The sequence below is a fragment of the Delphinus delphis genome, chromosome 8 (assembly GCF_949987515.2).
Source record: "Delphinus delphis chromosome 8, mDelDel1.2, whole genome shotgun sequence".
NCBI classification, from domain to species: domain Eukaryota; kingdom Metazoa; phylum Chordata; class Mammalia; order Artiodactyla; family Delphinidae; genus Delphinus; species Delphinus delphis.
Genome location: NC_082690.1, coordinates 61522160 through 61594248, shown reverse-complemented (window position 1 = coordinate 61594248; position 72089 = coordinate 61522160). Strand labels below are relative to the sequence as shown.

The 72089-nt window shown below is 43.3% G+C and overlaps 3 protein-coding genes and 1 pseudogene across 3 annotated transcripts; 1 reads left to right on the top strand and 3 right to left on the bottom strand.

Moving 5' to 3' along the window:
- Positions 1–4079: 4079 nt before the first annotated feature.
- On the bottom strand, positions 4080–9343 carry LOC132430256 (olfactory receptor 52B4-like). Its single transcript, XM_060019667.2, is given in 4 exon segments — positions 4080–4605; positions 4607–4667; positions 4670–5050; positions 9217–9343. Coding segments are annotated over 4 exon segments (1095 nt in total).
- Positions 9344–12509: 3166 nt separating this feature from the next.
- Positions 12510–13097, bottom strand: LOC132430255 (RNA polymerase II subunit A C-terminal domain phosphatase SSU72 like protein 3-like). Its single transcript, XM_060019666.1, has one exon. It carries the CDS (start codon positions 13092–13094, stop codon positions 12510–12512), a length of 585 nt encoding a protein of 194 aa, XP_059875649.1. The 5' UTR covers positions 13095–13097.
- A 1370-nt stretch (positions 13098–14467) lies between these two features.
- LOC132429077 (RNA polymerase II subunit A C-terminal domain phosphatase SSU72 like protein 3-like) lies at positions 14468–15599 on the bottom strand. The gene is made up of 2 exons (XM_060017282.1): positions 14979–15599; positions 14468–14874 (listed from the first exon to the last, which is right to left on the bottom strand). The coding sequence occupies exon 1, from the start codon at positions 15591–15593 to the stop codon at positions 15009–15011; it is 585 nt and encodes a 194-aa protein (XP_059873265.1). The 5' UTR covers positions 15594–15599; the 3' UTR covers positions 14468–14874; positions 14979–15008.
- A 30549-nt stretch (positions 15600–46148) lies between these two features.
- LOC132430254 (olfactory receptor 52E8-like) lies at positions 46149–67953 on the top strand (annotated as a pseudogene).
- Positions 67954–72089: the final 4136 nt, after the last annotated feature.

Sequence of the window (72089 nt, the reverse complement as noted above, 5' to 3'; positions counted from 1 at the left end):
ACAAAACAGACTCACAGATTTAGAGAACAAACATGGTTACTGGGGGGAAGGGTGGGGGAAGGGATAGTTAGGGAGTTTGTGATTGACATGTACACATTGCTATATTTAAAATGGATAACCAACAAGGACCTACTGTATAGCACATGGAACTCTGCTCAATGTTATGTGGCAGTCTGGATGGGAGGGGAGTTTCTGGGAGAATGGATACATGTATATGTATGACTGAGTCGCTTTGCTGTGCACCTGAAATTATCAGAACTTTGTTAATCAGCTAGACTCCAATATAAAATAAAAAGTTTTTAAAAATACTGCACAAATAGTTAAACTAAATATAATAGAGAAAATATAATTATTGGTTTTTTTAAAGAAAATGAAAATAGAAAAGAAAAACATAGAGCTTTCAAGAGTTAAATGAGCAAAGACAGGAAGAGCCAGATCATTTACAAGTTAAAGGACCCAAGAGAACAGACTTTAAAAATAAAACAGAAATTGGTTTGTCCCTACCTCTTCCATTGATCTTGGCAGAGTTTCAGTTTCCTCGGTATCATGCTTATTGCATGGAGCTGCAATTTGCTAATCACTTAACAAATGATAGCTATCTTTAACTCACAAGAAGAAATAAAACTATCCAACAAATATTCAAACTCAGTAGTAATCAAAAAACTGTTAGCAAAAAACCCAAATTCAGCTAACTTGCAGGATACAAATCAATACACAAAAATCAGTTCTGTATCTATACACTAATAACAAACAATCCAAAAGAGAAATTAACACACAATTCCATTTACAATTACATAAAATGAATAAACTACCTAGGAATAAATTTAACCAAAGAGATGAAAGACCTGTACCCTAAAAACTATAAGACATTGGTGGAAGAAATTGAAGAAGACACAAACAAATGGAAAATTATTTTGTGGTCATGGATTGGAAGAACTCATGTTGTTGAAAGAACCATACTACCCAAAGCAATCTACAAATACAATGCAACCCCTATAAAAATTCCAATGGCATTTTTCAGAGATATAGAAAAACAATACTAAAATTTGTATGGAGCTACAAAACCCCCAAATAACCAAACCAATCTTGAGAAAGAGCAAGCTAGAGGCATCATGCTTCCTGAGTTCACACTAATTCACAAAGCCATGGTAATCAAACATGGTATTGGCATAAACACAGACACATAGATCAATGGAACAGAAAAGAGAGCCAAGTAATCAACCTATCCATATAAAGTTAATTGACTTACAACAAAGAAGACAAGCATATACAATAGGGAAAGGACAGTCTCTTCAACAAATGGTCTTGGAAAAACTCAACAGCCACGTGCAAAAGAGTGAAACTGGACCCCTCTCTTATACCATTCATAAAAATCAATTCAAAATGGATTAAAGACTTGAACAGAAGACCTGAAACTGTAAAACACCTAGAAGGAAACATAGGCAATAAGCCATGTGACATTGGTCTTGGTGATAATTTCTTGAAACTGACACCAAAGGCAAAAGTAAAATAAACAAGTGAGATTACATCAAACTAAAAAGCCTCTGAACAGCAAACGAAACCATCAACAAAATGGAAAGACAACCTACCAACTGGGAAAAAAATATTTGCAAATCGTATATCTGGTAATGAAATAAAATGTATATTTTAAGGCAGGACAAGAACATTTAAACATAAGATTCTTTGCTCTGTCTGTCTGGGCTTCCTCCTTCCCTCCCTAATGTGCAATGTGCATCTGCCTTACACATTAAACAGATCTCCTCAAAGGGAGAAATATTTCTCAATCACAAAGAGCAATGTGTTTCTTCCTTTCTTCTGAAGCTAACACTGTAACTTCTTAAAATATCAGCTTTCTTTCCAACTCTGTAGGGGGTCATGGTGACTTGCTGTTCACTTTGTACCTGCTTATCTGGACTATGTATCTTTGGTGAACTTTATGTAAAATGTCAGTATGTCATTTGATATATGATCCTTTGTCTCAAAAATGTACTCTGCCTTCTACTTCTAAGAGACAGAACAGTTCTCAGAGATTCCGAGGGTCTGTCTCCCGGGTTATAATCCTCAATTTGGCTCGAAAAAAATTCTCTTTTTCTTCTCAATTTGATTGTTAATTGAATTTTTCAACAATGGTAAGGGCTTAATATCCAAAATATATGAAGAACTCATACAGCTCAATAGGAAAAACTGAAACAATCTGATTTTAAAATGAGCAGAGGATCTGAATAAACATTTTTCCAAAGAAGACATACAGATGGCCAACAGGTACATGAAAAGGAGGTCAGCATCATTAATCATCAGAGAAATACAAATCAAAACCACAAGGAGATGTCATCTCACACCTTTGCAGTGGATATTATCAAAAAGACAAGAAATAACAAGTGCCAGTGAGGATGTGAAGAAAAGGGAACCACCGTGCACTGTTGTGGGAATGTAAATTGTTGCAACCACTACAGAAAAGAGTATGGAGGTTCCTCAAAAAATTAAAAATATAGCTACCATGTGATCCTCAAATTGCACTTCTGGGTATTTATCTGAAGGAAATGAAAATACTGACTCAAAAACCATCTGCACCCCCAGGTTTATTATTGCAGCATTATTTACCATAGCTAAGGCATGGCAACAACCTAAGTGTACATGGATGCATGGATAGATAAAGAAAATACAGCATATGTATCATGAAATATTATTCCAGATTAAAAAATAAATAAATCCTGCCATTTGTGATAACATAGATGGAACTTGATGGCATTATGTCAAGTGAAATAGGTTAGACAGAGAAAAAATAAATACTGTGTGATATCACTTGTATGTGAAATCTAAAGAAGTTGAGCTCAGAGAGATTGGTAATAGAAAGGTGGTTGCCAGAGTCTGGGGGTGGGGGAAAGGAGGAGATGTTGGTCAAAGGGTACAAACTACCAGTCAGAAGAGGACTAAGTTCTCAGGATAATAACAGCATGGTGATTAGAGTGAACAACACTGTGTCATATACTTGAAAGTCGATAACACTGTACATCTTAGATGTTCTCACCACAAAAAAAGGAAATGATAGTTTTGTTCGATGATGGAGGTGTTAACTAATGCTACTGTGGCAATCATGCTGTAAAAAACTAAGTGTGTAGGAACAACAAGATATACACCTTAAATTACACAATGTTGTATGGCAACTATATCTCAATAAACCTGGGAGAAAATATTTTCTACAAGTCAAGAGATGTTATCCCAAGACAAAGCATGGATATATTTGGAGTATGGCATGAATTAGGAAAGGTAAAGAGTTAGTGAGCTGGCGGGTCAGTGGAAGAGCGGATTCCTTGGAAATTGATCTAGGAAGTACTGCATTAAAGGAGGCCAAAAAACAGTCCTTGAGTGCCCAGCTGATGAGATCACTGAAGATCATGGTCTGATGTGAAAATTGAGGGACTTCCCATTCTTCAACATTCTCCTGGTACATAGCACCCATCAAATACCACGTTAGCATTTTCCCGTTACACAAGGGGTCAGCCTCAGTCTCCCAAAGGGTTTTGAAAATGTGATTCAAGCAATTCATTTACATTCCTGTGCTCTGACATATATGTGATAGGATATAAATTATAGTATAATAAAAATACCTGAAACCCTAAGAATCACTGATTCTAAGAAAGTCGCTTAGCTATATAGAAAGACATAAAGGAATGCAGGTTTATATGTGATAGTTCAGGGATGTCACAAGATGTCTCAAAGGATGAGAAACTCAGTGACGAATAATTGAAAAAAATGTGAAACCAGAGCATTGTTCTCATTTCTTCTATTACCAAAGATCAGGTTAGTGATATGTAAGATGTAAGACTTTGGGAAGTCCTACTTCTAGCCACATACTCTGTGCAGGATGGAGCTTACTCAGTCAAACACGACATTGTTCACTGTACTGCTTTGATAGTAGAAACTGGAAGTTCAGTACCTACCTGGTGAACATTCTACAGAAACAATTCACTAAACTATTACGTAGTGTGTTAGTTTACCACTAGCATTTATATCCACCAGTTCCATAGTTCACATCATGGATAGCTAGAGATGTTGAAAACGCTGTTCCTCCTCCAAAGTTATTTCTGCATTGGAAAAAATATGTGAGCTACCTGCTCTCGAATTTGCTCGATCTTGATCCCATAAGTGATGGGATTCAGCATAGGTGGAGCCAGAATGCACACATTATCCAACAAGATGTGGATATGAGGTGGAACCTGGCTTCCAAACTGCTGAGTAAGCGTTGTGATGATCGCAGGCCCATAAAAGAGGATGATGATGCAGACATGAGAGCCACACGTGTTGAGAACCTTGTGACAAGCATCTTGGGAAGGCACGTGGAAGACAGCATGGAGAATAAGCGTGTAGGAAACGAAAATTAATAGGACATTTAAGACCACTGTTGACATTATAACAGAGAGTCCATACCAGATGTTTACCCGTATGTCATTACAAGCATATTTGGCCAAGCCGATGTGTTCACAACAGGTGTCTGGAATTATATTACTTTGGCAGAAAGTCAGTCTTTTCAGAAGAAATATCATGGGGAAAATCATGCAATAACTTCTCAGAAAGATGGTAACACCAATTTGCCCGATCAGTGTGTGTGAGAATAGTGGTGTATCTCAGTGGGTAGAAGCATATGGCAATGTAGCAGTCAAATACCACACCACCAAGGTCCCTGACTCAGACATGAAAGTGCTGTGTGTAATGAAGAACTGTGTGATGCAGCGATTCAAGGAGATGTCCCCAGCACAGAACCAGAAGATGGCCAAGGCCTGAGGTACTACGCATGTGGAGAGGACAAAGTCTGCCCCAGCCAGCATGCAGAGGAAGAGGTACATGGGTTCATGGAGGCTGTGTTTTGTCACAATAATGAATATGAGAAGGCTGTTCCCAGATAGGGCAATGACGTACGAAAAGAAGAAAGGGATGGAAATCCACATGTGCTGGTCCTCTAGGCCAGGGATGCCCAGCAAGTGGAAGACTGTGTGACTGACACCAGTGTGGTTTAAGGAAACATACCCATGGAGACCACCAGGGACATCACCTCATACTCACAGAGATGAAAAATCCAGATTTTCCTGGAATATCCTTTTGGCATATCTCACACTCTCCATCTTCTTTGAACATGCAAATAATAAGAAACATAAAAGGTCAATAGGGTATGTTCTCTGCTTCAATGAGTGACAGTCTAATTAAAAGATATGCATATCTCCAGATAATCAAACAAAACATATCATTGTATATATTTCTCCTACCAACAGAGGCTTATTAATATTCAAAGGAAGTCATTATATGTACCTGTGAAGGCTGTAACAAGAGGTTTCTTGAATATAAACTTGAACTTCACCTTGTGGTGGATGGTTTATCATAAAGAGAATGAAAAGAGAACAAAGTAATATGGAAAACATAGGTATTCAAATTGAAGTATACCATTTATGAACAGTGTTCATTCAGATCCAGGTGGCTATGCACAGGGAATACTGAAGAAAGCAGCATGTGGGGTCATACAGGCAGATTTAGCCTAACTAATGGAAATGAGATTTAAAATCTCTCTGAATTCACCACATACAATTTGCACACTTGTGAAGGGATTCAGTAGACAAAGGTTAAGGAGTAACACTGACAGGGCCTGAGTGCCTGAGGTGACACACTGCTCATGCTCACATCTTAGGAACTACGTTTAGAAATGACTGAAATTGGAAAATAAGGCATTAGTGCTGGAAGGGGATGGGGATGACATTGGAAGATTTTTCTGCAGGCAGAAATATTGTCATTTGGTTCTTAGTGTACATTCATTCATTCATTAATCCAGATGCAGAAAAAAATGGGAAACTTCCAGGATCCTAGGGGCTTAAGTTTGAGAGTGAAGCAAACTTTAAGCAGGTGGTTTTAGAATATTGGAGATAAATGTTGATTCTTTCTGTTGATGGGTATCTCAGAATATCTATCTCAGTATAAGTTATGTCTTAGGCTCATTAATAGTTTATCTTCCATCCCAGGTTACCTCTCTTTGTGCCTCTGTTTTTTCTTTGAGCGGAAGAAAATCAGCTCCTATAACCATCCTCCCAGTGATGGAAGAAACTGTTCTACAATTACAGTTACTGGTCAAGAGAGCCTAGTCACTGGCCTTGATACAGTGAACTGTCTCTGGAGAGTATAGGGCTACTCTGTGAGAAGGAAAAAGCCAGAAAGACACAATTCAACACAGAGAGGGGCTTGAGAAGGGAGGAGATGACAGAAGCTGAGGATGGGTGTGTGTTTGGAGAAAAAGAGTAAAAGGGAAGTGCTGTTTGTTTTTTGGGGGTTTTTTCACTGAAAAATGGAAGCCAGGGAACTCAGGGGTATTTGCCTGTTTGGTCTCCTGATAGAGCGACTTTGGTGTAATACATGTTCATCCTAGAAATCCCCTTTCAAATGTCTCCTGTCTCATGTTTTCTTCTCACATCTGCCTAAGAGGGCCTGGAGGTCTCCTCTTTCCACACCCTGCTTTAGGAACCCCAGCACAGATCCCAGACATTCTCAGGGCTCCTCTAATATTTGCCAAGACATATCTGCAGTCTAAGTCAGTATCTCCATCTTTTAATGCCCGGTCCACTTATTGGGCACCAGTTATTTTTTTGGATGATGACTCCTTATTACTAACTTTCAGGAACATCAGATAGACCATGTATTCTCACCTCCCTCCCCAGACCTCACCCTCCACTTCTGCTAGAACCAACCGGATTTGTGTCTCTGGTCACTATCATTCCACACATATTAACAGCCTCCAAGCGTCCTGTACCCTCTGGCGTGTCTGGGACATAACACCTTCCCAGCACTTACCTTCGTCCTTGAACCAACTCCATCTGCAGGTGTATAATTCATTTATCAGCCTTAGACTGAGTCTTCAGGAACAGCCGTTCAATTGGAGAGGAAATTTACCTTGTTGCAGGATTTGGGCTGTTTATCCTCTGTCACGAGAGCCCTTGAGGGAAAGCACTTACACCAGGGCTCCAGGGACAGAACTGTCTCCAAGAGCCTCACCTTCTTCCTAAATGGGCTGGGTCTCTAAGACCACTTCACATCTTCCTCACTTCCACTCCTTTTCTCTCTTTTTCATCTCCAGATAATCTGACACATAAATCATCTACCATGTAAACCAGCCTTGCTTCAGGCCTATTGTAATACAACAGGAATATAAATACCTACAATTAATATGGACTCATGGTTTTTAAAGTTTTATTCTTCATGAAAACAATTAATGAAACTCACATGAGTTTCAAATTCCAGAGTCATGAATACTGATGTTTACCTCTGTTGTCTAAGGGTATAGAATTGTACAAGCTTAGCAGTTAGTAGGAGACGTGTGGGTCTCGATGCCTTAGACATGTCTCTATTTCATTTGCCTAACTAACTCCTTTAACTGCATTCAAGATTGTTCACTTTATCTTAATTTTCAGTTTGATCTGCAGAGGCCTACACATAGCTTTCTTTGTTTTTAAAGTCCTTGAAGTTCTCAGAGATTTTCGACTCTGTAAATTTATTGTTTTTACCACATTTGGATATACTCAGCAATTATTTCTACAAAACATTTTTCTGTCCCCTTCTCTCATTTCATTTCGACATCCCAACAACAACACATATGTTAGACCTTTTGACATTGTTGCATCAGTACTTGAAAGTCTCTTGATTTTTCTGTATTTTCTGTCTCTTCTCCAGTTGGATAATTCTATTGAAAGATCTGATTGTCTATTTCCACAAGTAGGGTTACCTTGGTCAAGAGGTAAATGCATTTGTAGTTTTGTCCTATGTGGATAGATTCCCTTTGAGAGGCTACACTATCTTTCATTACTAACAGCAATGTATGAAAGTAACTTTTTCCTCACAGACTTGCCTGTAGACTATATTGTCAAGTCATTGAACATTTGTCAATCTGACAGTTTGTCGAGTGGAACTATCTGAACAAATGGATGGCAATAATTCTTCCCTCTGCTGTCCACACAAGACAACTCCTCCATCATGAGCTACAGTCTATTCTCCACTCTCTTGCATCTGTGATGGCCTCATGACATGCTTTGGCCAATGGAGTGAGATGGAAGTATTATATCCTCTGCCCAGTGGATCTACAGTGAAGTGAATGTAGGAACAACAGTCAGAAGGTGAATATATAATCAAGAAGCAACACCAGGGTAGATTGGACTTGGGAAGTGAGGGAACTGAAATAAAATAATTACAAATGAAGCTACTGACACACTTATATTGTGAGGTTATTGCTTCTTGGATTATAAAGTATTTCTGTCATTTTTGGACTTTTTAAAATTGTTATTGTAAACACACAAATACAGAAAACAAAACAAAACAAATGAATGGCTTAACAAATTCTTATAAGGCAAACATCACCCAGGTTAAGTAATAAAACTTGATCAGACACACCTGCAGCTGTGTCCATGTGCCCAGTCACAGTCACAAAGCCATCCTTGGCATACCTAACCTTTCTAGTTATACGTATATTCATATCTTACAGCAATTTGCATCTAAATGCTGCCATTTCATCTTCAACAACCTTCTAAATATTCCATTTGCCTCTGTGTCTTAACTGGAACCATGTCTGTCTACTCAAGAAACTGCTGTATTTCCAGCAGCACATCTGAATCTTTATTTCTCATTCCTCATGGTTAGACAGAACGATATTACTGTTAGCTACAATTACAATTTACAAGCATAACTTCCCCTCCATTTAGCAAAACTACCAACATCAGTGGTGTTCAGACCACACGGCAACTGTTCTCCCACCATATTTAACTAACACCTGATCTAGCCCCATCCTCCCCACCCAATGATTTTTTTTAATGTAGCACCCAGAGGACCACAGAGAATTTAGCAGCTTTCTGGTCCAAATTCTGACTCAATTTTGGTGGATCTGAAGCTGGAAAGAACTTGCCACAATGAAGAGCATCCTAAGATACTGGTAAAAGGACTGTCCAATGATGAAGATCAGGATTCGGCATCCTGGGACTGCACTCACCATGAGTAAGACCCGAAGACAGCCAGTAGTTCGCAATCCTGGCTAAACACTGTGGGTAACATCTACAGCTCCACGTAAATGATCTCTGGGTTCCAATCACCCCTTCTAATCTGTCTCCGACTCTCCGCACAAGGAAGCCCCCGGTGCTGCACGGGTTCGGGAGGAAACATGGGCCCAGGCAGCCTCCCAGGTGACCTTTAACTCACCTTCTGCTCTCATTCTTAGCAACTCCAGCAACCAAAAGTTTACCCACTCAATGCCCACAATGTTCAGGGTTTTGACGTCTTCCTCAACTGCATCTTTTTTTTTAAAGATTTTTGTGATGTGGACCATTTTTTAAAAAGTCTTTACTGAATTGGTTACAATCTTGCTTCTGTTTTATTTTTTGGCTTTTTTCCTGCAAGGCATGTGGGATCTTAGCTCCCTGACCAGGGATCGAACCCCCACCCCCTACCTTGGAAGGTGAAGTCCCAACCACTGGGCTACCTGGGAAGTCCCTCAACTGCATTTTTCTAACTCTACAAGAGACACCAACTTCTACAGTTCCATCAAGAACTCTACCACTAGATCAAAACTGAAACAGTAAATTCACCAACATTAAAGTTCTAACTTTCCAATCTCTTTTATATGTTTATGGCCTATAAGGGCTCTTAGACAAACAATGTTCCACCATCTATTTAATCCAGTCCCATTCCTTTTCACTTATTCACATACACTTTATATTTTGTTTTTTTAAGTAAATGTATTATATTATTTTTAATTTTTATTGGACTATATAGTTGATTTACAATGTTGTATTAGTTTCTACTGTACAGCAAAGTTTATCAGTTATACATATATATATCCACTCTTTTTCAGATTCTTTTCCCATATAGCTCATTACAGAGTTGAAAAGAGTTCCTTGTGCTATACAGTAGGTCCTTATTAGTTATCTATTTTATATACACTTTATGTTTTGTAATTCATCACTGTAATCACTACATTTTAGCACCTGCAACATTTTACAGATCTGTCATATTTTCATTGACTTGCCCAAACAGATAGGAACTCAATTAGCAACATATTAAATTTTCCTCAAAATGGATTTTCCAGCAAAAATAATATCAACTGGACAAAACATTTCTATCTTCAGAACACCCAAAACTACCTAAAAATCTACTTCAATTTGGTGTTCCCATCACATGGAATGATAGCCTCAATGGATTATCCCCTACTGGCACCTATCCTGACCCTCTACCAACCATCAGAGGAGAGACTGATCATAAAGGGTACTGAATCTACCAGGAAAGAAACCCTCACCGCCCTACCACCAGCACTGCCACATGAATGTACGTGCACCTGGTCACCTATGGTGAAAACCAGAAAATTGAGAGTGCTTCTAAATTCCTCCCTCTCTCTGCTCTTCAGCAAGTCCTGTAATTTCAACTCCAATATCTTTCTGGTCCCATATCTACTCCACCTCTCCAGAGCCACCACCCTAAAACTGGGTCCACACTTATCCTCAGGAATTACTGTACAAACTAGTCCCAACAGGTCCAACCTTGCTCCAATGTGCCTACAATCTGTAAAGAAAGTCGACATCTACTTTGTGACATAGCAAGTAACCTAATTCAACCAAACCAACTACCTCTCCTTTATTTTCTCCTGCATGTCACACAGGACTTGGTGCCACTGCTGATTAGAACCAAGAGTGTTTTACTTCCCAATAGTAAGGATCCACTTTCAGAGGAGCACAAAACTCAAAACGATGAATGTTTTAAACATAAAGAAAATTCTCCTTAGGAAAGAATGCTTTTCTCCATGGAATTCAAATGGCTTGAACAATAAGAAGCTAAGGGGATCCGTTTGTAATATGCATCCCCTACCACAAATGAAAAGACACCTTATCTTTAAATTAGAGGTTTTATTTCATTTAATGAGCTATTTAATTAAACAGATCATACCAGGATTTTAGTAATAAATGCCACCCATTATCTACCCTGAGTTTCTAATACAGTTGGCATTAGCTATCTACCTTACGCTTGGTCATGTATATATGTCCATGCCTCTCATTAGAGAAATGCAAATCAAAACTACAATGAGACATCATCTCACACCAGTCAGAATGGCCATCATCAAAAAATCTAGAAACAATAAATGCTGGAGAGGGTGTGGAGAAAAGGGAACACTCTTGCACTGCTGGTGGGAATGTGAATTGGTACAGCCACTATGGAGAACAGTATGGAGGTTCCTTAAAAAACTACAAATAGAACTACCATATGACCCAGCATATACCCTGGGCATATACCCTGAGAAAACCATAATTCAAAAAGAGTCATGTACCAAAATGTTCATTGCAGCTCTATTTACAATAGCCCGGAGATGGAAACAACCTAAGCGTCCATCATCGGATGAATGGATAAAGAAGATGTGGCACATATATACAATGGAATATTACTCAGCCATAAAAAGAAACGAAATTGAGCTATTTGTAATGAGGTCGATAGACCTAGAGTCTGTCATACAGAGTGAGGTAAGTCAGAAAGAGAAAGACAAATACCGTATGCTAACACATATATATGGAATTTAAGGAAAAAAATGTCATGAAGGACCTAGGGGTAAGACAGGAATAAAGACACAGACCTACTGGAGAACAGACTTGAGGATATGGGGAGGGGGAAGTGTAAACTGTGACAAAGCGAGAGAGAGGCATGGACATATATACACTACCAAACGTAAGGTAGATAGCTAGTGGGAAGCAGCCGCATAGCACAGGGATATCAGCTTGGTGCTTTGTGACCACCTGGAGGGGTGGGATGGGGAGGGTGGGATGGAGAGAGATGCAAGAGGGAAGAGATATGGGAACATATGTATATGTATAACTGATTCACTTTGTTATAAAGCAGAAATTAACACACCATTGTAAAGCAATTATACCCCAATAAAGATGTTTAAAAAAAAAAAAGATGTGGCACATATATACAATGGAATATTACTCCGCCATAAAAAGAAACGAAATTGAGCTATTCGTAATGAGGTGGATAGACCTAGAGTCTGTCATACAGAGTGAAGTAAGTCAGAAAGAGAAAGACGAATACCGTATCCTAACACATATATATGGAATTTAAGAAAAAAAAATGTCATGAAGAACCTAGGGGTAAGACACGAATAAAGACACAGACCTACTAGAGAACGGACTTGAGGATATGGGGAGGGGGAAGGGTGGGCTGTGACAAAGCGAGAGAGAGGCATGAATTCTTTCTTCTGAGTCAAGTACCCACACCATTGTCCCTCAAATTGGAAGGCTTTGGATGCCGACTAGCGGTCCATGTTCCATTTCCCATGAAATATATTCTCCTCCACTTCCTTCCCTGGGTTGAAAAAAAGGGTACTTGAAAAAAATTATAGAGACAGCCTTAGTGGACAGGGCTTTGAGGACACTTCTCACAGAAGATACCACTAGCCCAAAAGTCCAGGCACAAGTTCTTATCTGCAAAGGAGCTGAAATCAGCCAAGATCTTCAGCAGAAGCAGACTGTGTGAAGAAAGTTCCCTCCTGTTTTCTCCTTCTCTGCCTGGAGCAACTCAGCCAGACTGCCTTCCATGTCTTCCACCTGCTGGAGACCTTGGCAGAGCTCACAGATGATCAGAGATCCAAGGGTGGCTAATTCCAGGGTGTCCTCTATGTCCACATTGATCACGTGCACAGGCTGCCAGGTCTCCTGATCTCTGGCACACATAGCTGCCACAACCCTGTTATAGACTCTCTCCGCACAGGTGAAGATGACATCAAAGGGATCTCTGCACTCTTGAAATCTTTCTGGGTGAGGCTTGATTCTGTCACTTCTTTTCAAGATGTGTAAGACTCCATTCCCTTTGTAGTATTTTTGGTCTTTACAGGAAAGGTCTTTCTGCATCATATTACATGAAGTTGAAAAGTCATAAGCCACTGGTTCCTTGGGCGCCAGTCTTGGGAACCTCATGAGGGATCCCATTCCAAAAAACCTGACACTGAAACTTTTCTTCCTGAGGATGCTGTGGGCTTCCATGCTCCTGTTTATGTTACGCATACAGACCACAGCCACTCTGAGTGGAGAGGAGGGCATTATGGAGGCTCCTTGGGACTCCCAGCCAGACGAGTGGACTTCAGGGGTCAAGGGAACTCTGAAGCCAGGAGGTTGACCAGCTGGGTCCAGCTCTCCCAACCTGTGTTAGTGTCAAACAACGGAAACCGGGTTTACATGGAGTCACCTCCCCACAGTGGGAGGAGAATTCTTGATTGATGATTGGCTTAGCTCTTGAGTGATTGGGTTTGGATAGTGGGCTCTGACCAGAGAACCCAATCCAGTCATCAGAACCATCCGGTCGTTAAATCACCTGAATGTCTAAATCTCCACAAGGGTATGCTTACCCCATGGGTGTGTCTTGAAATCTCCACTTAGCCCTGTTGGTGCACCTGTGGATGGGCCTACGATTGATATTAGGCAAATTACCTAGACTCCTCCAAAACTTGTCACCAGCCCCTCCAGTGACTTGAGAACATGCCTGTGAAAAACGTGTTTGAAACTTCCAAGCTCACACTTAAGTCAATTTTACATAAAATTACAAGAGTTGTTTCATATTCCTTTCATCAGCTGATACTCTAGAAGTGTAATTGTGTCAAATCTCAGGAGGATTCCTATAGTTTTGCCTATAAAGTAATAAAATGATTCACCAGTGTAAAAAGCGACTCCTGGAAAACATCCCTGCTGACAGTGTTTCAGGAGTTACAAGAACACTACACATCCTCCTATTGATTTTCTTGAATTCATGATGATTCTCCAGGGACTGGAGCGGCCTCCACCGGCTCTCCCATGTCTTCAAGTATGGCTCTGTCAGACCATTCTATACTGAAATAGTCATTTATAGTTCCACTCCTTTTGTTAGTTTGCACAGTTGACTGAGCAAAGGTCATAGAGGTAAAACTCATGAACGGGACACCAAACAGGAAGGAGAGACAGTCCTGTCACTTCAAAATGGTACAGAATGAACATCCATTTAGAAAGCCACAGATTTTATGTCCCTGTGCCTCTGTCAATTATAGTGATTGTCACATTGAAAAGAGTCCTACCTCGGTAAACGCACTCGGTCTTCTCAAAGCGTGAATCCAAGACCCAGGGCCTTAACATCAACCTGGAATATGAGACAAAGGCAAATTTGGACCCCAGACCACCAAATCAGAAACTCTGGGAGTCGAGCCTGGAGATCTGGGATGTACGAAGCCCTTCAGGTGATTGTGATGTGCACCAAAGCATGAGAGCAGCTGTCTCAAAGCAGAGGGTCCTGAGCCTTGGCTGGACCTTAGAAGTCCCTGGGAATTCGTTCCAAGCAGGGCTTCAAGAGCACAAGGGAAGCAGGATGTTTGTAAGAGAAAAGTCATGGTAGGAAAAACCAGGCATAAATGAAAATGTACTCAGAACTTACATATAGCATGAAATTTTTTTATTAGCGTCAGTGACCCAGACCTGAAACATTCTAACACACAGCGAAGAGCAAGATCTTGGGCTCAAACTATAATCAAGACCAGAGGGGAGGACCATGTTTCAGAAGAATTGAGAAATACTTCTTTAAGCCAACCCTTGAAGACTAGTACACTAACTGGTGCCACATAATGTGAAGAAGGTGAAGGGGGGAGACTCGGGGGATCGGCCATGGTTTGCTCATCTGGAAGTGGAGTTCCTGGATGTTCACTTCCTCACGGAACTATGTGAGCACTGAATTGTCTCTTCCAAGGAAAGTACCTCGAATGCTGTCCCCAGTGTTGGAAGGGTTTTATGCCTAGTGGTAGTCCGTGTTCCATTTCCCATAAAATGCTTTTCCCCACTTCCTTCCCTGGCTGGGGTGTCTCTGAAAAAAAAAAATCATACACATGTCCTTTAGCAAAAAGAGTTTTGAATACACTTCTCACAGAAAATACCAACTAGCCCAAAAGTCCAGGCACAAGTTCTTACCGAGGAAGGAGTTCAAACCAGCCAAGATCTTCAGTAGAAGCAGACCGTGTGCAGAAAGCTCCTTCCTGTTTTCCCCTCTGCTGCCAGGAGAAGCTCAGCCAGACTGCTTTCCATGTCATCTGCCTGCTGGAGACCTTGGCAGAGCTCACAGATGATCAGAGATCCAAGAGTGGCGTCCTCCAGGGTGTCGTCTATGTCCACGTTGATCACGTGAACAGGTTGACAGGTCTCCTGCTCTCGGGTGCACAGATCTGCCACCACCCTGTCATAGACGCTCTCCTGACATGTGAAGATGACATCAAAGGGATCCCTGCACTCTTGAAATCTTTCCGGGTGAGGCTTGATTCTCTCATTTCTTCCCAAGACGTGTAAGACACCATTGCTTCTATAGCGTTCTCCATCTTTGCGGAGACGGTCCTTGCTCATTTGCTCATACGTGGTGGAAAAATCATAAACCACGGGGAGGTTACCTGCACGTCCTGGGAGCCTCACACAGGATCCGACTCCAAAAGACTTGACATTGAACCCTTTCTTCATGAGGACGCTGTGGGCTTCCATGCTCCTGTTCATGTTACTCATACAGACCACAGCCACCCTGAGTGGAGAGGAGGGCATGATGGAAGCTCCTTGGGACTCCCAGCCAGATGAGTGGACTTCAGGGGCCGAGGGAACTCTGAAGCCAGAAGGATGACCGGCTGGGTCCAGCTCTCCCAACCTGTGTTAGTGTCAAACAACGGAAACCGGGTTTATATGGAGTCACCTCCCCACAGTGGGAGGAGAATTCTTGATTGATGATTGGCTTAGCTCTTGAGTGATTGGGTTTGGATAGTGGGCTCTGACCAGAGAACCCAATCCAGTCATCAGAACCATCCGGTCGTTAAATCACCTGAATGTCTAAATCTCCACAAGGGTATGCTTACCCCGTGGGTGTGTCTTGAAATCTCCACTTAGCCCTGTTGGTGCACCTGTGGATGGGCCTACGATTGATATTAGGCAAATTACCTAGAGTCCTCCAAAACTTGTCACCAGCCCCTCCAGTGACTTGAGAACATGCCTGTGAAAAACGTGTTTGAAACTTCCAAGCTCACACTTAAGTCAATTTTACATAAAATTACAAGGGTTGTTTCATATTCCTTTCATCAGCTGATATTCTAGAAGTGTAATTGTGTCAAATCTCAGGAGGATTCCTATAGTTTTGCCTATAAAGTAATAAAATGATTCACCAGTGTAAAAAGCGACTCCTTGAAAACATCCCTGCTGACAGTGTTTCAGGAGTTACAAGAACACTACACATCCTCCTATTGATTTTCTTGAATTCATGATGATTCTCCAGGGACTGAAGTGGCCTCCACCAGCTCTCCCATGTCTTCAAGTATGGCTCTGTCGGACCATTCTATACTGAAATAGTCATTTATAGTTCCATTCCTTTTGTTAGTTTGCACAGTTGACTGAGCAAAGGACATAGAGGTTGCCTGTGGGTCCTGGGAGCCTCACACGGGATCCAGCTCCAAAAGATTTGACACTGAACCCTTTCTTCATGAGGATGCTGTGGGCTTCCACGCTCCTGTTCATGTTACTCATACAGACCACAGCCACCCAGAGCGAGAAGGAGGGCATGGTGGTCGCCACTCGGGACTCCAGCCAGACGGCTGGAGATTGAGGGGACTCTGAAGCCAGGGAGAAGACTGCCTCCATCCAGCTCTTCCAACTAGTGTACTGTCAAAGAACAGAGACCAGGCTTATATGAAGTCACCACCCACCCTTGGTGCCTGGAGAACTCTTGATTGATTGATTGATTGATTGGGTTAACTCTTGATTGGCTGGGTTTGGATAGTGGGCTCTGACCAGAGAACTCAATCCAGTCATCAGAACAATCGGGTGATTAAATGAACTGAAAATCTAATTCTTTGCAAGGGTATGGTTACCCACTGGGAGCGTTTTGAAATCTCTAGTTAGCCCTGTTTGTTCACCTGTGTATGGGACTACTATTGATATTAGACAAAATACCTAGACTATTCCCAAGCTTGTCACCGACCACTCCAGTGACCTGTGAACATACATGTGGAAAATGTGTTTGAAATTTCCATGCTTACACTTAATTCAGTTATATGTAAAATTAAAAGTGTTTTGTGTATTTCTTTCATACAATTGATACTCTACAAATGTAACTGTGTTAAATCAGAGGAAGGCACATACAGTTTTGTCCATAAAATCATAAAATGATTCACCAGTGTAAAAAGTGACTTCTGGAAAACATACCTGCTGATAGTGTTTCAGGAGTTACAAGAACACCACACATCCTCCTTTTGATTTTCTTAAATTCATGATAATTCTCGAAAGACTCCAGTGGCCTCCACCAGGTTTCTGATGTCTTTTACACTCAGTCTCATAGTGGAATCCCCAAACCAGAAGCATCAACATCAATTGGGAATGTGTTAATGCAAATTTTGACCCCAGATCACCCAATCAGTATCTCTGGGAGTGGAGCCCATAGATCTGTCTTTTTTAGAAACACTCATATGATTGTGTATTACACCAAGGCTTAAGAGCACCTGCCTCGAGGCAGAGGTTTCTGCAACTTGACTGGACCTTGGAAGTCCCTGGGAAGTTGTAAAAAGCACTGTTTCAAGAATAGAAGAGAGGGCTTCCCTGGTGGTGCAGTGGTTGAGAGTCCGCCTGCCGATGCAGGGGACATGGGTTCGTGCCCCAGTCTGGGAGGATCCCACATGCCGCGGAGCGGCTGGGCCCGTGAGCCATGGCCGCTGAGCCTGCGCATCCGGAGCCTGTGCTCTGCAACGGGAGAGACCACAGCAGTGAGAGGCCCGCTTACCGCAAAAAAAAAAGAAAAAAAAAGAGACCTACTGTATAGCACAGGGAACTATTCTCATAATTTTGTAATAACCTATAAGGGAAAAGAATGTGAGGAAGAATATATATATGTATATATATGTGTGTATATATATGTATGTGTACATATATATACACATATATACACCTGAATCACTGTGCTCTACAACTGAAACTAACATAACATTGTAAATCAACTATACTTCAATTAAATATATATATATTAATATAAATATATATATATATAAAAAGGCACAAACTACTAGGTATAAAATAGATAAGCAACAAGGATATATTGTACAGCACAGGGAAATACAGACATTATCTTGTAATAACTTTAAATGGAGTAAAATCTATAAAATTTTGAATTACCTTGCTGTACCCATTTTGTATATTGATATACAATATTACTAATGTAATATTGTATATCAACTATACTTCAATTAAACAGTAAAGAATAGTGTAAAAAGATAAAATAAAATAAAATTTTTAAAGGAGAGAATTAAGGTCTCAGAGCCCAAATTATAATCATGACCTAAGGGGAGGATCACGTTTCAAAGGCATTGAGAAGCACTAAGCTAAGCCAATCCTTGAAGGCCAGTTCACAAAATAGTGCTGTATAATTTGGACAGAGGTGAAGGGAGGAGACTGGGAGGATCAGCCATAATTTGCTCATCTAGAAAATGGAGTTCCTGGATGGTAACATCATTGCAGAGTGATGTGATCCCTGAATTGTCTCTTCCAAGGTAAGTACCTTGAGCATCGTCTCCCACATAGGAAGGGATTTTATGACTACTGGTAGTCCATGTTCCAATTTCCATAAAACGCTTTTCCCATCCATTTTCTTCCCTGGGCAGGTGTACCTGAAAAAAATCGTACAAAGATATTTTAATGGAAAGAGCATTAAAGACACCTCTCACAGAAAATACAGACTAGCTCAAAGTTCCAGGCACAAGTTCTGATGGCTGAAGAAGCCCAAGATCTTCAGTAGAAGCAGACCATGTGAAGAAAGCTCCTTCCAGTTTTCCCCTCCACTGCCAGGAGCAGCTGGGCCAGATGGTCTTCTAGGTCATCAGCATGCTGGAGGCGTTGGCAGAGCTCACAGATGATCAAAGCTCCAAGGGTGGTGTCCTCCAGGGTGTCATCCGTGTCCACATTGATCAAGTGCACAGTCTGACAGGTCTCCTGCTCTCTGGCACACAGATCTTCCACAATTCTGTTGAAGATGCTCTCCTCACAGTTGGAATTGACATCAAAGGGATACTTGCAGTCTTGAATCTTCTGAGTGGGGTTTGATTCTCTCATTTCTTCCCAAGGTGTGTAAGGTTCCATTCCTGCTCTAGCATTCTTTACCTTTCCTGTTAAGGTTGTGTACATCTGCTTATATATCTTTGAGAAATGGTAAATCACTGCAAGATCTGCATTTTTGGAGAAAGAACAGTAGCTATAACCTCTGCAGTTTTTCACATACAATGTCTATTATGCAATCACACCCAATCAAATATTACCAAGCATTTCAAGAAATATCATCAATAACAAAATCATTGAGGAAAATGTAACAGGCACAGAACTACAAATGAATTAAATATTGGAATTATCAGACAGATATTTTTTAATAAAATGTTTATCTGGATCATTTTAGAAAATATCTATTGTGTCTTCAAAGTTAAATCATCACCAAAAGAGAAGTCCCCATCCAGGATCTCCAGGACCATAAGTAGTTGCCTATTGCCATCACGGGCTCAGCAAGAAGATGCATGGAAAATTTCTACTGAGTGTTGGTCCAACCTTAATTAATGTTATGAACTGAACTATAAATGTGAGCTATGAGGACTCATCTGTATCTCAGATGTGATGCCTGTATTAAACAGACTTCTGTGACCCTATTCAGAGATCCTGGCCCAGTCTGAGAGACTCCTGTTCTTCCTGGATTAGTTCAAGGAACAGAGATAACCCTGTGAGGAGCACACATATGATCCATTAAGACTGAGTGGAGCAGCGAATAATACCTCACCTGCTGAGCAGTTTACTGCAGAGCATTCTACTTCCCAAAACCTCCCATCACATCACCATTTGACTCAATGACCTGACAAAGCTTTGGCCTTTGGAAGAATTCCCACTGTCTAGAAATCTTGGGCTTCTCTAAGGAGGGCAGGGAGAACTACTTCTATAAATATTTCAAAGACAAGGACTAAGGCCTGAGAGCTTTGCAATTGACAAAAGACAACAAGATGTGCCTCAAACAGCAGATGAAGGAGAGGGTAGTCTTACTGAACCAAACTTTGGTCCGCTTGCCCAAACTCAGTAAAGCCAATCTACTGACACCAGGTTTGGGGAAAGGAAAGTGCAGTGTTTATTGCAGGTGCCAAACAAGGAGTCCAGGTGGCAAATGCTCAAAAGACCCAAACTCCCCAATGGCTTCTAGTGAAAGGTTTTTAAAGACAGTGTGCAGTAGAGGGTTGCATGGTGAGTGATCACCTCATAGACTTTCTTCTGATTGGTTGGTGGTGAGGTAATGGGGAGTCAGCATCATCAACCTTCTAGTTCCAACTGGTCTGGGGTCTACATGCTTGTGATTAGCATGCAGTTAACTTCTTCCACCTGGTGGGGGTTGTAGCATCTGCAAAATCACTCAAAGGATATGGCTCAGCATATCATCTTACAGCCCTTGAGAAGGAACTTAAGGTCCTTGACTTTGTTTAATGACAAAACTATTATTTTATCTTATTAACTGTTTGCTTTTGTTTCTGAATTTTCTCACTTCTCTGATTAAATTTATTCTTTGGAACTCAGAGAAGGCCTAGGAGGATAAAGTTTTTCTACAAACAAGAGATAGGCAAAGGACAAGTGGGGGGAGGGTGGGTCAGTCCCCAGAAGGCCCATAGTGTCCTGCTTGTTTACAGCAGGAACACACAGCCACTGCTCAGATCACAATCACCTCCTTTGTGCATTCTCTCTCCAATTTACTCAGCTTAGGTGACCAGAGACCTAATATTTGTGTACCTGTGTTATCCGGCTACTAAGGGAATCTAAGTACAGAAAATCCTATTTGATAAAGTTGACTTTCAGATGTATGGACTAGATGTATCTGTTTTCTCTCATTTCTTGGATATAAATACAAATGTGTTTCAGAAAGATGGTGACTATGAAAATTGCTGTAGTTTCATCCACTTCAATGTCAGGTTGTTTTGCAGCCAATTTTTACTCCTTGAGAGAATATACAGGAATAGATAATATATCTCTTCCTTTGGAGGTCTGAAAAATCTGCTTGAAAGCTTTGAAAGGCACCATCCAAGTTTTCAAGCTCAACAATAATTTCTTGTTCAACCGCCTAAGTTGAAGGACAGCCAGAGAGTTGAAGGAGAAGCTCTCGTGTTAAGATGTCACCCAGTATATAGTTGGAATACTGCAGTGAGTATAAGTACAAGACAATCAATGCTTTTATGCAATAAAAATATTTCCCTACTTGTTTGAGGCCCAAAATGAAAAATTTGTGAAACAAGCTATGGATGTACCAATGGATGCACCAGCATACCTATATATTAATTTTTTTCTAAATTAAATTTACAGTTTTGTCTTCTATATTAAGTACTGTCATTTTGTACAAAGAATAAATCTAAATTTACAGTGACTATTCAGAATTATTTTTTTCTCTCTGCTTCCTCCCCAGCTTCCTGAGCTCCAGCTGCTCTTATCCCTGGGAAAGTCCATGAGACGCTCAAGTGGGTTCTAGTCCATGGTTCATATTTCAACCTCAGAAATAAGTCCAGACCTGGCTGGAAGACAGTATTGGAGTAGAAGAATGAGGAACAGTAGCCACTGTATGTTACCGTTCATGGTCCCTCAGACCTGAATGATAAGTGACCATCTAACTGAGAAAATAACATCCTTGGGCATGAGGAGGCTTGGGTTTCCCCTGCCTGAAGCTACACTCCCCAAAGGAGAAAGGGAGGGGGGATAAATTAGGAGTATGAGATTAACAGATACAACTACTGTACATAAAATAGATAAGCAACAAGGATTTATGGTATAGCACAGGGAACTATATTCAATGTCTTATAATAACCCATAATGGAAAATAATCTGGAAATATATATAATATATATATATACATATAGATATATATATAATTGCATCACTTTGCTGTACACCTAAAAACTAACACAATATTGTAAATCAACCATACTTCAATTTTTTAAAAGATGGTTTTTCCTATAGTCAGTATTTTTTGAATGTTTTAAATATCTTTTTTATTATTACTACTTTATTTCCAATTTTTTGAAGTCTATTCTGGAAAAAAATACCTTGCCCTCAAAGTTCTTATGTCTTCTTGTAATTACCTCTACAAGAAAGTCCATATTCTCCAGACACATTTTTATGTGAAATCAGTGGACACTCAGTTGTATTTCTGTGGCTGAACACAGTTTGTTTATTTCCAAATTACTTCAAGAACCCAGGCAACAATTTATGTTTCATGTACTTTAGGACATCAGTGAACTGAAACTTTTTAAAGCTACATTTGTTCATGTGAATTCTTTGAGTTTCTTACAGAAAGCTTTGCAGTGCAATTGTCTGACTTTTTAAAATCAATAGTCAACTCAAGATAAGGGTCCAATTTTATTTTTTTGGATGTTGATATCCAGTTTTTCCAAAACTATTTATTGAAGAGAGACTATCCTTTCCCCATTGTGTGTTCTTGGCACACTTGTTAAAGATGAGTTGACAGTACCTGCCAGTTCCATACTGTAGCTTTGTAATATATTTTGAAATCAGGAAGTGCTATGTCTCCAACTGTGTTCTTTTCATTCAAAATTGCTTTGGCTATTCAGGGTCTTTTCAGGTTTCATATGAACTTCAGGATTATTTTTTTCTATTTCTATTAAAAATGGCTTTGGAAAGAACTCAAACAAACAACCTAACAATGCACCTAAAGCAACTAGAGAAAGAAGAACAAACAAAACCCAAAGTTATTAGAAGGAAAGAAATCATAAAGTTCAGGAGAAGAAATAAATGAAAGAGATTAAAAGTAAACAATAGAAAAGATCGATGAAACTAAAAGCTGGTTCTTTGAGAAGATAAACAAAACTGAGAAGCCTTTAGCCACACCCATCAAGAGAAAAAGGGAGAGGGCCCAAATCAATAAAATTAGAAACGAAAAAGGAGAAGTTACAACCGACACCACAGAAATACAAAGAAGCCTAAGAGACTACTATAAGCAACTATACGCCAACAAAATGGACAACCTAGAAGAAATGGACAAATTCTTAGAAAGGTACAATCTCCCAAGACTGAACCAGGAAGAAACAGAAAATATGAACAGACCAATTACAAGTACTGAATTTGAGTCTGCAGTTTAAAAACTCCCAACAAACAAAAGTCAAGGACCAGATGGCGTCACAGGCAAATTCTATCAAACACTTAAAGAAGAGTTAACACCTGTCCTTCTGAAACTATTCCAAAAAATTTCAGAGGAAGGAACACTTCCAAACTCATTCTATGAGTCCACCATCACCCTGATACCAAAACCAGACAAAGATACCACAAAAAAAAAAAAAGAAAATTACAGGCCAATATCACTGATGAACATAGATGCAAAAATCCTCAACAAAATACTAGTAAATCAAATCCAACAAAATATTAAAATGATTATATACCATGATCAAGTGGGATTTATCCCAGGGAAAAACATAAGCAGAACACTCTTTGACATGAATTGCAGCAATATGTTTTTGGATCCACCTCCTAGAATAATGAAAATGAAAACAAAAATAAACAATTGGGACCTAATTAAGCTTAAAAGCTTCTGCACATCAAAGGAAACCATAAACAAAACGAAAAGACAACCCACAGAATGGGAGAATATATTTGCAAACGATGCGCCCCACAAGGGATTAATCTCCAAAATATACAAACAGCTCATGCAGCTCAATATCAAGAAAAGAAAACAACCCAATCAGACAGTGGGCAGAGGGCCTTCCCTGGTGGTGCAGTGGTTGAGAGTCTGCCTATGATGCAGGGGACGCGGGTTTGTGCCCCAGTCCAGGAGGATCCCACGTGCCGTGGAGCGGCTGGGCCCGTGAGCCATGGTCGCTGAGCCTGCGCGTCTGGAGCCTGTGCTCCGCAACGGGAGAGGCCACAACAGTGAGAGGCCTACGTACCGCAAAAAAAAAAAAAAAGTGGGCAGAAGATCTAAATAGACATTTCTCCAAAGAAGACATACAGATGGCCAAAAGCACATGAAAAGATGCTCAACATCGCTAATTATTAGAGAAATGCAAATCAAAACTACAGTGAGGTATCACCTTACATTGGTCAGAATGGCCGTCATCAAAAAGTTTACAAACAATAAATGCTGGAGAGGGTGTGGAGAAAAGGGAACCCTCCTACACTGTTGTGTGGTTATGTAAATTGGTACAGCCATTATGGAGAACAGTATAGAGGTTCCTTAAGAAACCAACCAAAAATAGAGCTACCTGGGCACATATCTGGAGAAAACTATAATTCAAAAAGATACATGCACCCCAATGTTCATAGCAGTACTACTTACAATAGCCAAGACATGGAAGCAACCTAAGTGTCCATTGACAGAGGGATAGATAAAGAAGATGTGGTACATATATACAATGGAATATTACCCAGCCATAAAAAAGAACAAAATAATGTCACTTGCAGCAATTGGATGGACCTAGAGATTATCATACTAAGTGAAGTAAGTCAGACAAAGACAAATATCGTATGATATTGCTTATATGTGGAATCTAAAAAAGGGAGGCAAATGAACTTATTTACAAAACAGAAATAGACTCACAGACATAGAAAACAAACTTATGATTACCAAAGGGGAGAGAGGGATAAATTAGGAGTTTGGGATTAAAACATACACACTACTATATATAAAATAGATAAACAACAAGGACTTATGGTATAGCACAGGGAATTATACTCAATATCTTGTAATAACCTATAATGGAAGAGAATGTAAAAAAAGGATATATATTTATATGTATATATATATATATATATATATATATGTATAACTGAATCACTTTACTGTATACCTGAAACTAACACAACATTGTAAATCAATTATATTTCAATTTAAAAAAATTTAACAGCTTTGGGATTTTAATAGGGGTTGCATTGAATCTGTAGGTTTCTTTGAGTAGTATGGACATTTTAACAATATTAGTTCTTCCAGTCCATGAACACAAGGTGTCTTTCCACTTATGTGTGTTACTTAACCCTTTCTTTCATTTTTTTGGTAAGTTTTCAGTGTGTAATTCTTTACATACTAAGAAACCTCATTATTTCTGATATTTTTAAGTTCAATTTACAAAATTTTTCCTTCTATTTACATTCTAGATAATGTTAGTAATCATTTTTAAGGGACCAATACTACTTATTTAATTAACTTTCTCTAAAAATTTTAAACTATGTTTATAAACTTCCAAGTTTTGATTTCCCCTTTTAAGTATATAAATTGCTTTTCAATCTGAGTGTCTTACCGAGTTCCTAATAAACAATTACAATCTAATAAAATAAATTTAGAACTACGGTAGATGTGAGGTTCTCTTAAAAATAAGTTTACTGGACTTCCCTGGTGGCACAGTGGTTAAGAATCTGCCTGCCAGTGCAGGGGACACGGGTTCAAGCCCTGGTCCAGGAAGATCCCACATGCCGCAGAGCAACTAAGCCAGTGAGCCACAACTACCAAGCCTGCGCTCTAGAGCCCGAGAGCCACAACTACTGAAGCCCGTGCACATACAGCCCGTGTTCCGCAACGAGAGAAACCACCGCATTGAGAAGCCTGTGCACCGCAACGAAGGGTAGCCCCCTCTAGCCGCAACTAGAGAAAAGCCTACACGCAGCAACGAAGACCCAACACAGCCATAAATAAATAAATTTATTTTTTTAAAGTAAGTTTACTGGAATTTTATTATACATTTAAATTTAAAATTATGCTATAGCAGTTATTCATATAGACACTTAAAAGTTGGAATCTATTAAGTACTATGTCTTTCAGTACTCTAGTATGCCAAATTCTCTTACATATTATAAGACATTAAGTAACAAACATACAGGATATTCCCATGCTAACCCAAAAATATAAATACAGTGAGTTTGATTTACTTAATTATCTCTCCACTGAGCTTTAAATCTTCCCAGGGATATTTTTAAGTGGAGAAGATGAAACACCCACAAAGGAAACGGTTTTATTATTCCAGGAAGCTGAGGTTCCTGGGCTGATGCACCAATAATCCCCATCCACCAGAGAGAGTCCTGGCTGGGATGCAGGATTAGATTCTTCTCTATGATCAAGTTGATGTTTTATTTGCAAAACACTTGCAAGGAAAAAAATCTAAATTTAAAAAAGAAAAATTGTTTCACAAAAAATACAACATGCACGACTTATAGCTAGCCAGATTGATTTTAACAAGTTTAAAGTCATCATAATCAGTGCAAAAAATGTATAACTGAACAAGTTCCTTTCTCTAGTTTATTTTCTCTAACATGTATTTTTAATAAATGTAGTTTCCTACTACAAATATCCATATGAGCTTTGAATCCTGATATGAAGTGTTACATTTCACAACAGATGAGTTTTTTTAATTTAATAAAAATATTATAGGAAAACTTCTTACAAAAGAATTAATCTGGGAGTCAATTTTATGATAACAAAATAGAGAATATGCATGTATCTAATATAAATAGGACCTTTGTCCCACCTCAATAATGTTGTAGTTGTTCTTATGACTTTTTAAATAATCTGTAACTCTCTAATTGTCACATCAAAGGATAATCTTTGCCCAGAGGATTACATTTCAAAACTGCTATGTCTACTACCTCTCCTTTTTAGGCTTCTCATGAAATGTTATTTTATTTTGTATTCTCCATCTTCAATTGAATTTTTGACCAAGGATGTATTAAAGTGCTTAGGGCTTATAAGTTTTCCAGCATCCAGTTGGTGCCTTGAAAGGGAGAAGCTTAAAAGGAATGAAAATGGGAACTGGTGTGTGTTGATCTCCCTCTGCAGCCCCCGAAGTGAATGTGAGCCTTCCAGACAATGGGAAAGGCTCTACATGTGGCAGGGCCTATGCTTTGGTGAGGCCTTGACTATCACAGCCACGGCACTGGGATCCAGTGCCCAGCAATGGGGTTCTCCATGGACGGCCTATTCTTTCCAATTCTTCCCCCGCTTCAGGGTGTTCTCATAAACGTTCCTTTGAAGATCACACCTCACAACCACCTCCCTTCTGGGGCTAGAGGACTTCTTGGAGCTAGGTCTTTCCATGGGGGGCATCACAGGGGCTACAGAAGTTATCAAAGAGAGGGCACTAAGGGAAAGATGAAAAGAGCCCTTAGCTGGCGATGGACTGCATCAGTCTCTTGCTGTACATGCTCTCTTCACAGCCCAAAGTCCATTCATCTCTAAACCTGAACTGATCTTCGCAGTCAGTTCAGATGAAACATTGCAATGTAGAAAGAGCCCTGAACTGAAATTTGTGCCACGTAGATGATCTTTCAAAGAATTAGAGGTCCTTTCACCACATAAGATGGATACAGTTTCTAAGTGATATTTATTGGGCCTTTAAAACAGTGGCTTACAGGGACTTCCCTGGTGGTCCAGTGGTTAAGACTTTGCCTTCCAATGCAGGGGGTGTGAGTTTGATCCCTGGTCAGGGAGCTAAAATCCCACATGCCTCACAGCCAAAAAACCAAAGCATAAAACAGAAGCAATATTGTAACATTCACATCAAAAAAATCTTAATAAAAGTAAAACAGTGGCTTACATTGTTCTCATTTAATTTTCTCAACATTGCAATGGTGTATTAGTTCTATTATCCCCATTTTACAGAACAGGAGACTGAGGCTTAAAATGGTGAGCTAAATTGCCTAAACTGGCCCACATGGGACCCAGCCAGGTTTCCATACTTAAAATGACTGTGCTGAAAGCTGATCTCTGGGTCATATTGCCACCTCTTGAGTACTTCATCTCCTCCAGCAGGAAAAGGTTCAGTGTGCCCAGGGGTAGGTCACCTCTTGGGTGAGAAGTGTAAATTTTTTGTTATAATTCATACTTCTCCTACTTCTGAAAGGTATTTGTGGGGACAGCCCCCAAAAGGAAGGTATAGAACAAAAAAGTAACATATAGGTCTGACACCACATACAGGAAGGCAGGAATAGAGGAGATGATTGTTCCTTAACTTAGAAAAGTTGTCTGCCCTGACTTGCACAACATGGAACTCTGAGCTACCATGACAACGGTAGGAATATAAAATGAATCTAGTAGTTTTGTTCCTCGGGAGAAAGAACTTTACCATATAATTCATTCTAAGAGAGATTCGCCATGTGGGTCTATAAGTAAAGTTACAGGGAGAAAAAATGTACACTGTTACTCTCCTAGTGTATCTGATCTTGAGGAGCTAGGCACACCTGCAGAGGGCTCAAGAGCCTGAGCTTAGAGGCCAAAAGGACAGTTTTCTTAAATTATACATTGTATTTGTTTAAGAAACAATTTTATTTCTACCAGCAACTGTTCTAATCACTTTATAAAGGTAATTCATTCAACAATTAATTCAGCTCATAGTATGATCCAAACACTGCTCTAGGCATTTGGGAGGCATCGGTGAAAATGGGACATTTTGAACAAAGATTCTGCCTTTGTGATGCTTACAGTGTGGAGAGGGGAGAGGGACAATAAACCACATATGCAATAAATAATCAAATTGTGCCATGTGCTAGAAGACGATCAGCGTTATGGAAACAGGAAAATGTAGAGGGTAAGAGGATTGGGGGTGACAGGCCATGACATTAACTAAGGGTCAGGATCAGTATCCTGAGAATATAAGATGTAAGATAAGACTACAGGGAAAGGAGGGAGCCAGCCAAGCTTGTCCTGGGGAATAGAGCTTCAGGAAGAAAGGCCAGTTATAGCAACTGTCTTGGGGAGGGATCACCCCTGTATCGTTCAAAAACCAGCAGGGAGGTAGGTATAGCTGTGAGAGTAAGCAAGGGTGAGTGTTACATAATCCTTCTAAATTGCATCTCCAGACCGTCCATGGGTGACACAGTGAAGAGTGCACCCACCGGCTCCATCCCCCATTGGTCAGAGGTTTACTCCATGGGGCATGAATCCCTTGCACCACAGGTTGCTTATGTACAAACACCAAGGGCAGTCCAGCAACAGCCTCGGTGGGGAGGCCCCAAGGTGGGAGCCCAGAGGCTCACAGCACAGGCTGGAGGAGAGGTGCTGTCAGGCTGCACGAAGCTGGACAGAGGTGCTGGCCACAGCAGCAACAGGAAAAAAGAGATGGATGAGGCCAAGAGGATCTGAAGTGGCGCATAAAAGATTTCTGGTTCGGGGAAATTCCCTGGTGGCGCAGCGGTTAGGAATCCACCCGCCAATGCAGGGGACATGGATTCGAGCCCTGGTCTGGGAAGATCCCACATGCCTCAGAGCAACTAAGCCCGTACGCCACAACTACTGAGCCTGCGCTCTAGAGGGAGCCCACAAGCCATAACTACTGAAGCCCGTGTGCCACAACTACTGAAGCCCACGTGCCTAGAGCCCATGCTCTGCAGCAAGAGAACCCACTGCAATGAGAAGCCCGTGCACCACAACAAAGAGTTGCTCCCGCTTGCTGCAACTAGAAAAAGCCTGCGCACGGCAACAAAGACCAAATGCAGCTAAAAATAAAATAAATAAATTTATATTAAAAATAAAAAGATTTCTGGTTCAGTACTCATGGGCATTGATTTACCCATTCGTAAAATTAAATTTCTCGAATAACTACTAGGTAGCAGGCTTCCTAGTTCTTTTATATTTCATGTTGTATACTGACTGATCACTATAAAAGTAATATGTGAAAGTATGCTATTTTTGAAAAATCAGATCATACAGAAGTAGAAAAATATATTGAAGTCCAAAATATATTGTTAAATTAAAAAAGCAAAGTGTGAAGGAAGTCCTAAAGGGATAGGGATATTTGTATATGTATGGCTGATTCATTTTGCTGTACAGTAGAAACTAACACAACATTGTAAAGCAACTATACTCCAATAAAAATTAATTTTTAAAAAAGCAAAATGTGAGAAAGAATATTTACAGTATGCCACCTTTTATGAAAGGAAGGTAACCCAGAAACTAATGAGACTGATTACATGCAGGGAGTGGGTGGAAATGGGGTGAAAAGAATAAGATGGTGGCAACGGAGTAGGAAAGATGGGGGAGAGACACTTAGTAGACTTTATGGTTTTATGTTTTTAGGGTTTGTGCTAATGTTTCACATACTCAATTTTTTAATGAATAAAAATCAAGGATAAAAGAGAGAAACCCTAACATAGAATACAAATGAAAGCAAGTGAATCAAACTATATTTCCAGTGAATGACGTAACACACTGAAGGGATGAAAAAGTAAGCTTTGAACCAGTATTTAGGCTCTAAACCTTCAGGTTCTAACAAATACTGGATTCCATGTACTAGATTTGATTGGTTTCCACCACAGAATGAGGTAGCAATTCTGAAACTACAGTCTATGTATTCTAGGCTTAAGCAAACATGTAAATATATTGTAGATAATGGAAGCCTGGTACTTCACCATTAGAGGACTGACATATATGGAAAGAGAGGAAGTTCAAATGAATCTTAGCTGTTTGATTGGACCTGGAGGTATTGGGTGGGCCAAAAAGTGTACTTCGGTTTGTAAGTACAAATAAAAGACACATTTTTCATTTTCACCAAGAACTTTATTGAGCAACGTATTCACTGTTTTGTTCCACTACCTTCTTCCATTTTTCAGGCAACTTCATTATGCCATCTTCCCAAAACTTTTTATCTTTTTGAACAAAGCACTGTTCCAGGTGTCTTTTATAGTCTTCCAGGAAATTGAAATTTTTTCCATTAGAAGAATTTTGTAAAGACTGAAATAAATGGAAATTGGAAGGTGCAATGTCTGATGAGCACGGTGGATGAATCAGAACTTCCCAGCCAATCTGTAACAGTTTTTGCCTGGTCATCAAAGAAACATGCGGTCTTTCGTTATCCTGATGGAAGATTATGCATTTTCTGTTGACTAATTTTGGATGCTTTTCAGCGACTGCAGCTTTCATTTGGTCTAATTGGGAGGAGGGCTTGTTGGAATTAATCGTTTGGTTTTCCAGGAGGTGCTCATAATAGAGGACTCCCTTCCAATCCCACCACATACACAACATCCCCTTCTTTGGATGAAGACCGGCCTTTGGTGTGGTTGGTGGTGGTTTATTTCACTTGCCCCACGATCTCTTCCGTTCCACATTGTTGTACAGTATCCACTTTTCATCACCCGTCACAACTTGTTTTAAAAACGGAACGTCTTCATTATGTTTCAGTAGAGAATCACGTGCAGAAATAGGGTCGAGAAGGTTTTTTTTCGATGAACTTAATGTGGAACCCAAACATCAAAGCGATTCACATAACCAAGCAAATGATTTTCAACACTTGATTTGGATATTTTGAGCATGTCGGCTATCTCCCGCGTGGTATAACACTGATTGTTCTCAACTAATGTCTCATTTTGATCGCTATCAACTTCAACTGGTCTACCTGATGGTGGAGCATCATCCAGAGAGAAATCTCCAGCACTAAACTTCGCAACCCACTTTTGATCAGTCACAGCACCTTCTCCACACACTGCGCAAATATTTTTTGGCATTTCCGTTGCATTTTTACCTTTCTTGAAATAATAAAGCATAATATGCTGAAAATGTTGCTCTTTTTCTTCCATCTTCAATATTAAAATGGCTACACAAAAGTTCACCAATTTTGATGTCTTTTTTTAAATGCGTGCTGATACGACAGCTGTCACAATCCAATCTAACAGAATTGTTTCAAAGGAAGTTAAGACGACTAAGCACTACTAGAGCCATCTTACAGCAAAACCAAATGAACCTTTTGGCCAACCCGTATCAGTACGAACTCCTGGTTGTTAAGATGGATAGATAGGAGATACATAGGGAGAGAGATAAGAAGATGATAGATCAACGCGGGTGGTTGTGTTTGTGTGTGTATATTTAACTATATATTTGTGGATAGATATAGATATTGATAGATCACATATACACACATGTATGTATACACACATGTGTGTGTGCTTAAAGCATACACATGTATCCTAGCTCAGCCCCTGACAAAGCCTGGCAACAATGGCACCCCAGCGATGAACACACCTATTCCAGGTCTTGGTTTGTTTGTAAACACCATTTTCTACTAAAAAGAAACAGTGTTTCTTAGAAAAACCTCATTCCAGAGCTTGGGCAGAGAAAGTACAAGACGAGCCTGGAATACCTTGTTGTGTCATAAAATAAGGAAGTGCTCAGAGAAGGATGGGGACGTGACAAAAGGACACAGGAGTCAGCCTGGAGGGGCTCTCAGACTCGGGGGTAAGAAGTGGGCAGATGGAGAGGGAGGTGGCCCCAGGAACCCCTTAGAAGGGGCCACAGACTATGACTAATCAACTGTGCCATTTTGAGAAAACAATTGTCTTCCCCCATCTCACTTTCCCACTGTTGGAAGACAAACAAATGGAGCCCCGGAGTCCACAGATTACTGCACTGGAGCCCAGTCCCATCGTGGGGGGAGGTCCGGTGGAAGGGGAGGACCCGAAGCCACAGGGCACACCAGGCTGCAGGGGAAGGACTCCCACCCCGCAAAGCCCTCCTCAGCCCTGGGGCCAGGCAGACCCACGGAAGGACGGGCAGGGCAAGGTCAGGGAGCCGTCCCCGAATCGTTTGGTGGAAATGGCCTTGGCGGCAGCCTGCTACAAACCACCAAGAAGGATTAGCGAGCTCACCAGCTCTTGCAAACTTCGGGTTGCCTTGTCCAGTTTGGGGAAACGACATTTTCCCAAATTCTGGCACTCAAGATATTGTATGGACCCAACTGATGGATCAGTTATTCCTTCCCAGCTCCACCCCCATACCCACATCTGTCCTAGTGAGTGCCCCTCATCGGGTAGCTTCCTGAGCCCACTCCAAGCCCAGAAAGTCTCCATGAGGCCTGAGAACGCAGCAGACCAGCCCACACACCCTTTCTCACGGCCCCTACAGATCAATCCCAAAGCAGTTGCTCTTGTAAGTCCCTCTTGGTTTCAGCTCTGGCCACCACAGCAGCTCCAGACTCTCCTGACCCCTCTGATGCCTCCCCCAGAAGAAGAGGCCACATGGCCACCCCCACGAGATAGCCACACACATGCCCCATCCAGACCTTCAGGACACAGTCTCCCATGAAGCCCTGGCCGAGGCCCCAAAGGCAGAGTTGGAGCAAATCGGTCAGGAAATCTGCCTCGTCCCGGGCCCTCAGCCTCAGGGCACCACTTCCTGTCGGAGGGGCTTCTGAGCATCTGATGAGATAAAATACGAACGTGCTCTGTGCACCGTTAAGACACCCTGCAAACACCAGGAGACTTTAAGGGGGCATATCCAGGAAAGTGATTGTGTGCTGGACTAGCAAGAGAGGCACTCTGGAGGCTCCCAGGAGAATTCTACAGGGAATGGTGCGACCCAGGAAAGATTCCAGGGAAACGGGGCCAGTGCCAGCAACAGAGGCAGGCTTGCCTGGGAAAGACACCCCACGTGCAGCCTGCTCTGCCAGAGAGGGCTCACTGCAGGAACGGGACACACGGAGATTAGCTGTGGCAGGGACTGGCCAAGGGAAGCAGGGACTCGGCCCTTCAACTGCTCTACCCGCAGAGAGTAGAGGAAGAAATGGCCCCCAGCCTTCGGCAGGCACCAGCTCCCAGCAGGACTCAGCTCCCGGGAGCACAGCAGGGGCTTGTGCCAGGGGTGGCTAACAGGAAGGGCAGGTAACAACTGGGGGTGGGCTGCACCAGATGGATGGCCCTGCCTGTTGGGGGGAGATGCCAGGGTCTGTGGGAACCCCGATGGACTGGATTGGGCACCCTCAACCCTCTTCACCACAGCTGAGGAAGACCACAAACCCGCCAGGTCTTGCCACCCTGTCCCCACAGTGGAGAGACCAGATGCCAGAACAGAATTCCTCACCCTGCTGTCCCCACCCCTATCCAGCAGTGATTGTCAAAATACTTAACAGTGCATGAAAAGATGCTCAACATCTCTAATCATTAGAGAAATGAAAATCAAAACTACAGTGAAATCGCACCTCACACTGGTCAGAATGGCCATCATCAAAAAATCTACAAACAATAAATGCTGGAGAGAGCATGGAGAAAAGGGAACCCTCTTGCACTGTTGGTGAGAATGTAAATTGGTACAGCCACTATGGAGGACAGTATGGAGGTTCCTTAAAAAACTAAAAATAGAACTACCATATGACTCAGAAATCCCACTACTGGGCATATATCCGGAGAATACCATAATGCAAAAGGATGCATGCACCCCATTTTTCATTGCAGCTCTATTTACAATAGCCAGGACATGAAAGCAACCTAAATGTCCATCAACAGAGCAATGGATGAAAAAGATGTGGTACATATATACAATGGAATATTACTCAGTCATAAAAAGGAATGAAATAGGGACTTCCCTGGCAGCCCAGTGGTTGGGATGCCACGCTTTCACAGCAGGGGGCGCGCGTTGATCCCTGGTCAGGGAACTAAGATCCTGCATGCTGTGCAGTTCAGCAAAAAAATAGGGAAAATATTAAACGAACAAAATAATGCCATTTGCAGCAACATGGATGGACCTGGAGATTATCATACTAAGTGAGGTAAGTCAGACAGAGAAAGACAAATATCATATGTTACCGCTTATATGTGGAATCTAAAAAGAGGGTACAAATGAATTTATCTACAAAACAAAAATAGAGTCACAGATGTAGAAAACAAACTTATAGTTACCAGGGGTTAAAGGGGGGAGGGATAAATTGGGAGATTGGGACTGGCATACACACACTCCTATATATAAAATAGATAACAAATAAGGACCTGCTGTATAGCACAGGGAACTGTACTCAGTACTCTGTAATGGCCTATATGGGAAAAGAACCTAAAAAAGAGTGGCTACGGGGCTTCCCTGGTGGTGCAGCGGTTGAGAGTCCGCCTGCCAATGCAGGGGACACGGGTTCGTGCCCTGGTCCGGGAAGATCCCACATGCCGCGGAGCGGCTGGGCCCGCGAGCAATGGCCACTGAGCCTGCGCATCCGGAGCCTGTGCTCCGCAACGGGAGAGGCCACAACAGTGAGAGGCCCGCGTACCGCAAAAAAAAAAAAAAAAAAAAAAAAGAGTGGTTACGTGTATATGTATGACTGATTCACTTTGCTGTACACCTGACACTAACACAACATTGTAAGTCAACTATGCTCCAATAAAAATTAAAAAGAAAAAAAAAAGAATGCGTAGGAATTCTCCAAGCATAAAATGTGTGCAGAGTAGCATCTTTTACAAACACACACACACACACACACACACATTTAACAATAGATACACCTCACAGTGGAGGCAGGAGTCCCACAGGCTGCCAAGCGAGAGTGACTCAGGCACCATCCCACAGCCACAGCCTCAGGGGCCCACGAGTGCATCTGGGAACTCCGGCACCATCCCTGGGGAAGTGGTCTTCCCACCAGGGTCCAGGTGCGCACCCTGGTCGGTGGACACACAGACACAGGGGTCAGCCCGAGGACAGCAGCACTGATGGTGTGTCAGCCAATGAGCACAAGCTCAACCCCTGATGGGGTCCACACAAGGTTTCTGGGGGCCAAGGTGGCTGGGGGTTCTCAGGGAGCTTGGGGCCCCAGCCATTTCCAAATGGTATCTAGTGTCTCAGAAGGGAGGTTCCTTAAAAAAAAAAAAATAGAGCTATCATATGACCCAGCAATCCCACTACTGGGCATATACCCTGAGAAAACCATAATTCAAAAAGAGTCATGTACCACAATGTTCATTGTAGCTCTATTTACAATAGCCAGGACATGGAAGCAACCTAAGTGTCCATCAACAGATGAATGGATAAAGAAGATGTGGCACATATATACAATGGAATATTACTCAGCCATAAAAAGAAACGAAATTGAGTTATTTGTAGTGAGGTGGATGGATCTAGAGACTGTCATACAGTGAAGTAAGTCAGAAAGAAAAAAACAAATACCGTATGCTAACACATATATATGGAACCTAAAAAAAGAAAACAAGAAAAAAAAATGGTCAGAAGAACCTAGGGGCAAGACGGGAATAAAGATGCAGACCTACTAGAGAATGGACTTGAGGATACGGGGAGGGGGAATGGTAAGCTGGGACAAAGTCAGACAGCGGCATGGACATATATACACTACCAAATGTAAAGTAGATTGGTAGTGGGAAGCAGCCGCATAGCACAGGGAGATCAGCTCGGTGCTTTGTGACCACCTAGAGGGGTGGGATAGGGAGGGTGGGAGGGAGGGAGACGCAAGAGGGAGGAGATATGGGGACATATGTATATGTCTAACTGATTCACTTTGTTATAAAGCAGAAACTAACACACCATTGTAAAGCAATTATACTCCAATAAAGATGTTAAAAAATAAATAAAAAAAAATAAATATACAATAAAATGCTGAGATTGAAAAGAAAAAAATAGATAGTATCTAGTGTTTCAAAATTGTAGTAACTGGTACTGCCATACTTGGCACAGAGGCTGACTATCCAGCCTGCCCTTCCCCATTTCGAGCTCCTCCTAACACTCTACTATCCATCTCCCATGTAGGGAGCTCCCAGGGCAGAGGACTGGAGCATGAGCCATCCACCCACTCCTGCAAACCGCTTCCCCAGACCCCAAATATTAAAGACATCCTAGCCTTGCCCGTGACAAAGCAGGGCCCCGTCCTTGTATTTCTACCCCACTTTACACTTTTCACGGTCACAATTTCATGTGAGCCTTGTGACAAACAGCCAAGTTTGGTCCAGACAAGAAGTGAGGGATGGGAAAACTAAGCCCCGGCAAAGGAGGAGCTGCTGCAGCAAACCCCCAGCTCTCACGTCTGTAAAGCCCTAAGAGGACCTGAAGGTTATCTTCCAGCCCAAGAATCACTAACTGTTCATCCCACCCCCGGGTCTTACTCAGCCCTTCTTATCCAACTCCTCCCTCATGCAGGCCCTGCTGTGAAGTACACTATACAATCTGCACCAAGACTTCTTCCCTGTCCCCTCCTGCCCCACCTAGGCCTGGATGTGGAAGGAGACTCAAGAGTTGAAAGATCCCTCAAGGGCTATTCTGCCCAAGATGCTGGTAAGGACAAAGAATTGACTTGTCCAAGGCCCTGGTGAGTGAGAGACTGAGAAGAGAGATAGAACCATATCTGACTCCTGTCCGGTGTGTTTTTCCTTGTAGCACAGGTGGGAGTATAGCCCTGCAGACCCAGGAGGGACCCTCTTCCCTCTGAGCAGGAAGGAAGTCTCTCTCCTCAGTTCCTGCCAAGATGTGGGTCCTGACCAAGCATTAGGCCAGCTGAAGCCCTTGGGAAACAATACAGGCTAAAGAGAGGATCATCCTGGGCAGAACTGAAAATACAACAGGCTACCTGGAGGGGTTTTGTTTGCTTGCTTTGTTTTATTTTGTTTGTGGGGGTGGGGAGGAGTTGTGAGAACAGTACCACCGGGGTGGGTCTCCCCTAGCTTCCTTACAACAATCTGCCTCCAGTGCCACCTCTGTACCTTCAGGAACAGAGTAGCCATGATTGCCACCCAAGTTAATTTCATCACAACCAAGTCAAAAGTTACAATGCTGGGGGGCTTCCCTGGTGGCGCAGTAATTGAGACTCCACCTGCCAATGCAGGGGACATGGGTTCGAGCCCTGGCCCGGGAAGATCCCACATGCCGCGGAGCAACTAAGCCCGTGTGCCACCACTACTGAGCCTGCGCTCTAGAGCCCGTGAGCCACAACTACTGAAGCCCGCGCACCTAAAGCCTGTGCTCTGCAACAAGAGAAGCCACCGCAATGAGAAGCCCGCGCACCGCAACGAGGAGTAGCCCCCGCTCGCCACAACTAGAGAAAGCCCACGCGCAGCAATGAAGACCCAACGCAGCCAAAAATAAATAAATGTTACCATGCTGGTTGTAACCTTAGAAGCTAGGCCAAGGAGAGGGGAACTGAGGATGTATAGAACTGCCTCCCCCACTATGCAAACCTCTGCCTGGGAGCCACAACAGTGCTGCCATCCATTCTAGCATACTGCACCCACTCCCTAATTCCAAAATGGCTAGCCTGCTCCCCAAGCCAGGCGTTTCCTAAGAACTCTCCCCTTCAGAGTTCTCACCCTAGTCACAAACTCAGAAGAGGTCCTCAAGCAGCCAACTTTGATCTTAGATGATGATGTGGGTATTTAAAAATGTGCTAAAGTTCCTTTGTAATCCATGTAACTCACACCTTAATGTATTTAAATATGTAAAAGGGAATATTTGAAAGGGAAATTTTTTTAATTTTATAAAAGATAGGATTTTAAAGAGTCAGGTAATTTTGACCGAATTTCATTTTTTAGCCAAGACTTGGCTTCTTGAACTTTTCTACATAGCAGCCAAATTTTCCCTGTCCCACGCCAGTCAAACATGACCCTAAGAGCAGAGGTCTGGGGGTGGGGCTGGGGCTGGGGCGGAAGAACAGAGTAATGCATAGTGCACTGGTTACTATTGTTAGGAAGCCATCTGCAAATAGACGTCAGCACGTGCCAATGCAATGTAACAGTGCAGGCAGCAGGCAGCACGGCATGAAGAGTGAGGCCTTAGGTATAAGGAAAGACGAGCTATTCGCAGAGGGACAGCATTACAGCTTTCTGGACCAAGGGGATAAGGATACAGCAGAAAGGGAAGACAGGCAGCACTAGGCCCCCACTCAGAACGCCTGAGGCCAAACAGAGCATCACAAGCACGGCCCTTGTCTGTTAAGCGATGGGCACATGCTCCTGCAAAGCCACCCTGAAGCCCACAGGCTCTGTTCCCCAAGACAGTCAGGCTACTTGGAGAGTTGATACACATCCTGAGACCCGGGTTACTCTCACCTGTGTGGCTAACAAGTGAAAGTATAGGCTTTAAGATGAGGCTTAGACATCCTGGATTGATTTTGTTATTTTTCCTTTGGTAAGGGGTGGAGAAAATTAATTGACTTTAAGGCTAGAACAGAAAAAATAGTCGTTGAGAAAAACCAACTACTGCCAGGTAATAAGGTGGAAAAATTAAACTGAGGCATCCACAAATCTTAAAGCCAAGACCTTCTCCTACAGCTCTACCAGCCTCGGACCGTGGTTTCAAGCCTTCAGAGTTGCTCTTAAAATAGCCGAGTGAGCAAGCATAAGGATCGGTGCTGCATCCGGCAGGCAACCCTGTGCCCCAGGTCCCACCCTACTGGCTTCTGCCCACTAAACTGGAAGGTTAGCAACCGCCTTCCCTGATGGCACCCGCTCCAAGCCCGCCCAGGCCGCCGGCAAGGGCCCGTCTGGGTCTGGGCGGCGGTGCCACCCTCGGCTCCAGCCGGCTGCCCCGCCCGCGTCATTCCGTGGACTCAGGCGCCCTCGCGCGGCCGCGGGAAGGAAGCGCACCTGCCTCGAGGGTCCTGGGTCCCGCCCGCGAGCACTAGGCCTCGGGGACCCGCCGCCGGGACCCAGGACACTCGAGGCAGGTGCGCTTCCCTCCCGCGGCCGCGCGGGGGCGCCAGAGTCCACGGAATGACGCGGGCGGGAAGCGCACCTGCCTTGAGTGTCCTGGGTCCCGGCGGCGCGCCCGCGAGCACTAGGCGTAGTGCTCGCGGGCGCGCCGCCAGCCCGGCGGTTCAAGACGCCGCTAGTCGCCCCCGGGCCTCGTCAGCGCGCGGCGGGTCCGCTGTTTGCGAGGTGGCCCGGCTCCCCGGGGCCGGGGCGACGGCGGCCGGCCGGGCAGAGCTAACGAGCCCCGCGGGAGCGCGGCGGCCAAAGAAGCTCGACCTTGGCCACCTGGCTGGGCGAAGCCGCCAGAGGCCGTCTCCTAGCAACGCAGACGCCAGCTGCAGAGCTTCCGCAGCTTCCCACTAGGCGTGTCCATCGCTGCCCCCGGCTGTACACCGGGAGCGCTCCCATACCACCCCCCTCCCCCGGCCCCCCGGCTCGGCTGCCACCGAGGACTAGGCTGGGGACCCCGGTGCACTCTCCCTCGCCCCACCAAAACCGATGACCCTAAAAGGGAAAGTCTGTGGCGCCCTCAGCCCTCAACTGGAGCTGTGTGGGTGCTGTAGCCATACTCATGAAATTGAAGGGGCTCGGGAGCTACTTGCTAACCTCCCTGAGCTCTGCTTATCTGAATGGGGGTAATAGGGTTGCTGTACGGTAATGCGCATACTGCCCATTTACCATTAGCCAGGAATTATGCTGGGTGCATTGCTACACCAGTTACCTCGTTTAGTCTTCATACCAACGCTGACGGGACCTGTCAGATGTGTACCGTTATTTCCATTTCACAGATAGGAACACTGAGGTCTAGGATCACAATGACTTGACCGGAAGGCACACAGCCAGGAAGTGACTCAAAGCCAAAGTTCTTTACTCCAGTGTTTTCATGTGTCTTCCACGCCTCACAACCCACACAGATGCTCCTCAGAGCAAGGGATTCCATGGCCCAATAATTTGGAGAAACACTGGATACTGTATCTCCCTCTGCTTTTGTGGAGGCTGACAATGCATTTTAGTGAATTAGAGCCTCTCAGAGAAGAAAACTGTTTGCCTTGGTTTAATTCAGTGTTTTCCAAACTAAATTGAACAGAAAACCTCTTCTTTAAAAGACACTCCTGGCATCCTGTGGAAATGTGTTGCATGAAATACACTTTGGAACACACTTGCCTCCCTATTCTCCAATGAAAGGATAGATGTGGAAGTTCCTGGAAAGTGACACTGAGAAGTGCTTGTAGAGCTATGAGGGCACGGATTATTATTATTGTTATCATATCATGTGCTTCATTATATTTTAGGGATCCTGTTTGTGGCCTTTGGGCCACTCTGTAGTGCTGGATAATAACAATAACTAACATTTACTGAGCACTTCCTATGGACCAAGCACTGCTCTAAGTGCTCTGTATATATTAACTAACTTATACTTTACAATTACCCAGGTGTTATCCCCACCCGGCAGGAAAAAAAGGGGCGGGTATGAGACCATGATGATTAAATAAGTAAGAGATGTAAAATTCTTAGAAGAAAGCACTTGGAATTACTACAAGCATTTGCTATTATCATTATTTCTATTTTACTGAGGAGGAAACTGAGGCAGAGAAAAATTAAGTACCTTGCTCTAGGTCACACTGGTAGGTAGTGGATTGAAACCCAGGCAGCCTGGGGGCAGGGCCTATGCTGATAACCACTATACAGTCTGCCTCTCTGCCAGAGGTGGAGGGGACACCCTGGATCTGGGCCCTCATCAGCAAAGCCAGCATTGCCTGTGACAGCATCTCTTCTCTATCTAGGGCCACATCCCCCATCCTGCCCATGCCATCTGCCTGTCATAACAACCACCACAAGCTCCCTCATGGGAGAAGAAAGGGGACAAGACTTGGGGTTAGACAACACTGGATTGGACCCCAGCCTCACCATTTACTGACTGGGATCTTAGACAAGTAACTTAACCATCAATTTTCTCTTCAGTGAATAGAGAGCACCATCTGTCATCGCTAATTATTAGAGAAATGCAAATCAAAACTACAATGAGGTACCACCTCACACCAGTCAGAATGGCCATCATTTAAAAGTCTACAAAAAACAAATGCTGGAGAGGGTGTGGAGAAAAGGGAACCCTCCTACACTGTTGGTGGGAATGTAAATTGGTGCAGCCACCATGGAAAACAGTATGGAGGTTCCTCAAAAAACTAAAAATAGAGTTACCACATGACCCAGCAATCCCACTCCTGGTCATATACCCAGAGAAAACTATAATTCAAAAAGATACATGCACCCCCAATATTCGTAGCAGCACTATTCATAATAGCCAAGACAGGGAAACAACCTAAACGTCCATCAACAGAGGAATGGATAAAGAAGATGTGGTATATATATATACAATGGAATACTACTCAGTCATAACAAAGACTGAAATAATGCCATTTGCAGCAACATGGTTGGACCAAGATATTATCATACTAAGTGAAGAAAGTCAGAAAGAGGAAGACAAATACCCTGTATCACTTATATGTGGAATCTAAAACATGACACAAATCAACCTATGAAACAGAAACAGACTCACAGACATAGAGAACAGACTTGTGGTAGGGGAGTGGGGAGAGAATGGACTGGGAGTTTGGGATTAGCAGATACAAACTATTATATATAGAATGGATGAACAACAAGATCCTACTGTATAGCACAGGGAACTCTATTCAATATCCTCTAATAAACCATAATGGAAAAGAATATACATATATATGTATAACTGAATCACTTTGCTGTACAGGAGAAATTAACACAACATTGTAAATAACTATACTTCAATAAAATAATTTTTTTAAAAAAGAGAGAGCAACATCTACCTGACAGGTTTGTGTGAGGATGGACTGAAATAATGGATATAAAGTACTTAGCACAGGGCCCGACCTAGTCTAAGCACTCAATAAATGATGGCCCCTTCCACCTCTTCTGAGAAGAATTCCCTGACTGTGTGTGCCTTCCTCCACCCCCACACGGGTCAGGACCTCTCAGCTGTGTCCCTGGCTTATCCCCACCTCAGCCTGCCACACCTCCTGGTCTTGAAATTATGGTTTTATTTCACAAAATTGAGCCCCAAAGTCAGTCTCATTCACGGCTATATCCCCAGGGCCTAGCACACCGAGCTCAGCACATAGTAGGAGCCCAATTTTTTAATTTTTTTGTTTATTTTTTATCAATTTTTACTGGAGTGTGGTTGCTTTACAATGTTGTGTTAGCCTCCACTGCACAGCAAAATGAATCAGCTATACACGTACAGATATCCCCTCCCTTTTGGACTTCCCTCCCATTAGGTTACCACAGTGCATTAGGTAGAGTTCCCTGTGCTATACAGTATATTCCCATCAGTTGTCTATTTTATACATAGTATCAATAATGTATATGTGTCAATCCCAGTCTCCCAATTCCTCCCTCCCCACCCCTTTCCCCCTTGGTATCCATGCATTTGTTCTCTACGTCTATGTCTCTATTTCTGCTTTTCAAATAAGATCATATATACCATTTTTCTAGATTTCACATATATGTGTTATTATACGATATTTGCTTTTCTCTTTCTGACTTACTTCACTCTGTATGACATTCTCTAGGTCCATCCACGTCTCTACAAATGACCCAATTTCATTCCTTTTTATGGCTGAGTAATATTCCATTGTATATGTGTGCCACATCTTCTTAATCCATTCCTCTGTTGATGGACATTAAGGTTGCTTCCATGTCCTGGCCAGTGTAAATAGTGCTGCTATGAACATTGGGGTGCATGTGGTTTTTTAAATTATGGTTTTCTCTGGGTATATGCCCAGTAGTGGGATTGTTAGGTCATATGGTAATTCTATTTTTAGTTTTTTAAGGAACCTCCATAATGTTTTCCATAGTGGCTGTATCAATTTACATTCCCACCAACAGCATATGAGGTTTCCCTTTTCATTAGGAACACAATTAATGTTTGCTGACTTAATGATTGAATTATAACAAGAGATATAGCTAATATTAATTGAGAACCCACTGTGCACTAGGCCCCGTTCCAAATATTTTACAGATTCTAACTCATCTAATACAACAACCATTTGATGTAAGCACTATTGTTTTTCCATTTGAGGAAACGGACACAGAGATGTGTCTGATAAATGTGGAGATAGAATCTGAACCCAGAGATAGATTCTGAACCCAGGACTTCCCTGGTGGCACAGTGGTTAAGAATCTGCCAGCCAATGCAGGGGACACGGGTTCGAGCCCTGGTCTGGGAAGATCCCACATGCCGTGGAGCAACTAAGCCTGTGCGCCACAACTACTGAGCCTGCGCGCCTAGAGCCCGTGCTCTGCAACAAGAGAAACTACCACAGTGAGAAGCCTGCGCACTGCAAGGAAGAGTAGCCCCCGTTGCTGCAACTAGAGAAAGCCCACGCACGGCAACAAAGACCCAACACAGCCAAAAATAAATAAATTTATTTTAAAAAAAAGAGAAGAATCTGAACCCAGTCAGTCTGGCTTTAGAGCCTGTAAGCTAAACCACAATAAAAAAGTGAACAGATGGGTGCCTACCTTCCCGCATGGCTGCTGAGAAGGCCAAAAGATACTAAAAGCCCTACATGTGCACAGAGGTTTATTGTCATGAGTTCCCAGAAGAGGAAGGAATCCCTGGTTCAAGGCCTGCTCCTCCCAGGCCTTGGTTTCCCCATCTATGAAATAAAGGTTGGACTTATTATATATCAAAGCTCTTACACTCATGATGATGCTTGTCTGCAGGCCTAGAAGGCAGGGAAGGAGAGCGGGAAAGGGAGGTTGGGCCAAGAGAAACCTAGAAACAGCACAAGAGCTTGGTGGGCCCAGCCTGGAGCAGAGGGCAGGCCAGGGCCCAGCAGAGCAGGGAGAGGCCCCACTGCTGCCTCTGTGAGCACCCAGGTCAGAGGTGGCTTAATTCAGCTAGGAGCGGGGGTCAGGGTCAAGGTCCCAGCCAGGCTACTGTGATAATAATAACTAAGGGCAATAGTGACCATTCACAGGTAGCCAGCACTTTACAGTTTGCATTATCTCACCTGGGTCTCATGCCAACCCTGTGATTATTACCCCTGAGAACTAAGGCCTAGAGAGGACTAGGTCTTGCCCAGGGTCACACAGTGTCTCAGCATCTAGACCTCACATGACCCACCTTGTTGATTGATCAATTTAAATTGCAATAAGCCATATTCCAGAAATTGCTCCGGCTCTTTAAGGAGGGAGTGAGCAGAACCCAGGTGGCATGGCTGGACCAGAGTCAAGTGAAAGAAGTAGCCTTTTCCACTCATTAAAAGTTTGGCCAGGCAAGAAAAGTGGGCACATGTGGGCAGGCAGAGCTCCTTGGGGCTCAGGCCACCACTGGACCCAGCGCCAGGCCCAGGCTGCTGTAACTGGGCCCCACGTGTCCTCCTGAGCCTTTGTCCCCCGGGGAGCCTCACAGGCCACCAAGGTCCGGCTCATTATGGCCTAATTGGTGGCAAATCACTCAGCCAACCTCAGGGACGCAGAGTGATGAGCTCAGAGTGAGAAAAGTTTGAGCCGCCAAAACTTTCTCCGCAGTGGCCCAAACTTTCCCAGCCCTTAGGGGCACCGAGGTCCCTGTTGGTGTGCAGGTTTCTCCAAGATGCCCAGGCCCAGGTGCACCACTGATACACTGCTGTCACGCTGGGGCTGGTATAACCCTCAGCTGTAGCCTGGTTGTCTGAGGCGCCTCCCAGCTCCCCAGAGCCTCATGGATGCCCTCAGTCTGGGGAGGGTTGCCCTAGCTCTGTCCTCCACTCGCCCACCCCATCCCAGGACACTTGGTGGAACAGCATACCCTCCACACCCGGGGAGCAGGGTCTGGGCCCTCCCCCGAGCCGAGAACTACATCCCTGATGGGGAAGAGATGTCTGGCAGTCAACATGACCATGGGCCTCCCAACCCCGAGGCAGTGCGCTGAGGCCCTACCCGTTAGCCCATTTTTCCTCACACCAGCCTCAGGAGAGAGGCAGGAAGGGTGATATAAAGATGATGACAGTGGTAAACAAAAGGTCACTATCTCAGAGCTAAACATCTTCTATGCATCAGCCCATGTACCCTTCAGATAAGCCCCATGAGGTGGGAATTAGTATCCCTATTTCATAGATAAGTAAGCTGAGACTCAGAGATAAGTTCACACACCTCATACAAGCTTTTCCTGTATGAACATACTAGCTTTGAAGTGCGACTAATTTGGGCTCAAATCCCTGCCATTTAACCAGCTGTGTAAACTTATGTACCTTATCTAACTTCTCTGAGTCTTTGTTTCTTCATCCGTAAATTGGGGAGGTCATCTCTGTTTCATAAGATTGTGAGGTTAAAGACAACATATATAAACGGCCAATCACAGTCCTGGCCCAGGGTAAACATCCATTAAATGACTGATTGCTCGGTGGAATGAAAAAAGCACAGGATTTGGAGCCAGCAATTCAAAAAATATGTTTGCCCCCTTGATCCATGCCAGGCTCTGTCCCAGGCCCTAGAGTTTGCAGTGTCAGTTAGAGGCTCTCCCTGCCCTCCCCAAGCTGGGGGAGACCAGGAAATAAGTGCACTGGGAGGGGAGGACAGCTCAGCGGTCAGTCTGAGATGTCACTTGGCCTCTCCAAGCCCAGCTTTATCATTTGTTAAACGAGATACCTTCCCCGAAGTGTTATCATGAGAGCTGGGTGCATGACGAAGGTAAGCATGGTCGGTAGATTCTAGAGCCGTATAGAAATATCCCTACTGTTCCACAGATGAGGAGGCTGAGGTCCGGGGACCTCCCATCATTACCCAAGGTCACCCAGCTGGTGGTGTCCAAGCCCAGAATGAATCCCAGGGTTTTTCTACCCAGACAATGCTCGACACCCTGGCAGGAATGGCAGCCTTCCTCAGCCTTCCACCTCCAGACTCCCTGGCCAGCAGGTGAGATGTGTGGGGCAGACCCTACGTCTTCCCAGGGGCTCACAGTTGCCGGTCAGTAAGACAAGCAGGAGATACTCAAAATACATGAGGAAAGGGAACACAGCCTGGGGGCATCCAGAAGGAGTGAGGGCTGACAGCTGCCTCCACTGTCTCTCTCTGCTCAGACATATACCTATGAGCTCCAGGACCCTCCCTCCTCTGCTTCCTTTGCCACCAGATAACCCCACAATTTATGCAGAAGCAGAGAGCCTGCTATAGACACACTACTTCAAGACGTGTCCCAAAGCCCCCTTCCAATCAGATGGGGGCCCCACAGTCTCTCTGAGAGAGAAAATCTCATGGGCCCTCCGCTCTCTGCCCCTTAGGAAAGGTCTGAGCTCAGTGTGATGGGTCATCACGATGGACCAGGGCTGGGCCTGAATAGCTCTGACCTCTGTTCCCCTGCAGGACTTGATCCTAGGTGAAAGCAGAAGGGAGCTGGGCTTGGGACTTTCTCAGGCCCCTGAATCATTGGTGGCCACAGACTTCCCCTTCCAGAAGAACCAAACCTGCAGGAGAAGTTGGAGACTATGGGGGAGGGAGGGGGCTGAGGATCTGGATGGGAAGGTCTGAGGAGGTGACCCAGGTTGGTCCCAGGTCCCCTGGGGGATATTTGGAGAGAGCTGAGGATGCGCGCACACGCGCGCGCGCACGCACACACACACACACACACACACACACACACACACACACACACACATTAAATGTGGAAACCAGCAGCAGTGGCGTTCGAGTCAGACAGCCTAAGTTCAGGTCCCAGCTCTGCCACTTACAGGCTGCATGGCTTTGGACAAGTGTGTGGCCTTTACCGGTTTCCTTCTCTATAAAATGTGGGGGCCAACCACACACGGGTTGTGAGGATTAGAGAGAAAGTCTTAGCCAATATTTATAGAGTCCACACTGTGTTAGTAACTGTGCTGAATAAGTTACAGACGTTGCCGCATTTGATCCTTAGAACATCACTGCGAGGCTTTGCTTGTTCACAGCTCTATACTTCACCTAGCCTACTGGGTGCTCAATAAATATGTATTCAATGAATGAGTGAATGAAGGTGGGATTGGTGTTATTATTACGCCCATTTTTCAGGAGAGCACACTGAGGCTCAAAAAGAGAGCAGGCAACTTGCTAGGGCCACACAGAGCCAGGCCTCCTGTCCCAGGCCCTGACACCAGTATGTTCTGACTGACTCAGGCTCACAGGGAGGGGGCTGTGTGCACCAGGAATGTCCAAGGATGAGGCCTCTCTAACTAGCCCTGCCAGGCACAGATACTCTTTCCCCCAGGCACAGACTGCAGCACAGGCCTGAATCGAGGCAGCCTCTGCCTGACATGGTGCTTGGGTGCCACCTTGTGGCTATTCTGGGAAGTGCAGGCTGCACCTGGCCTGGCCAGAAGGCCTCACCGTGCGGAGGAAGGTCAGCCCTGCATGCAGACAGCTGTCAGTCCACAGATCCTGGGCAAGGTCCCCAGCCCAGACATGGATAGGGAAGGACAGGCTGCTCCAAAAGTTTCTCTCAGAGACCAAAGGGCACCTAGAGCCAAATAATTTGTTTATGGCTAGGTCAGGCAGAGATGGGGGCAGGTGGTGCTCATGTGTCTAGCAGGGGCCTATGGCCTCTGACTTTCTGGACCACCAACCCCAGACAGCCCCTCACTTGCCCGTCTCACAAACCACACACACAGGGGCCATATCAGGCCACTTGCCAGATTTCCCACTGCCACAGCCTGAGGTCTTTGGGTCTACAGCCTGGTTTCTTAGGACTGGGGTGTTCAGCCCAAATGACCCTCAGAGTGGAGAGTTCCCTCTCCTTCCTTATGAATATGAGGCCCACAGGGGGATCGGCCCTGGCCAGGTAGTCCCAGAACCCAGGCCTCCAGACTGTCAAACCAGTGGATTCTCAATAAGGACCCCCTTTTCCTACAAATCAAACAACAGAGCAAGTACTGAGATTCAGGCAGGCATTCATTCAATCTGAGACCTGCCCTCATGGACTGACAGTCTACAGAGTGCCTCCTTCCCATTTCCCATTCTTGCAGGAGACCGGGGCTACCACCAGCCTTGGCCAGGTCAGGCATCTTATGGGTCTGGGGATCAGAACCAGACTTGACTTCAAGTCCCAACTCTGCCACTTACTAATGCCGAGGCTTGGCCAATAGTAACCTCTCTGAGACTCAGTTTCTTCATCTGTAAGATGGGTTTAATGATTACCACCTTGCAAGGGCTTGTTTTAAATGAGATACGACATGTAACACCCCAGGTACGAGACCTGGCCAGGGCAGGAGCTAGTTGAATGAGCTACTCCTTCCGTCTAGCCCCCGGCCAGCCAGGGGAGGGGGTCACAGAGAGAGCTTAGAGGAGGCTGAAGCACTCCAGTCACAACTGATAAAAGTAGCCAAAGACAGACCCCAGGCTTAGGCAAATCAGGTCTGACCCTTCAGAGTCAGGCAGCTGCTGTCCCATCTTCCTCAGGCCCAGGCATTCTTCCTTTGGGCTCAAAGATGGACCCACAGGTGAGTCTGCTGACAAGGCTGTGCCTGGTATAGGGAACCACCCTGGTTGGAGGTCTGCCCCCACCCCCTGCTCTGCCCCCTACCCTGTGCTGAAAGACAGCTAGTCAGGCCCCTCTCTCTAGCCAAGGCAGTGTGGGCCCCAGAAGCCTGTCTGGAGAGACCAGCCTGCTCCCTGAAGAGGAGAAGATTTGAGAGCTGTCCCATTGGGAAAGGAAGCCCTCTCTCCTAGGCGAAGGCCCACTGACCTGCCACCCTTGGAAGGTTTCCCCCGCCCCTTCCCAAGAGGAGGAGCTAAGTGTGGAGAGGCCAGGGGTCTGCCTGAGGGGACAGAGAGCCATCTTCAAGACTGGACACAGCAAGGTGAGCAAGAGGAGGGAAACTGGGCTAGTCCTGGTCCATGCCCATCACACACGGAGAGAACCTACCACAACATCCCCAGTACTGAGGGGACCTCCAGCTCCCCAGTGACGAGAGTGGGCTCAGGAGCCAGGAGGAGCCAGGGGACCAGCTCCGGGTCCCGTTCTGTTACCAAGCAGCTGCAAGACTGCCGGCTCCAAGCCTCAGCCATAAAGTGGTGCCTCCTACCTCCCCGGTGTGATGGGGAAATCAAATCAGTTGAGGAACATGAAAGAGGGTAGATCTGATGTTAGGTGTTAGGCTACATCACAAAAAATAATTATAATAAGTAAATAAATAGGCAGGAGGAAACTTTTGAAGGTGATGATAGGTTTATGGCATAGATTGTGGTGATGGTGTCATGGGTATATACAATCAACCCTTTAACAACGCAGGCCTTAGAGATACACGCCCTCTGCACAGATGAAAATACATGAAAAACTTATAGATGGCCCTCTGTACCCACGGTTCTACACCTGTGAATTCAACCAACTGCAGATTGTGTCGTACTGTGGTATTTACTATTGAAAAAAAAAAATCCACATATAAGCGGACCCATGAAGTTCAAACCTATGTTGTTCAAGGTCAATTGTATTTATCACCAAATTCATCTGGTTAAATACATTAAATATGTACAACTTTTTGTATGTCAATCATAACTCCATAAAGTGGTTTTTAAAAAAAAAAAAAAAACAGCTATCTCAATCCTGAGGAAAAAGAACAAAGCAGGAGGCATAAGCCTCCTGCTGGGGACTTCAGCCAATACTACAAAGATACACTAATCAAAACAGCATGGTATTGGCACAAAAACAGACATACGGATCAATGGAACAAAATACAGAGCCCAGAAATAAACCCACACACCTACAGTCAATTAATCTTCAACAAAGGAGGCAAGAGTATACAATGGAGAAAAGACAGTCTCTTCAGCAAGTGGTATTGGGAAAGTTGGACAGCCACATATAAATCAATGAAGTTAGAACACACCCTCACACCATACACAAGAATAAACTCAAAATGGTTTAAAGAGGGAATTTCCTGGCGGTCCAGTGGTGAGGACTTGGCATTTTCACTGGCGAGGGCCCAGGTTCAATCCCTGGTTGGGGAACTAACATCCCACAAGCCGCACAGTGCGGCCAAAAAAAAAAAAAAGGTTTAAAGACTTAAATATAAGACATGACATCATAAAACTCCTAGAAGAGAACATAGGCAAAACATTCTCTGATGTAAATCGTACCAATGTTTTCTTATGTCAATCTCCATGGCAATAGAAATAAAAGCAAAAATAAACAAATGGGACCTAATCAAACTTATAAGCTTTCGTACAGCAAAGGAAACCATAAACAAAACGAAAAGACGACCCTCAGAATGGGAGGTAATATTTGCAAATGATGTGGCCAACAAGGGCTTAATTTCCAAAAATATACAAACAGCTCAAAAAACTCAATAACAAAAAAACAAACAACCCAATTGAAAAACGAGCAGAAGACCTAAATAGACATTTCTCCAAAAACATACAGATGGCCAACAGACACGTGAAAAGATGCTCAACATTGCTAATTATTAGAGAAATTCAAATCAAAACTACAATGAGGTACCAGCTCACATCGGTCAGAATGGCCATTATTTCAAAGTCTACAAATAACAAATGCTGGAGAGGGTGTGGAGAAAAGGGAACCCTCCTACACTGTTGGTGAGAACGTAAATTGGTGCATCCGTTATGGAAAACAGTATGGAGGTTCCCCAAAAAACTAAAAATAGAGCTACCATATGATCCAGCAATCCCACTCCTGGGCATATATCTGGAGAAAAACATGGTTCCAAAGGATACATGTAGGGACTTCCCTGGTGGCACAGTGGTTAAGAATCTGCCTGCCAATTCAGGGGACACGGGTTCAAGCCCTGGTCCGGGAAGATCCCACATGCCACGGAGCATCTAAGCCCTGTCGCCACAACTACTGAACCTGTGCTCTAGAGCCTGCGTGCCACAACTACTAAAGCCCACACGCCTAGAGACTATGCTCCACAACAAGAGAAGCCACCGCAATGAGAAGCCCACGTACGCAACAAAGAGTAGCCCCCATTCACCGCAACTAAAGAAAGCCCTCATGCAGCCAAAAAATAAATAAATAAAAGGATACATGCACCCCAATGTTCATTGCAGTGCTGTTTACAATAGCCAAGACACGGAAGCAACCTAAATGTCCATCAACGGATGAATGAATAAAGAAGATGTGGTACGTATATACAATAGAATATTAGCCATTAAAAAGAATGAAATAATGCCATTTGCAGCAACATGGATGGACCTGCAGATTATCATACTAAGTGAAGTAAGTCAGATAGAAAAAGACAAATATCATATGATATCGCTTATATGCTGAATCTTAAAAAAAAAAGTGATACAAATGAACTTATTTACAAAACAGAAACAGACTCAGACTTAGAGAACGAACTTATGGTATCCAGGGGGAAGGGTGAGGGGAGGGATAGATTGGGAGTTTGGGATCGACATGTACACTCTGCTATATTTAAAATAGATAACCAACAAGGACCTACTGTATAGCACAGGGAACTCTGCTCAATATTCTGTAAAAACCTAAAGGGGAAAAGAATTTGAAAAAGAATAGATATATGTATATGTATAACTGAATCACTTTGCTGTACACCTGAAACTAACACAACATTGTTAATCAACTATGCTCCAATATAAAATACAATAAATTTTTAATAAAATAATTTTTAATTAAAAAAATAAAATATGACAGGACTTCCCAGGTGGTTCAGTGGGTAAGACTCCACATTCCCAATGCAGGGGGCCCGGGTTCGATCCCTGGTCAGGGAACTAGATCCCACATGCATGCTGCAACTAAAGAGTTGCATGCTGCAACTAGAAGGTCCTATGTGCTGCAACTAAGACCCAGAGCAGCGAAAATAAATATATAAAATAATAAATATCTTTAAAAAAAAAAGAATTCTTAGAAATGTTTATTTAAAAAAAAATGACACAAATGAACCTATCTACAAAACAGACTCACAGACACAGAAAACAGACTTGTGGTTGCCAAGCGGGAGGGGGTGGGGGAGAGTTGGATTGGGAGTTTTGGACTAGCAGATGCAAACTATTATATACAGGATAGATAAAAAAACAAGGTCCTACTGTATAGCACAGGGAACTGTATTCAATATCCTGTGATAAACCACATGGAAAAGAATATGCAAAAGAATATATATACATATATATATAACTGAATCACTTTGCTGTACAGCAGAAATTAGCACAACATTGTTAATCAACTATACTTGAATAAAACAAATTTTTTTAAAAAAGATTTCTTGGGACTTCCCTGGTGGTGCAGTGGTTAAGAATCCGCCTGCCAATGCAGGGGACACAGGTTCAAGCCCTGGCCCGGGAAGATCCCACATGCCGCGGAGCAACTAACCCCAAGTGCCACCACTACTGAGCCTGTGCCATAGAGCCCGCGAACCACAACTACTGAGCCCACGTGCCACAGCTACTGAAGCCTGTGCGACTAGAGCCCGTGCTCCACAAGAGAAACCAGCACAATGAGAAGCCTGCACACCCCAACAAAGAGTAGCCCCCGCTCACTGCAACTAGAGAAAGCCCACATGCAGCAACAAAGACCCAATGCAGCCAAAAATAAATAAATAAATTTATTTTAAATTTTTTCTTTTTTAAATTAATTTTTAATTGATTTTTTTAAATTTTTTTTATTTTATTTATTTTTTTATATAACCTGCTCTTCTCTTCACCAGGCCAAGTTACATCCCAAGTTTTCCATCAGTTCTCTTTCAAAGTAACAACATGTAATGAGTATAGCAGATATTATTGATGGGGTTGGGGGGATATTTCTTGATTTTTCTTAGGAAGAACATGGGGTGGGGGACACATGAGGAGAATAAACAAGCATGTTTACAATGTCCCTGGGCACAGGAGAGTGCAATAGCACGGAAGTCATCCTTCCCAGGCTTTGAGTGTACAAGGAGAGAAGCACAAAGTGGGCAGCACCGGGGCTGATAGACGTGTTGTGGTCTTCCAAGGATTTCAGAGGCAGCATGTTCTCCTCCCTGCAGGAGGAAATAGCCCTCACATTCAGGGTACTCTTGGTCTAAGTATATACTCACTACTAGCACTCTGCTGCTCCACCACTCTCCTTCTCTACCAGACAGAAACAGTCAAGTTTCCAAAGAAGCCCAATAAATGTTTCTTGATTAAATTCAGTGACATGTCATAACCCTAGAGAAAATACTAGGGAGGCAGAAGCAATTCTCTCCATTCTAAGGTGGCTACTCATTTCTGAGTCAGCCACTGCTCTGTCCCATGACTGTCCAAAGCGTCCAGATATGATTTCAAAATACAACAGAATGTCTCCTAATGCTCTCCATAGAGTCCCTCACATCCTTGCCTTCATCTTCACCACTAAGCACCTGAGGACACTGTTCAACGTGGAGCAAAGAGCATGGGTGTTAAAGTCCATTAGATGTCGGTTTAAAACCCAGCTATGCCTGAAGGTTGAGCTGCTTGGTAGGCATGATGAACAAAGGACAAAGGCAGACCTACAGAAGAAAATATTAGCACAGCAAGCCCTCTCTGAGCCCTGCTTGCAGCTTCACTGTTCTAAAGGTGAGGGGAAGTTTTCACAGAACTAGAAGCCACAAACCACAATGATCACCTTGGATTTTATCTCGCTCTCTCCTAGTTCCACCTTCAGAGTATCAGTTAAATTGCCCTAACATCTTCTCTAAAGAGAAAACCATTCTGAAGATACAAATGGTCCCCTAACAAGTTTTACCAGTCAGGGTCCAGACAGGAAATCAGAAACCACACTAGGTATTTCAACAGAGAATTTAATGTAAGGAATTTAGTTAGACAGGAGGTAGAGACTTGAAAAGGCAAAAAGAAAACCCTGAGGTAACACATGGGTAGCAGGAACAGCGACCACCCCCAGGGTTCAAGGAACAAAGGGAAGAGGCTGAGATGGTCAGAACCTAGAAACTTGGAGAAGAAGCATCCAGAGCTGAAACTTGGGCTTCTGAGCAGAAGGTGCTGCAAGGATGCTGCTGGTACCTTAGGAACTCATAGGAAGGGCTGTGTACAGCGGGGACACAGATTGATGAGAAGGAGGTGCTTTTTGGCTAGTGTTGTACCTTTGGAGCTCAGAGCCCCATGAGACTGGGATGCAGACCTCTTGGTGGGCTGGGGACTGCCCAGAAGGTGCTGGTACCTCTGAGGGGATACAATGAGGCTGGATCTGGGAGGGCCCAGAGAAGTTATAAACTGAAACCGATTGCAGTTGCCAGAGCAAAGGTCTGCTGGTGGTGATACTGACTGGAATAATAAGCAAACAGGAAGGAGCCAGTCCATTCTGCCTTCCTCCTTCTTTCCAATAACCCTCAAGTATCCATCGATAGAGTAATACAAACTAATGCCTGCCCGAATAAGAAGTAATTTGCAGAGTCCTAACCCCACCATAACAAAGCTGAGTATAGAAGGTCGAGTTTGGGGTGAGACATGATAGCTTCACAACTTTGAAACTGTTGCAAAAAATGTTTCACAGAAAAAGAGAAAATGAGAGTATTGCCTGACCTTGTTGGCCTGACCTAACCATTTTGCAAGTGAGCAGAGAAGAACTCTGGTCTATTTCTTATATATTTTACACACATTGAAAGAGGACCATGAAAGGCTCCCTTTACATTTTGTTCAGCCAGGAAGATAGGCATACTGTCTAGGATATTCCCACAATAGCTCCTGTAACAGATATTGCAATGACAGCAAGTGGCTTTGTTACCAAGGCTGTTGCCCCAGAATCATACCCCTGCCCCTCCCTTGAATGGAAACCAGTTACTGTCATCTAAGTTTTGGGAGGAAACTGCAAAGAGAAAAAACAAGAACGGATTAGAACCAACTAGGCCCAAGATGGTGGAAGATTCGACTTCCAGGAGTTCTTGAGCCTCTTCATACACTCATTGTAATGCATAAGCATGCTGAATGACACAGCCACCAGCGCTGTGACAGTTGACAATCTCCATGACAACAATAAGGAAAGCCCATACAAGGATGGAAAAGGAGAGTTGTCTCAGTTCCAGGTTCTCCCCTGTTCTCAGATAACTCATGAGTATTCCTCCCACTCTTTACAACTCCCTCCCTTTTATCTCAACCTTCCTGGATATTTGGTGTTTCCGCTGAACTGGGTTGAGCTGACTTGCAGATTAGGTGCCAGCTTCTCCATTCTTTGCCATTGAATAAAACTTGTGCTGCTCCAGTTACTGGCTGTGCGAATCCAATTGGAAAAAGAATCTCCCTGGCCGAGACAAGGAGTCTCAGATGGGCTAGGACTCCAGCGCGGGTCAAGTTAACCAATTCGGTAACAACTTGTCTTGGTGAAAGGGAGATTAGCAGATCTTGACAAAGTGTTTGTTTCTTCTTGCTGTCTTGCACATCTGCCAGCCCCAAGAGAACATTCTCAGATTAATTTGCAAAAGGATGAAAAATAGATGGAGCAGAGCCGAGTCACCCCAGTTATCCCAGCCAAGGGCAGCCAGTAGCCATAACGTGAGCAAGCCCAGTCAAAATCAACAGAGCAGGCTGGTCAACCAACAAGATGGGAGCAATAAATTCTTGCTGATGTCTGTGTCCCACTGACGGTTCGCAGTAGTTTGTTCCATGGCAATTTTGTCAACAATGGACAAGTGAAACAGATAGTGGTAGCAGGAGTAGGGTGCTGTATAACAAAAATCTAAAATATGTGGCGTTACGGGCTTCCCTGGTGGCGCAGTGGTTGAGAGTCCGCCTGCCGATGCAGGGGACACGGGTTCGTGCCCCGGTCCGGGAAGATCCCACATGCCGCGGAGCGGCTGGGCCCGTGAGCCATGGCCGCTGAGCCTGCGCGTCCAGAGCCTGTGCTCCGCGACGGGAGAGGCCACAACAGTGAGAGGCCCGCGTACCGGAAAAACAATAAAATAAAATAAAATATGTGGCGTTGGCCTGAGACTAATCAGAGGACTAAGGCAAGAAAAGCAGAGAGGAAACTCTGATTCTGAGTTAAGCCATGGGATTTTCTTTGGCCAAGGGGATGTTAGCAAAGCTGATACAAGCAAAGACTCAAAAAAGTGCCTGGGTATTGACAAAGAATCTTTGCTTGACCAAACTCTGGTCAGGCTCCTGAACCTTCTCCTAGGCCCATCTGTGCACTTCCTTGTAAAATCCAGTCTCAGCAAGAACCCTGCTAAGTCAGTTTAACTAGAATCCTTCACCCTCAATATCAAAAGTCAGTTTAACTAGAATCCTTCACCCTCAATATCAAAAATCCAGTTCCTCAGCCTCTACCATCCCTCAGGTAATGTCTGATCACCTGGCCTGTCCTTGAGCAAAGAATCCTGGTAGGTCCCTTTAGCCCAAATCCCCTGACCCTTATTGTTTCCTCTTAGTAATTCTCCATCCATTGACCCCCCCTCCTGCTTCTTGTCTATAAATTCCCACTTGACCATGTCGTGTTTGTAATTGAGCCTGGTTCTATACTGAGGTCTCTCTTCTGCTATTGACATAGTTTTGAATAAAATCTGTTTTTACCTCTTTAACTACTATCCAACTCTGGTTTTTCTTCTATAGTATTTCTACTTATGTTCTTGCATCTCTGCCGTGACTGTGAGAGCATGCTTGGGCTAGCCTGCTGGAGGAACAGAAGATGCATAGCTGAGTTGCCCCAACCATCCCACCCAATGCTAACCTAGATAAGCTTATAGCCAGCCAACACGTGAGTTAGCCCAGCCACCTAGCTGACCGCCCCAAGTGTGCGAACAATAAATGCTTACAGTAAGTACGTGCCATTGATTTTTCTGTGACTGCTCGTTACACAGCAATTTTGTGATAAGAGATAATTGACAAAATGACTAAACAATGGTTTCTACATATTATGTCTACAATAAATATTTGCCTTTTTCCCATATCCCACTATAGTAATGTATGTTGGATAAATGTCTTTTTAACTGCTTAACAGTGTGTTCTATAAGGGTAGAAACTGTATTTTAAAGATATCAGAGTAAGGTAGTAAGAAAACATTATTCTTTTAATAGGAAAGTCATTGTTTGTTAGAGAAAATACATTGACAGTTGCTTGAAGGTAGAAGGTATTAACAGTGAGGGGATAGTGCCAATAAAAGGAATCAAGGATGCCTGGGGAAATGGCTGATTCAGTGTTGGGGTACGGAAAATGGAAGATGATCTAGATTCTCTTATACTGCCAGAAAGCAATGGAGAAAACTGTATTCTCTTAAACAAATGATAGATGTTAACATCACCAGTAATGGCACAAAGTGGTATCATCTATCTTCTGAAATGATGTACTGAGAAGGGCACAATACCACTTTTGTGGTATTCTTGCAAAAATATATATATAACTTGAATTAAATCAAGAGGAAACATGAAACAGACCCAAAATGAGGTATGCTCTACAAAACAACTGTCCAGTACTTTTCAAAAGTGTTAAAATCATGAAAGACAAGGAAAAACTGAAGAACTATTCTAAATAAAGGAGAATATGAAGATATGAAAACTAAATGCAAACATGCAATGTTGGATTGTATCCTAGATCAGAAAAGGGACATTAGTGGGACATTTGGCAGAATTTGGATAATGTCTGTAAATTAGATAACAGTATTGTATTGACATTAGTTTCCTGGTTTTGATAAGTGTACTGCGGTTATGGAAGACGCTAACATTGGCGAATCCGGGTGAAGGGTACACAGGAATTTTCTGTACTGTTGTTGCAACATTTTTTAATTCTAAAATTATTTCAAAATTGAAAATTTTTTAAACATTTGTAAAAGTGGGTAGAACTATTCTCCGGGAAAAATGAGGGAAATGTTGACCTCCTAGAGAGAAGGAAAATGAGAAAGAGAAAGGACAATCTAGGACACGACAAAAGTGTGCAGACTCTATAGTGTGACCCTCCTTTAAGCCCCCTCAGTGATGGCTACAAAATCACAAAAGCCACACAGAAACCTAAGAGAACAGCAAACATAAGAACAAAGACAAAGTGAAAGTGATATGTTAAGCCACAGGAACTTGCTGAAATCATGCTGAGGGCTCTGTATTATCAGAACTCACAAGAGGCTATGCACACGACATAATAACTGTATACATTACACTTCATTATTTATTGGAAATATTAAAGAAAGGTACATCTAAATGTTAAAGTCCAAACCATAAAGCTTTTATAAGATAATAGAGGAATATATCTTCACGACATTGCGGTAATGAAAGTCTTTTTAAATAGGACACAACAAGCACTAACCTTTTTTTACAGAGGAAAGAAAAAATGATATAAATTTGACTACATTAAAATTCAGAATGTTTGGTAATCAAAAGCAGACCTGCCACTTTTATGTAATACATTATATAGGTAATCTGCACAAAGGCATCTGACAAAAGCAAGTGAAATATGAAATTCAGCCCATACTGCACTTACCACACCACACTTACCAAGCCATCAGAAACGGAGCCTTTTTGTAATTTGTACAAAGGTATCCTATGTACTAGACATATCTTCAATCAAAAGATGTCATAAGTAAGTGAAAAAGCATGCCACAGATTTGGGGAAGATATTTACAATACATTTAACCAACAGAGAACTAGTATCCAGAATTTATAAAGAATAACTACAAATCAATAGGAAGACAGATAACTTATTTCATAAATAGGTAAAATTGATAAAAGATTTGACAGTCACTTCAGAAAATAAGCATATGAAAAGGTATTTGTCTATACTATTTCAGAATTCAAATGTTAGTCATTTATGATTTAAAGCAGAATGAAATGTCTCACTCTAGCTCACATATTTAAAACAAACTAAATGTATTTCACAGTTTTTAAAAAATGTAAAAAGAAAAAACAAAAATATTTCAGTTAAAGAAACTTGATTTCTTCAGCTAAATTAGAGTTTCCACAGAGAAACTGCAAAAGGACCAAGATAATTTGGCTGAAATTGGCATGGTCGTTATATACCATGGGTGTCATCATTTTCCAAGGCACTAAAGTCACATCACACTGCATTAGATTGGGAAGAAAATCACTTTTGTAGACTAAGAACTGTTTCATGTCCACAGCTAGACTTGGAATTTTCCATAGAACCTGGATAAAAGTAAGCCAGTTGTCCTAGAAAATTAAGTACTTCTACAGCCTCCATCAATACAAGAGCTAATCATTTGCTATATTCCAGCTATTTCCAATGCATTTAATTCCTTCTCCTAATGGGAAAGAACAGTAGAAAGTAGAAAGTAGGACTAGCCAGTTAGATTGCAGCACAGCAGAGCAGATATGAACACAGGCTTCTGAAGTCAGAATGAGTGTGGGTTTTTTGTTTGTTTGTTAATGTATTTTTTTAAATAAGTAGCATAGAGAAATAAATCAACAAAGCAATGTACCATTAGAAAAATAATGGACTAAAAACTTTTTAATGTAAGCTACTTACTTATCTGTCATTCAAAAGCAGGCAAGAGGTCAAGTGTTCAGAAAATGAACATATCACAGTTTGGGGAGATCAGGAGTTACTATGAAGAGTGACATGATTTTCAGTGGGTCCCAATTGCTTTTGGGTGAATATTGATAACTTCCTAATTATGATTATAAGACCTAGTGATGCGATCTTCTACCCAGTTCTCTCTAGTCTCACCCATAGTTAGATTCCCACATAAATTCTGTCAATCATAAGGTAATTTTTAAGCATCCGGAATATATTCATTATCTTTTTTTGCGCCTCTGGGAATCCTCATGTTCTGTTTCCTCTTTCTAATTTTCAGATTAGAAAATTCTAACCTAATCTAAATCTTTTCTAAATTTCATATTTTCTCCAGCCTGAATCACTACTGTTTATTCTTATGACATCCTTCAATATTTATCCCAAATGCCACATCAGTGAAGCCCTCACTGATTAGCTAAGACCTTGAAAAGAGTCAATTGTTTTATCTTAGAGGTCACAGAACCTTGTACTTTTCTCTTTTATTGTAGTCTAAGTACTTTTCTTTTTCTTATTCCTGTTGTAATCTAACCAGAACTCTCTTGAAATAAGGGACAATTCTATGAGACTTGTGTAGACATTTTTTTGTTGTTGCTCTTCAATTCACTCATTCAACAGCTACTTACTGGGGCTTCCATGGTGGCGCAGTGGTTGAGAGTCCGCCTGCCGATGCAGGGGACACGGGTTCGTGCCCTGGTCCGGGAAGATCCACATGCTGCAGAGTGGCTGGGCCCGTGAGCCATGGCCGCTGAGCCTGCGCATCCGGAGCCTGTGCTCCGCAACGGGAGAGGCCACAACAGTGAGAGGCCCGCGTACCGCAAAACAAAAAGAACAAAAAAAAAACAGCTACTTACTGAGAGAGTTCTAGGTGCAACAATTATTTTAGATGCTAAGAGGCATAATAGTGAACAAAACCAACAAAACTCATTGCCTTTATGGATTTCACATTTAAGTAGTTGCAAATACGTACATACCAAGGCAAACCAGTGCTAACACAAATTGGGGAATTCTAAAATGAAGGTGCTAAGTCACCAAAAGATTGGAGTGCAGCTTAACCTGAAGAAATTTCTGGAAAGAACAAACAACTATAAGAATGACTAAGATTCTCTGTTTTCCTTTGCTCATCTATCCTCTAAGAGTGTGATTTATTTTTTCTACAATCTCTCTCTCTCTCTGAAAACCGGATTTTTGCGTGCCCTACATATAACCACCTACATGATACAAAAATTTAATCTCTTTATTCCTCATTCTGGGAGAAAGGTCTCTGATTACACTAGCTTGGTCAACATTTGCTTATGGTTTATCAACTATGACTGGGGCTGGTGGCATGACTAAATTGTATAAAATGGTACAAAATGGCTGCCACTACTATAATCTCATGAATGGGAGAAGATTTTTAAAAAGTGGTGAAACTTCAGAGCTCACATCTCTTGGTTGACCTCAGAATGTCCTTATGGATGTAGGCTTTTGGGTATAGGTATTATGTCTATTCTGGCTCCCACTGAAAAAAAAAGAAGAAATAAAAAAAGAGAAAAGGTATTTGATCTCCAGCCTCTCATATACAGATGTTCAGGTTGTGCACTATACAACCGCACAACATCTATTGTGTAGACATAGTAGATTTGTATATGTATTCAAACAATTTCTCAGCAGATGGCACTGGAAACTCTCATGCACTACTACTGAGGTTACAGATTGGTACAACCATTTTGGAAGACAGTTTGCCATTTTCTAGTAAAATCAAAGATATATATGCATACCCTTTGATCCCGGAAATCTCCTCAGGCACTTGGGCATCAAAATACATGTACAAGAATATTCATATTGGCATTATTCCTAATTGTGGAAAACCAGAAACAACATAAATGTCCCTCAGCAATAGAATATGTAAATAGATTATGGTACATTTATACACTGGATGCTAGCAATAAAGTAAGCTACAGTCACATAAAAGCATGAATGAATTTTGCAAAACAAATATTAATTTTTCCTTATTTTTGTAAATCTCCTTAGAATACAATAGACTGTATAAAGCCAAAAATATACAGATGTATTGTGGGGTTTATAATTTATGCATAAATAAAGCCTATGACAACAATAACACAAACAATGGAAGGGGGGAAACAGAAGAATCCTGTTGTAAGGATCTCATACTCTTTGTTGGAGTGGCATAATATTACTTAAAAGTAGATTATGGTAAGTTAAAGATGTGTACTACAAATCCTAAAGCAACCACTAAGAGGCACAGCTTATAAGCCAACAAAGAAGATAAAATGAAATCATGAAAATAGTGAACCCAAAGAAGGCAGAAAAAGAGGAAAAGTTTTTCAGTCCTACTGCTCTCAAATTCCAGAGGACAAACAAATGCTTCTCTGGAAGAGCCAGCCCCTGTCTCTGTGAGTCCTGGCTGTTCTCAGTACAACCCCACCAAAGTCACCTCCTTCCCGAGCTCCTAAGCTGCCTATTATGGGGAAGTAGATGCCTCATGAATCTCAGCGTGTGCATACATGATCAGGCACTCAGGCACATGCATGCACACACACACACCACACCTAAATCACATCCTTGTCTCCACCACAGGGCTTTCACTGTCACCCAAGTGCCCTTTCCTGCCTTTGGGTGACCCCCAAATTGCAGGAGCCCCTCGCCCTCAGCTGAGCCCCAGGTCATCCCCAGCTTCTGCCTGTTAGTGCCCCTGAAATGGAAGCTGCCCTGAACCCTGACTTGCTCTCTCTAATGGCTCACCTGTAAAGTAGGGAAACCCCTCAGCAGATGTGACTGCTCTGTGAGAAAAAACAAGAGCCATAGAAATTAAAATGTTAGTACACTGTCATCTCCACCCAGCCTCTATCCCTGGGGTCCTCCCTAAGTTCTTCTGGGTTTCTCATTGTTTCCTCCTTTGAGTCCCTGGAAATGCCTCCCCACTGGGTATCTCATACTCCACTGGAAATCCCCTGGAGTCACAGGGCTACTTATCCATCCCTCCTCTCAGCCTCATAGAGAAGTGCCTTGGAGCTGGGCACTGACCTCAGGCCTTACCTTTTCAGAGGTGAAAACAAAGCCACAGAAGGCTATGACCCAACGGGAGTCCTCTACAGGCTACCACGGTGAGGTTGGGGATGAAAAGACAAGAGATTTATGGGGGATTTGAGGTGGTAAACATGAGATTGGAATTGAACTCCACATTTACCATTGACAAATCTACATTCATATCCCAGCTATCATTTAACACTTATGACACTTTAATTAGTTATCTTCTTTAAGCCTCAGTATTTTCATCTGTAAACTGGGTTAATAAATAGTATTCGTCCCTTAGGGTTCCTGTGAATATTAGAGATACTCTATGGAAAAACCCTTGGAACCATGCCTGGCATGTAGTAAGTACTCAATAAATGCTACATGTAGTATTGTTGCTGAGACTAAGACTGCTTGGAGCCTCTCTGATGTTGCCTTTGTGTGGGGTGTGAGGGAGAAAACGGTGGTGTAGACAGAAGAGTCCAAGAAGACCTAGATTTGAGGCCAGGCTCTTCTTGCTAGGTGAGACTAAGCAAATCACTTAGAATCTCCTAGCCTTGATGGGGTTAGTTTTTCATTCATTCATTCATTCATTCATTCAACTTCAAAGAGCTACTCTAAGTTAGCTGCAAATGAAAATGTTTATTAAAATCCCTTGGTGCATTCCTGTATTCCTTCAACACAACATTTACTGAGCACATACGTACTCTGCAGTGGGCTCTGTGCCGGGCACTGGGAGACAGATGAGTAAGACATGGTCTCCCCACCAGCAACACTTTCAGTCTAGTGGGGAGCTAGATCAGCAAGCCAGCAATTATAGCATGATGAAGACATGTCCAGGGCCTTGGCTTTAATGGTGAGGAGAAAGATTGGAAGCTTGAGGACTGAAAGAAGTTAAGGATGAGTTTATTTTCACCAATGACAGACTTGAACTCCATATGCTGAGGGTAAGAGGGGAGAAGTGGAAGATATCCTGAAGACAAAAGTGAGGAAAGACATCTCTTTCACTGGGAATAGAAGGAAGAGAGAAAGATGAGCACAGTAGCCAGTTTGTGGGGACAGGGAAGTTAAAGGAGCTCTTGTCTGTGGTGCTTTTACAGTAGAGGAGCTGTGTCTCTTTCTGCAGAGAGCACATGACGTCTGGCCACTTTATCTCTGCCCTCCTATCTGTCCCCCTCCTTTGCTACTCAGAACATTAAGCCTTGCAGGGTGACTTAGTTGTGTTGGTCTTTCACCTCTACTAGTCTGTAAATTCTTTTTTTTTTTTTGGTACGCGGGCCTCTCACTGCTGTGGACTCTCCCGTTGCGGAGCACAGGCTCCAGGTGCGCAGGCTCAGCGGCCATGGCTCACAGGCCCAGCCACTCTGCGGCATGTGGGATCCTCCCGGACCGGGGCGCGAACCCGTGTCCCCTGCATCGGCAGGCGGACTCTCAAACCACTGCGCCACCAGGGAAGCCCAGTCTGTAAATTCTTTACCTTGAAGCCTCCAGAGCAGCAGAATATCTCCTTCTCTGGTTTCCAGAATCCCATTTGCTCCTCGTTCTCATTCCACCCCTCTTCCCTCTTTTTCTGTCTCCTTCACTGACACCTGTTATGTTACTCTGTCGGCCCCTTAAGATTCTATCCCATGCCTTCAATAACATTATAATCCCCCAATCCAGCTTTAATCCTTCATCTGAGCACTCCACCCTTATTTCCAGTTGTTGACTGGACATCTCTTCATTTGTGAGTTTTCACAACATCCAAATGGGTTTATTAAGTGTACCTCCCAACACTCCAACACTGTTCCTCCTTCCTCAGGTTTTAGCAGTCATCATAGCTGAAAAACAAAAGCAAAAAAAACCTTGAAATTATTGTTGATTCCTCTGTCTCTCTCCACTTCCACTTAGTTCTTAAGTCTGATTGATCTGTCTCTAGAAACATCTATTCATCTCTCTTAAGACCTTCATTAGCCAGTAAACTGATCTCCTCATCTTTTACAGTCTTTTCCATTCCTTCTGCCCTGCCTTGAGGAGCTTGTTATTCTACATTTCCTCTACTCACTGCTTTGGAGCCCAGTGTCAAAGAAGCTCCTTTAGGAGTTTACCTAAGTAATCCTAAGATACAGAACAGGACAGAAAATTACAGTTCACGTGACGGAGACAGACCAACCTTGTCCAAGTTAAGATGTTTGTGGGCAGCCCATGCCAGCTTATTCTCCCCCTTAAGGATGACCATCCTGTGGTATTTGGGAAGGAGCGGGGGTCCCTAAATGTCTTCTTGGCCACTGCTCCTCCGTGCTGCGTTTTCCTCCATGCCCCTTTATTCCATCACAGATCACCTCTCACCTCACTCACTCTCAGCTCCTGAATTCCACCCCCGCCAGAAAGTCTTCAACAGACCTCCCCTAAGAATTTTTACCACCTCCCCACAAGTGTTGTCTGGTCTTTGCCCAACCACAACGAAAGTACATTTCCCAAAATTTGAGTTATTCTGACTAAAATAATGCTCTAAGAGTTCCAGAAACACATTCCAGGGTGGGCTTTGGAATTCCAAATCCACTTCCTTTTGAGGTCTGTCTGTGAACTTAGAGAGGTTCCTCTTTAGTCTTCTGAGTATTCAGAGGGTGGCTATAGTAACACCAATGTAAACATTGATTTTCAGAGACAATACATTTAAACCTATAAGAAAGAAGAATATTTCTTCCTAGCTGCTCCACAATTCATAAGGCTTCTCTAATCTTCAACGTAATTAGTAGTTATAGTAAAATGATCCACTGCCTCATTTGCCTGAAAGGTTTCCTGGGACACCGGATGTTCAGGTCTAACACCAGGTAAGTCTCCAGCAAGCCAGGACTAGTTGGTCATCCTGAAGTTAAGAGCATGCACTCTGGAGTCTGTCTGGGTTCAAATCCAGCTCTGCCACTTACCAGCTGTATGATCTTGAACTAGACTTAATCTCTCTGTGCCTCACTTTCTTCCTCAGTAAAATTAAGAAGATTAAAAAAAGTTAATACATGAAAGCATTTAGAACACTGCCTAACATACGGTAAATGTCCAACAGGTGTCAGCTACTTTTATGCATATCAGTGTTAATTCCTCTAATCATCACACCTACCACCACCAAATGGTGCTCCCTAAGAATCTGCCCAGTACTGAATCACACATCTTTAATCTTAATATCTGCTCTCTTAATTATACAAAAACCTGGCCAAAGCTTTGAAATTACTACTCTCAGAACCCAGTTAACTGTTTAGCTTCTTACCTGTTCCTCATTCACCTTACCCGACAAGCAATGCTCGAGCACTTCCTGTGTGTTTATGGTGGCTCTGTGCTTGGAGCTTCAGAGAACACAATAGAGGTATGCTGTTACCCCTGTTCTCCTGGAACTCACATTCTGAAAGGAATGCAAGCATCATTCATGACACTGATGACAAGGCCAGGCAGGAGGCCCCACATCCAGTCTAGAGGATCTTAGGAAGGGAGAAGTCTCTGTGGTCCGTTGTTTGTGTCCAGGAAGAACAGAAGTACTCCTCAGCAACTTTCCTCTCCCCTTGCCACACAGTGTACCCCAGGCACAAAAGTGAGGCCATCATTCCTGACTTGTTCCTCTCTCCCAATAAGCCCCACTTGGTTCTTCCCAGGCTTCTTGGACCAAAGATTCCTCATATATTCTTTTTTCCTCCTAATCAAGAATCTTCTTCATCCTTTCTATTGCCTCTGGCCCATCACTCTTTTTTCTCTCCTATACCACACCTACTTTCTGCCTAATCTTTTACTCAGCAATCAAATACCTGGAGTATCACAGATAAACAGCATCTTGTAAGTTTACATTTCACATACAAAAGCCAAGAGCTCCCTAAGGACAAGGAACGTCTTGTTCATCTTTGTTGCTCCCATGACACCTGACATAGTACCTGTCTGTGCCCCAAAAGAGTAGACATACGTGCACGAAGAGGTGGATCTTCATCGCAAACCACGCAGGCCCTAAAATAAAAATAGGTTTTCTTCCATTGACCATTTTGTTCTAACAGTCTCTGACCCCCACTCCTGGGGCCAACTCAGGGCCAAAGCCAGTGGGTAAGGATGGAAATAGCAGCACCTTCAACATCTCCTACACCAACTTCTTCCTGGGGGGCTTCTCTGGATTGCGACAGTGGAGGGCCCTCCTGGTCCTGCCCCTTACTTTTCCCTATGTGACCATCGTCTCTGCCAATGCCCTCATCATCCACACGGTGGCGGCCCAGCAGAGCCTGCATCAGCCCATGTACATGCTCATTGCCCTGCTCCTGGCTGTCAACATTTGTACTGCTACAGCGGTGATACCCAAAATGCTGGAGGGCTTTGTGCATTATGTTAACCCCATATCACTGCATGGCTGCCTGGCCCAGATGTTTTTCATCTACTTCACTCTCCTTCTGGACTACAACCTCCTGCTGGCCATGGCCCTAGACTGCTTGGTGGCCATGTGCCACCCACACTGTTATAGTGACCTGATGACCTCCCGTCTGCTAGGCGTGCTGGCCTTTTTTGCCCTGACATGGAGCCTGGGAGTGGCAGTGCCCTTGGTAGTGCTAACCTCACGAGCTTGATTCTGCCAGACAGCAGTGATCTGACACTGTACCTGTGAGTACATCGCACTGCTGAGCATAGCTTGTGGAGACTTGACCTTCAACAACAAGTTGGGGCTGGCCGTGCGGTTGGTCACTGTGACCTTTGATCTAGCCCTGCTGGGGACCTCCTACACCCGCATCATCTATGCTGTCTTCTGGATATCTCCTGGGGGAGCCCGAACCAAGGCCCTGCACACGTGTGGCTCCCACTCCCATTGGTCATCCTCACCATCTACCTCTCTAGTCTCTCCACTTCCATCGCTTTCCGAGTAGCCAAGGCTGTGTCTTGGAATGTCCAGAACCTGCTCAGTGCCATCTATCTGCTGCTCCCAGGAGCCTTGAATCCTGTCATCTATGGGGTAAGGATCAGAGAGATCAGGCAACATGTAGAAAAGATGCTCTGTGGAAAGGAATTAGCCCAGGAGGTTAGGGAGAAGCCAGAGAGGCTGCAGAATATGAGAGTGAAGGAGAAACTGCCAGGGTGAGAGAACTTCATCAACTTGGGAAATTGGGGCTGTGACCTCTGGGAACAAGAGATAAGCAGGCAGTACTGAGGGACAGGCTGCAATTTCCTGAGATTATGGAGGACTCAACAGCAGGTTCATTGTTGGTAAACTATTCCTTTTTGAATTCTTAGAATGCTCTGTTTTCACTCCAATGAAAAAATTGCTTTTCCCTATTTATCCTTGTTAGTTTAGTTTCTCTGTCCTCTTCTCCCTGACTCCTGAGAAAGCCCCCCAGTTAACATCTGGATATATGGAGCTCCACTGGAAGTTGTATAGAGCAAGTTGCACAGACCACGACTTGCCCTGAACACCCAGTCTGAAACAAATAAACAGGCCAGGCTCTTCCCTGGTGCCCAGTCTCTCCCAGATACATAGTAAGACTTGACATGAAGCCCGGTCTCACCGAATATACAGGTCAGTTTTGATGCCATCAGTCTAATGCAAACACACGAGTTAGGTTGTAGAGTCCAATCAGTTCCAAACACAGGTGAGGCTCTGCCTGATATTCCCAGTCTGATATCCCCAGGCACACAGGTCAGGCCTACCCCAGGGGTCCAGTCTAGCCCAAACAGGTCAAGTCCAGCCAGGGGGCCCTCCAGTCTGACAGACACCCAAGCCAGGTCTTCTCCTTGGGACCCAAATTCATCCAAAGACCAGACTAGGCCCTTATCTGTACTTGAGCTTGACCCAAACCCAGAGGTCATGCCACTCTTTCCCATGGTAGCCAGTGTGATTTATCTAAGTCACTCCTGCTTGAAAGACCTCCATAGCTGTCATCTATAGAATGGAGTATCTATCCTTTAGGGATGTCCCAGAAAGAGGCTATGGTGTCCCATACTGTGCAGGACCTTCTGTAAACCACCCAAGTTTTCTCTTCCTCTATCACTTGATCATATGGAATGTCCCATGAGGCCATGGGTGCAGGCTGGGAGAGAGAAGGTGTAGCAGGAGCGAGAACCATGGGCATTTGGGCCAGTTCTTCAGTAGATTACTTGTGCTTTCAGGGCCTGCTTGAGCCCAATCTTGTATATACCACTTCCATTTGATGATGGAATGCTACTATGCATGCCCAACTTTAGGCTTAGGGGGTCAGACAACACCCAGTTCATGACAGGCAGCTCAGGTTGCATGGTAACTTCGTGGTCTTTGGTTAGGCAGTCTTCAAGTCCCAGTAGCAGCCGAAAGCTGTCTCTCACAAGGTAAGTATTTATCAAGAGAGGATGGCAGGGCCTGCCAAAGGCTTCCAACAGCATCCCTATCTGCCACTGATACTTGAGCAGCTTGCATGGCAGACTGGACCTGTTGCAGAGCCAGGTTTGTTCTTTGTCCTGGCCCCCCTCAAAACTAGCAGCTTTTAGGGTCACATGGTAAATGGGCCAGAGTAGCACATCCAAAAGAGGAATACGTTGCCATGTCGCCTCGAAAATCCAAAGAGGCCCACTAGCCCTTATACCTTTCTTTTGGTTGTAAGAGGAGCCAGATAGAAGAATTTATCCCTCATCATAGAAGGAATATCCCAACATGCCTTATATCATTGGACCCCAAGAAATTTCACTGAGGTAGAAGGTCCCTGAATTTTTGTTTGATTTATTTCTCATTCTCTGACACACAAACGTCTTACCAGTAAGTCTAGAGTAGCTGCCATTTCCTGCTAGGTCCAATCCGCATCTCAACGTAATGGAGCACTGTGATGTACTGTGGAAAGGAAAAGTGATCAAGATGAACTAAATTATGACACTGGGCTAGAGAGCTGATAACTGATACACCCCTGAGGCAGAACACATACATGGTCACCCAGACCCCTGCCTCTCTGTTTGATTAGGAGTATCCAGTGATGGTATTCTGCATGTCTCTATTGCCACATCACCACCAGGGACTATCAGAGCTCTCTTTACTACTGAAAAGTCATGCTTAAATCTCATCAAATTAGAGAACCAACCCAGAAAACTCATCCTTAGGATTCCATTCCTCTAGAACCATTTCCAGTACCAGAACCTGTATTAGTCAGTGTTCTCGTTCTCCAGAGAAACAGAACCAATAAGGTGTGTACACACACACACACACACACACACACACACACACACACACACACAAAATCTTATCTATATATTCAGTTGATCCTTGAACAATGCAGGGATTAGTTCCAGGACACACAGAGGATACAAAAATCCACGGATGTTCAAGTTCCATACAGTGTCTATATCCACGGGTCCACATCCACAGATTCAACCAACCACAGACTGTGTAGTACTGTAGTACTTACTGAAAAAATCCAAGTGTAAGTGGACCCATGCAGTTCAAATTCATGTTGTTCAAGGGTCAACCATATACATCTCTCTCTCTCTCTCTCTCTCTATACACACACACACACACACACACATAAAGTAATACGGGGGACTTCCCTGGTGGTGCAGTTGTTAAGAATCCACCTGCCAATGCAGGGGACACAGGTCCAAGCCCCGGTCCAGGAAGATCCCACATGCCATGGAGCAACTAAGCCCGTGTGCTACAACTACCCAGCCTGCGCTCTACAGCCTGCGAACCACAACTACTGAGCCTGTGTGCTGCAACTACTGAAGCCCACACAACTAGAGCCCATGCTCCGCAACAAGAGAAGCCACAGCAATGAGAAGCCCGTGCACTACAATGAAGAGTAGCCTCCACTCACCACAACTAGAGAAAGGCTGTGTGCAGCAACGAAGACCCAATGCAGCAATAAATAAATAAATAAATAAGTTAAGTAAGTAAGTACGTAAGTAAGTAAGTAATGGGCTCACAATTGTGGAACTGGCAAATCCCAAACTGGCAGAGTAGGCTTCCAGGATGGAAACCCAGAGAACAGCTGATACTGCAGGTCATGTCCAACGGCAGTCTGTAGGCAGAAGTCCTTTCTCAGAGGACCTCAGCATTTTTCCTCTTAAGGACTTCAACTGATTGGATGAGGTCACCCGCATTATGGAGGATAATCTGATTTACTCAAAGTCTACGAATTCAAATGCTAATTTCATCTAAAAACAATACCTTCACAGCTCTATCTAGTGTTTGATCAAATATCTGGATACCATGGCCTAGCCAGTTGGCAAATAAAATTAACCATGACATTGCCTAGGCTTACAGCAAGCCTAACCAAGTATGGGAGTGTCCTAGCACAGAGTCAATCTGCAAAGACCAAGGAAAGCTGTCAAAACATTAACTGAACATACTCTGCAGAAGAGACTTCACTGCAAAAAGTTTAGTCTCAGAATAGTTCAACAAAAAAAAAATCACAGGCATTATAAAGAAACAGGTAAACATAGACCATTCAAAGGAAAAAGATAAACTGACAGAAACCACCCCTGAGGAAGCCCAGCCGTCAGACTTTCTAGACAGACATTAAAACAACTGTCTTAAATATGATTGAAGAGCTAAAGGAAAACAGGTAAAGGAAATCAGGAAAACAATGTATTAACAAAATCAGACTATCAACAAAGATGTAGAAACAATTAAAAGGAACCAAACAGAAAGTCTAGAGCTGGAAAGAGCAATAACTGAAATGAAAATTTCACTAGAGGGACTCGACAGCAAAGCTGAGCAAGAAGAAGAAAGAATAAATGAACTTGACGATAAGGCAATTGAAACTACTGAGTCTAAGGAGCTGAAGTAGGATGAAGAAAAGTGAACTAAGCCTAAGGGACCTGTTGGGACATTGCTAAGTGGACCAATAGATGCAACATTGGAACTCCAGAAGGAAAAGAGGGAAAGGGGCAAAAAAGATTACCTGAAGAAATAATGGCTGAAAACTTCCCAAATTTAACAAAAGATGTGAATATATCAATCCAAGCAGCTCAACAAACCCCAATTAGGCTAAATTCAGAGACCCACACCAAGACACATTATAATCAAACTGTCAAAAGCCATTAGGATGGTTATTATAAAAAATACAAAAAATTAACAAGTATTGGCAAAGATGTGGAATAACTGGAACTCTCGTGTACTGTTGGTAGAAATGTAAAATGGTGCACTTGCTGTAGAAAACAGTTCGGCAATTCCTCAAAAAGTTAAATATAAGATTACCATCTAGTCCAATAATTCCACTTCTAGGTACACACCCAAAAGAACAGAAAGCAGGAATTCAA

Coding starts and splice junctions, on each gene's coding strand:
- LOC132429077 (XM_060017282.1), bottom strand. CDS start 15,593: ATGCCCTCCTCTCCACTCAGGGTGGCTGTGGTCTGTATGAGTAACATG.
- LOC132430255 (XM_060019666.1), bottom strand. CDS start 13,094: ATGCCCTCCTCTCCACTCAGAGTGGCTGTGGTCTGTATGCGTAACATA.